Source organism: Lepidochelys kempii, chromosome 8 (genome assembly GCF_965140265.1).
Source record: "Lepidochelys kempii isolate rLepKem1 chromosome 8, rLepKem1.hap2, whole genome shotgun sequence".
NCBI classification, from domain to species: domain Eukaryota; kingdom Metazoa; phylum Chordata; order Testudines; family Cheloniidae; genus Lepidochelys; species Lepidochelys kempii.
This window is the reverse complement of record NC_133263.1, coordinates 43,537,787-43,609,875: the sequence shown is the minus strand read 5'-3', so window position 1 is coordinate 43,609,875 and position 72,089 is coordinate 43,537,787.

The window sequence follows — 72,089 nt, the reverse complement described above, 5'->3', positions numbered from 1 at the left end:
TTAGTTCAATGTGACACCATGGGGGGAATGCAAGCTGAGCCCTGGTTGTTGGCACATAAAAATGTACAGCATCAGCATATAACACTGGTTGCTCGGCATGCTTAATAGAGATGTCTTTCCTACAGCTCTGCCTGCCCGCCACCTCATTTATTGCTAATGAAACATTCAGGAACCTCTGATCTCAGCAATATTGTGCAGCTCTTCTTTCGTTGTATCCTAGGTCTTGATTCTCATTAATTGGCCATCTCTATTGCGAAATACCTTTATACTATATTGTGTTCCTTAAAAATTGCAATAAAATGAGTTTATAAAGAGAGAGATTTTTATATGTGATGTTAGAATGACTGGGTCTCTAAAAACATGCACAGAATAAAGTTCCAGCGTAGGGTATTGGCAAGGTATGTAGCCTCTATTCAGTTCTGTCTTATGGAGAGACAGTAACGATTTGAGGCTCTTTATGTTGATCTAGCTCTGAGTACATCCATGTCTCAGTTGCTCTCTCGCTATTATATCATGTCAGATCCTCTAGAACCTTTGTAATTTTTCCTTCCCTTCTTTCTTCCCATCTTTCTGCTAGTTTTCCATGACCTTGAAGGTAAATGCAGTATTCTCCTATCCACACCAGATATGTGCAGTTTATAAAGAGGATTTTTCTGGGAGCAATAGGCTACATGATACAGCACAAAGGATGTAACATCTGCCCAAGTGTGCTCTCTGCACTATTACCCAACAGTGAAGTGGCACCATCCCAACAAGAGATGGACCCAACTGCAAATCCAAATCAAAACATTCCTGATGTGTTTTGGGTTGGAGGAAGATTTGAAGTCTGGGCTTGAATGTGGATCCAAATATCATAATAAAGGTTTCTCTGTGTAATGGGCCAAACTGGAACCATATCGCACAACAACCCTGCACCTTGGGGGGAGTTTGGAATCTGGATTTTGACACAGTCTCCTACAGTATCTTGCCAGCAAGTTAAAGAAGTATGGGCTGGATGAATGGACTATAAGGTGGATAGGAAGTTGGCTAGATTGTCGGGCTTAACCGGTAGTGATCAATGGCTCCATGTCTCTAATTGGCAGCTGATATCAAGTGGAGTGCCCCAAGGGTCGGTCCTGGGGCCGGTTTTGTTCAATATCTTCATTAATGATCTGGAGGATGGTGTGGATTGCACCCTCAGCAAGTTTGCAGATGACACTAAACTGGGAGGAGAGGTAGATACGCTGGAGGGTAGGGATAGGATACAGAGGGCCCTAGACAAATTAGAGGATTGGGCCAAAAGAAATCTGATGAGGTTCAACAAGGACAAATGCAGAGTCCTGCACTTAGGACAGAAGAATCCCATGCACCACTACAGACTAGGGACCAAATGGCTCGGCAGCAGTTCTGCAGAAAAGGACCTAGGGGTTACAGTGGACAAGACACTGGATATGAGTCAACAGTGTGCCCTTGTTGCCAAGAAGGCCAATGGCATTTTGAGCTGTATATGCAGAGGCATTGCCAGCAGATCGAGGGACATGATAATTCCCCTCTATTTGACATTGGTGAGGCCTCATCTGGAGTACTGTGTCCAGTTTTGGGCCCCACATTACAAGAAGGATGTGGAAAAATTGGAAAAAGTCCAGCGGAGGGCAACAAAAATGATTAGGGGACTAGAACACATGACTTATGAGGAGAGGCTGAGGGAACTGGGATTGTTTAGTCTGCGGAAGAGAAGAATGAGCGGGGCTCTGATAGCTGCTTTCAACTATCTGAAAGGGGGTTCCAAAGAGGATGGATCTAGACTGTTCTCAGTGGTAGTGGATGACAGAACAAGGAGTAATGGTCTCAAGTTGCAGTGGGGGAGGTTTAGGTTGGATATTAGGAAAAAAATTTTCACTAGGAGGGTGGTGAAACCCTGGAATGCGTTACCTAGGGAGGTGGTGGAATCTCCTTCCTTAGAAGTTTTTAAGGTCAGGCTTGACAAAGCCCTGGCTGGGATGATTTAGTTGGGGATTGGTCCTGCTTTGAGCCGGGGGTTGGACTAGATGACCTCCTTAGGTCCCTTCCAACCCTGATATTCTATGATTCTTCACCACCCTCCTAGTGAAAAAGTTTTTCCTAATATCCAACCTAGACCTCCCCCACTGCAACTTGAGACCATTGCTCCTTATTCTGTCATCTGCCATCACTGAGAACAGCCGAGCTCCATCCTCTTTGGACTCCCCTTCAGGTAGTTGAAGGCTGCTATCAAATCCCCCCTCACTCTTCTCTTCTACAGACTAATAACCCCAGTTCCCTCAGCCTCTCCTCATAAATCAGGTGCCCCAGCCCCCTAATAATTTTCGTTGCCCTCTGCTGGACTCTCTCTAATTTGTCCACATCCCTTCTCTAGTGCGGGGACCAAAACTGGATGCAATACTCCAGACGTGGCCTCATCAGTGCCAAATAGAGGGGAATAATCACTTCCCTCGATCTGCTGGCAATGCTCCTACTAATACAGCCTAATATGCTGTTGGCCTTCTTGGCAACAAGGGCACACTGCTGATTCGTATCCAGCTTCTCATCCACTGTAATCCCCAGGTCCTTTTCTGCAGAACTGCTCTTAGCCAGTCGGTCCCCAGCCTGTAGCGATGCATGGGATTCTTCCTAAGTGCAGGACTCTGCACTTGTCCTTGCTGAACTTCATCAGACTTCTTTTGGCCCAATCCTCCAATTTGACTGGGTCACTCTGGACCCTATCCCTACCCTCCAGCATATCTACCTCTCCCCCCAGCTTTATGTCATCTGTGAACTTGCTGAGGATGCAGTTAATCCCATCATCATCCTGTTAGCTAGGAAAGCTATCTTCTGTAAATGGATGCTACCATTAAAAAAACCCCCACAGGGCAGATTCTCAGCCCTTGATATGTTGCTTTTACACCACACTGCATGGCAAAGGGGGCAATAAGCTGCTCTAAGAGTATCTGGGGAGTACCTTCATGTGGGGGACTCCCAGGCTGGCATAGGACTGGCTTAGCCAGTTATACACCATTTCCTTCTAGCCAGAGCTGGTATGCAGTGGGAGATGTAGCCCAGTGCACAGGGTGGAATGGGAACATGAGGTACCTGAACTACAACTCCCATGAAGCACTGCAGCTGCTCAGTGGGATGCAACTCAATGTTGAACCGAAAATACCTGTACCTGTATTACAGGTACCTGAGGTACCTGTAACTGGAGATTCTTTGTAGTGTGTGGTCCCTATCAGTATTCCACAAGTGGGGTACACAAATGGGGTGCATCATGCATCTGAGTCTGGATATTTTTAGTTAGCAGTGTCTGTTTGTTTGCACATGCGCAGTAGAACTCATGCTCTGAACTGAAGGCATAAAGGGCAGTGCGTCCCAACGCCTCTCCTGTTCCTTTTCTAACCATGAATCTAAACATGATCTGCAGCAGAGGGGAAGGAGAGTGGGGACTGAAATACAGACAGGGACCGCACATCTTGGAGAACCTCCAGTTACAGGTAAGTAACCTCCATTTCTTCTTCAAGTGATGCGCCCCATGTGTATTCCGCACATGTAAGATCAGTAAGTCAAACAGGAGATGTTATGGCTGTCTGTAAGACTGCTTTCTCCACAGCTATATCTGTAGTAGAGGACTAGCCCAAAGCGTGGTGTCATGTGAAAATGCATAAGGAGCTCCAGGTAGCTGATCTACAAATGTCTAGTAAAGGTATGTCTCACAAAGATGCTGTAGAGGTTGTATGTGCCCTGGTGGAAAGGGCTCTCTCAGGGCAATATGAACTAGTTGATAGCAAAGGCTGATGCTATCATAAAGCAGGCTCCATTAATTAACAGTTAATTTTGCTAGGGCCACCTTTTTCCATTTCTTTCCCCATTTTTCAGACACAGGGTAGCTACCTGAAGACTGCCGTTGACTGCCATTATTTATAACAGAGGATGGCACATTTCTTTTTTGTAGGTTTGTTACAGCTGTTTCCAAAGTTTTACTGTGTTCCTGTGCTTGCTGTCTCTGGACTGCTTGCTGCCCTGTTAGGAGAGCAGGAGCATTCCAGGGATCTGTAAGTTTTCCTGCTTTTTTTAACTCTTTCTTTGTTTCTGTTACTTGCTCTACCAATTTTGTGGCATGTTGTTTTAAGCATTTAACAGCCATGGTTGTAGTTTACAATATTCTACATTTAAAGGCTACATACCTTATGAAACCCTGTGGGGATTTTCAGAGAGGGGTTAAGGGGATTCCCTAACACATAGTTTTCTGCCATGTTAGATCACGATTTCTACAGAGGGCAGCTCACTTATTTAGCAGATCAGCAGTCAGGGTCACCAGTGCGGTCAGATGTTTGGCTGTGTGTGTGTGTTCTCTCTGCGTGCTGTACTGTCTCTGCTGAGATAGCCCGTACAGCAGGCTCTGATCTAACTGCCTAATACATCCAGACTCAGTTTTCGGTGAAGGATCTTGGTCAGGTTTATTGCTGACAAAGCATGGTTGTAATGTCCTGGCTTCATGGTTACAGGTACGCTAACATATGTTTGCTCGTGACAATGGACCGGCTCAGTGAATGGCGGGACTTTCCATTCTCTCCTTGGCCACACAAAGACATTGCCTCTGAGATGCATCTTTATACACAGATACAAACGAATTACGTATTACCCCTTGATGTAGTTAGGTGCCACTCTCTGACGTAGCTAATGGGAGGAGGTATTGTTTCATATTCTCTGTGTATATATAAAGTCTGCTGCAGTTTCCACGATATGCAACTGACGAAGTGAGCTGTAGCTCACGAAAGCTTATGCTCTAATAAATTGGTTAGTCTCTAAGGTGTCACAAGTACTCCTTTTCTTTTTACTCATTACTTTGTACTTGCTGGTTCAATCAAAACATTTCTATCCATCATTCTGTCATCCTGACCTTATCTTTATGATGAGTCAGCATGTTCCTGTTATCTTTGGGGATGTGCTGGTATCGAGGTGTTCTGGTACCACCTTTCTGGAATATGTTTGTGTATATATTCTTATGCCTAGCACTACTTAGAAGTGTGTGTTTCTGCAATATCAGCCCTGTTCTTGCCAGATTCTGTGAGCAGGGCCTGCCTCTTGCTTACAACTTAGCTTTGCTTTATATTAGCAAATTTTGACCACTACTTTAGTTCAGGCATTAGGCCTCATACCAGGCACCTGATACAATGGCTTATGTTTCAGGCCCTCTTCTACTGCAGGTGCTCTACATCTGATGTCAATCCAAATACCAGGCCGTGATTTGCAGTGGCCCTGGGTTGGGATGCTTGATTGTGTCACTGTGTTGCATCAGCAGATCCAGAAATGGGGGGATATTGATGAGAAGATAGGTTGAAATCCTCAGGTGGTCTGAGAATAGAACTGTCTTGGCCTGTTGGGTGCAATGAGGATGACCTGAGCTCTGCTGTGATGGATCTTTTGCCATATTTGTGATACCAGTGGGATGGGAGGAAAAGCATAACTGAGGTGGTCTGTCCAAGGTAACAGTTGGGCATTGCCCTTCGAGTCTCAGCCCAGAGCTGCTCTGGAGCAATACAGGAGAAGTTTCCTGTTCTCTTGTGAGGCAATGAGATCCCAGGATGGTGTTCCCCATTGATTGAAGTTGTCATTGAGAATGGACTTGAGAATCTCCCATTCGTGGTCTATTGAAAAATGCCTGCTGAGACTATCTGCTAAAGCATTCTGTGTGCCTAGTAAGTATACTGCTGAGAGTGTGATATCTGAGACACCAATTGCGGAGGTCGATGTCTCTACACACATGGGAAAAGACCTTGCTCCCCCCCTGCTTATTTATATGGAGACAGTCATCATATTGTCTGACATTACTTGGATAGGAAGGGATCAGATGAGTGGAAGGAATGCATTGCCGGCCTGACGGACCACCCTTAATTCTAGTAAGTTGATGTGCATCCTTGCTTCTCAAGGGGTCTAAGTACCTTGTATGGCACAACTGTTCATATGAGCTCCCCAGCCCAATAGGGAGGCATCTGTGACTGTAGTTGCCTTGGGCATAGGGGTGAGGAAAAGAATTCCCACCCTGGCTTTCTTCAGCTTTGTCCACCAGGTGAGTGAGACCAAAACTTTGGCTGGAATTGTTACTTTGGCATTGATGTTGTCTTTTTCTGGTGAATAGATGGACTGAAGCCAGGTCTGTAGGCAGCTAACATGGAGCCAGGCAAATGGTGTAACATGGGTGCATGAGGCCATATGGCCAAGGAGGGAAAGGCAAGCCCTGACTGCAGTCCAGGGTTTGAGGGTGACATGTTTTATTAGATCGCTCATGACATGGAATCTCTCAGAAGATAGGCTCTTGCTATAGTCGAGTCCAAGGTTTTTCCTGTGGAGTCTATGGACCTTGTGGGGGTCAAAATAGACTTTTTGTGATAAACGCATATTCCCAAGGAAGACAGAAGACAGCGTAGGAATGCTGTTATCAACTGGACTTGAGATATGGAAAGGCGATGACACCATTTTGTTCATCCAAGCTGCCACTACTGAAAGGACCTTTGTAAAGATCCTGGGTTCCATAGCCAGTCTGAATGGAAGAAATCTGATTTGGAAGTGGTCCTGCCCAATAAGGAGTCTGAGGAACATTTGTGGGATGGGTGAATATCTATATGAAAATAAGTGTCTTTTATATCAAGGCCCATGAGCCAAATGCCATCTTCCAGAGAGGGGATTATTGTTGACAATGTGACCACGTGGAATTTTAATTTTCAGATGAATACGTTCAGGTGGCACATGTCAAGAATTGATCTCCATCCACCAGATTTCTTGGGGACCAAGAAATATAGGGAGTAGAATCCCTACCCCTGTTGCTGAAGGGGCACCAGTTCTATGGCCCCTTTCTGGAGAACAGAATTTACCTTTTGACTCAGAATCTCTTCATGAGAGCGGTCCCTGAAAAGGGCCTGGGAAGGGGGTTTGTGAGATAATCTCGATTGTGTAGACTTAGAGGATGATATCTAGTGCCAATTGTCTGTAGTTATTGCTGCCCAGTTGAGAGCAAGGCAGGTAAAGCAGCCACCAAAAGTTCAGGGAGTAATGAGGCATGGCATCAATGTTGGTACCATTAAAAGAACCCCTTGTGAGGGGGATGGGGTTGGGTGGTGGTTGTAGAGCTGGAAGAAGCTGTATATTTAGGTCTTTGAGTCCTTTGCTGCTTATGTGGGAGTTTATATGAGCATTGATGATAAAACGCTTGAGGAAGTGGTCTGGGCCTATAGGGTTGCTTATGATGTTTCTTCTTTGGGGCCGGGATGTAAATATCCAGGGAGCATAAGGTTGTTTTAAAGTGTCAAAAGATGTATTGGTCTTTGCATTAAAAAGGTTCGATTCATCAAAGGGAAGGTCCTCAATGGTATTCTGGACTTCCCTGGAGAATCTCGAAGATTGCAACCATGCCTCATGCCTACAGTTGTGACAGTGGTTCTAGAAGCAGTTTCAGCTGTGTCAGCTGCCACTTAAAATGGTGTTTTGGCCACCAGCCTGCCTTTGTGAATGAGGTCTTGGAACTGGGCCTGTCTTCCTGAGGAGGTTTGTCTTTAAAATCTGTAAATTTGGCTTAATTAAGGAAATCATATTTTGCTAACAGTGCCTGGTAGTTAGCAACTCTGAATTGTAGACTAGTCAATAAGAGTGCTTCCTTACCCAAAAGGTCAAGGTGGTTAGAATCCTTGTCAGTTTGGGTAGTATTGGAGTACTGCAGTCAGGACCTTTCTGTAGCCACTTTCACCACTAAGGAGTTGGCTACTGGATAGGTGAATAAAAACTCTGCTTCTTCATCTGGTACAAAATACCATTTCTCAGCTGTCTTCATGGTAGAGGCACAAGAGGCAGGAGTGTGCCACACCAATGTGTCAGGTTCCAGGATGACTTGGTTAACTGGAAGAGCCACCCTGGAAGGGCTAGAGGGCTAAAGAATGTCCAATAGGACCTTCATCAAGAGGTATCTGCAACTTGGTGGCCACCCTCTGCAACAATTCCTGGTATTGTCTGTGGTCATCGGGTGGATGAAGCAACCACCTCATCTGGTGAAGAGGATGATATACCAGTTGGAATTGGTGGAACCGGCAATCTTTTCCTCCTCTGTAACTTCTAATGAAGCTGTTTGGTAGTGTCTGGGAGATGAGGATCAGTGTGATACCCATACGGATCCTTGTCTTCTGCTGTATGGCTCCCACGGACCCCAGTAAGGTATTGACCAGAGGGGGAGGATGAGGCTGTGTGGCCTAGTGGACAGAACAGGGGACTAGGTCTCCGAGACCTGGGTTCTATATTGGGGGAGGGGATAGCATAGTGGTTTGAGCATTGGCCTGCTAAACCCAGGGTTGTGAGTTCAATCCTTGAGGGGACCATTTAGGGATCTGGGGCAAAAATTGGGGATTGGTCCTGCTTTGAGCAGGGGGTTAGACTAGATGACTTCCTAAGGTCCCTTTCAACCCTGATATTCTATGAAAGGCATTGGGTACCAGCAATCCTCTGGATAGTCGTATTTGGAAGGATGTGGCAGGTTCATGACTTCTGACTGGGATTGTTTTCCTTGTCAGGGGAGTGTCAACTGGAGCATCAGATTCACTTGAGAAGATGTTAGGTTCCTATTCTACCAGGAGCACTGGCAGTACCAGTGGGAGGACATTAGTTGGAGATGTAGTCAGGGGTGATATTCTTCCCCTCAAGCTGCTTTCTGGGGGAGTGGGGAGTAGGGATGTCTCTAAGAAGAGATTGTGGGTAGGGCAAAACATCCTCCAGCAAGGTAAAGTTTTTGATCCTCACTGATGTATGTGGGGCCCATGAATGGGGAAGTAGTGGATCAGAATCATCTAGTGTTCAGAGGATCCCAAAACAAGAATATCAAAGCTGTTGGATTGGATCCCAGTATTGATGCCACAGATGGAATCATTGGGTACCACTCGTTAGATTTGTGGGGTGGAGCTGAAGCCAGTACAATTGGATCCTTCTTTCATGCCTTTCCTTCTTGGACAAAAGGTTTATGCAGACCTAATTGTTCACGACCCATGCAAAGGGGCTCACGTGACTTTGACCGAGATTGGGAGGGATCCTTTCTCTTAGAGGCAAATCTGGATGAAGATCTGTCCTTATATTCATGTCCCCTTCTCTTCTCTGAGTTCAGGAAGGGAAGGAGTGCAGCAGCTGATGTTGGTGGCAGTATAAGTCTCCCCAAGGCAATAAAGGCAGTGCTGGTGGGAGAAGGAATGGGGACAGGAGATACAGATCTTGAATCCCAGAACTGTTGGCATGGTCCCTCTTTGGTGGGAGAAACTGTCCAGGGCAGGGAGTAACTAAACTAACTATGCCAACACAAAGGACTAAAACACATAAGTATTAAAATGTTTACAAATTGTATTCATGGGCTCACAGAAGAGGAAAATAGAAGATATGATGAGATTACTGGTTCTGTGGATGAAGGGAAAGCAGTGGATGTATTGTTTCTTGACTTTAGCAAAGCTTTTGACACGGTCTCCCACAGTATTCTTGTCAGCAAGTTAAAGAAGTACGGGCTGGATGAATGCACTATAAGGTGGATAGAAAGTTGGCTAGATTGTCAGGCTCAACGGGTAGTGATCAATGGCTCCATGTCTAGTTGGCAGACAGTGTCAAGTGGAGTGCCCCAGGGGTCGGTCCTGGGGCCGGTTTTGTTCAATATCTTCATAAATGATCTGGAGGATGGTGTGGATTGCACTCTCAGCAAATTTGCGGATGATACTAAACTGGGAGGAGTGGTAGATACGCTGGAGGGCAGGGATAGGATACAGAGGGACCTAGACAAAGTGGAGGATTGGGCCAAAAGAAATCTGATGAGGTTCAATAAGGATAAGTGCATGGTCCTGTACTTAGGACGGAAGAACCCAATGCACAGCTACAGACTAGGGACCGAATGGCTAGGCAACAGTTCTGCGGAAAAGGACCTAGGGGTGACAGTGGACGAGAAGCTGGATATGAGTCAGCAGTGTGCCCTTGTTGCCAAGAAGGCCAATGGCATTTTGGGATGTATAAGTAGGGGCATAGCGAGCAGATCGAGGGACGTGATCGTCCCCCTCTATTTGACATTGGTGAGGCCTCATCTGGAGTACTGTGTCCAGTTTTGGGCCCCACACTACAAGAAGGATGTGGATAAATTGGAAAGAGTCCAGCGAAGGGCAACAAAAATGATTAGGGGTCTGGAACACATGACTTATGAGGAGAGGCTGAGGGAACTGGGATTGTTTAGTCTGCAGAAGAGAAGAATGAGGTGGGATTTGATAGTTGCTTTCAACTACCTGAGAGGTAGTTCCAGAGAGGATGGTTCTAGACTATTCTCAGTGGTATAAGAGGACAGGACAAGGAGTAATGGTCTCAAGTTGCAGTGGGGGAGGTTTAGGTTGGATATTAGGAAAAACTTTTTCACTAGGAGGGTGGTGAAACACTGGAATGCATTGCCTAGGGAGGTGGTGGAATCTCCTTCCTTAGAAGTTTTTAAGGTCAGGCTTGACAAAGCCCTGGCTGGGATGATTTAATTGGGGATTGGTCCTGCTTTTGAGCAGGGGATTGGACTAGATGACCTCCTGAGGTCCCTTCCAACCCTGATATTCTATGATTCTAAGTGCAGATGGGATTCCAATTCAGGCCATGTGGTGGTAAGAAAAAAGTGGTGAGGCGTTGGTCCATATTGCCCTTTATGCCCTCAGTTCAGACCATGAGGTGATCTACTGCATGTGTGGACCACAGACACTGCCTACAAAAGATTTCTGGACTTAGGTGCATGGTGTGTGCAAACCCTCGTGTGCAACACACATAGGGATCATCACTCGAAGAAGAATGAAACAAACTTTGGATTTGGACAGTCTGACCCCAAATGAAATATTCCAGTTAGATTTTTCTGACAGAAAAAAAAAATTGATTTTGCAGAAGCCTTGTTTTCCACCTATGAACTGTTTTGACGGATCCTGACCAGCTCTACTCGTATTTCCCTGGTGGAGTATACCGCATTCCGGTGATCCTGGCTGTGTCATGGCCCCTAGGGGCTGTCCCAGGGTGGCTGGCCCCTTGCGGGAGTTTGGCTTAGCCCTCGCTAATCAGCTGCCACCCAGCTGGTGAGGTAAGTGAGTTGTTTGTTGGCCTTTTAGGGGGAGAGCTGGAGGGAGGCTCCTGCAGCAGCTGGATGAAAGACCTGGCTGGGGATAATTAATGTGTAGGCTGCCGCTGTAGCCCTCTGAGACCTTAAGAGGGGGGAGGCGGCAGAACCTGGTTTACCTGTCATGATTGATGTGCACTTGTGTTTGTGTTTGAACAAAAAATGCATCCCTTGGAGAAGGGAATGAAATACTGTACACTGGTGCCAGTTTTGTTGAAAGCGCTGGCTGGTGAGCTGGCCTGGCAGTTTACATTAGAGTGGGGAAATGGAGGCAGGACCTGAGAGACCCCATTACAGGGCCCTTACCAGATGGTTAAGTTAGAGCAGCTCTGAGATTGCTCTGAGTTTTGACAGTGACCTAACTGAGCCCTGGGTTCAGGGGAGAGATTAGTGTCTTTCTGAAATATTTGCCTTCCTCTACCGTCTGTGCCAAGTGTAGCTTGGCTGAAACCCTTGTGACTGTTCCTTTTAATTTCCATTTAACTAAGTCCCTCATTTTTGTGTACTTCTCCTTTTTTAAGTTAAATGCTACTGTGGTGTGTTTCTTTGGTATTTTTCCTCCTACAAAGATCTTAAATTTAATTACATTACACTCAATATTACCGAACGATTCAGCTATATTCATCTCTTGGATCTGATCCTGTGCTCCACTTAGGACTATATCAAGAATTGCCTCTTCCCTGGTGGGTTCTAGGATTAGCTGCTCCAAGAAGCAGACATTAATGGTGTCTAAAAATGTTATCTTTGCATCCCATCCTGAGGTAACATGTTCCAAGTTGATATGAGGATAGTTGAAATCCCCCACTGTTATTGAGTTTTCTTTTTTTGTAGCCTCTCTAATCAACCTGAGCATTTCACAGTCACCATCACCATCCTGGTTAGGTGGTCGGTAGTATATTCCTACTGCTATACTCATATTAGTCAAGCATGGAATTTTTATCCATAGAGATTCTATGAGACAGTTTGATACATTTAACATTTTTACTTTATTTGATTCATGCTTTTTTTCACATTTAGTGCCACTCCCCCACCAGCATGCCCTACTCTGTCATTCTGATATATTTTGTACCCCGGTATTACCTCGTCCCATTGATTATCCTCATTCCACCAAGTTTCTGTGATGCCTATTATATCAATATCCTCATGTAATGCCAGACACTCTAGACCCATCTTAGTATTTAGATTTCCAGCATTTGTATATAAGCACTTGTACATTTTGTCAATATGCAGTTGCTTGCCTTAATGTGATATTTAAATGGATCTTTTTTATGTTTGACTGTTCCTCACTAGCTCCTACCTGTACTTTACCAACTTCTTTCCTCTCCTGTTTACTAGCATATAGAGTTCCTTCTTTAATAAATTCATTCCTAAGAGATGTCTCCTCCCAAAATGTGTGCTCTTCCGCACCTATTGACTTTCTCCCAACCCTGTTACCTCAATTTCCCTAGAAACCAACCCAGGGTTACACTTATATTGGTTTTATTAAATGCCTCTATTGGATCAAACAGAAAAGGGATGGAGCTTATTCATGCACACACACATTCATCGCATTCATACCCTCGTGCACCCACACACTCATGCAGGTGGAGAGTTACCGGAGACAGCAGAGGAAGCCGAGAAGCCGAAGCATAGTAGATCTGGTTTGTCTGCCTGCAGTTATGGATCCGGGCTGGCGAGCAGGTCAAGAAGCAGGGGGCTTGTGTGCATGTCTTCTTCCTTTAACTGGAACTGGGTTGCTCCTGTCACTGGGTTTTTCCTTCTGTGTCCGTCACCTTTTGTAGTGATAATCAAAGTGGGCCATTTCCAGCAGTTGACAAGAACATCAACTGCTGGAAATGGCCCACCTTGATTATCACTACAAAAGGTTCTCCCCCCACCCCCACTCTCCTGCTGGTAATAGCTCATCTTACCTGATCACTCTCGTGACTTTGTGACTTTGTCCTTACCCATAACTATTTTACATTTGGGGACAATGTATACCTTCAGATCAGCGGCACTGCTATGGGTACCCGCATGGCCCCACAGTATGCCAACATTTTTATGGCTGATTTAGAACAACGCTTCCTCAGCTCTCGTCCCCTAAAGCCCCTACTCTACTTGCGCTATATTGATGACATCTTCATCATCTGGACCCATGGAAAAGAAGCCCTTGAGGAATTCCACCATGATTTCAACAATTTCCATCCCACCATCAACCTCAGCCTGGTCCAGTCCACACAAGAGATCCACTTCCTGGACACCACAGTGCTAATAAACAATGGTCACATAGACACCACCCTATACCGGAAACCTACTGACCGCTATTCCTACCTACATGCCTCCAGCTTTCACCCTGACCACACCACATGATCCATCGTCTACAGCCAAGCTCTGCGATACAACCGCATTTGCTCCAATCCCTCAGACAGAGACAAACACCTACAAGATCTCTGTCAAGCTTTCTTACAACTACAATACCCACCTGCGGAAGTGAAGAAACAGATTGATAGAGCCAGAAGAGTTCCCAGAAGTCACCTACTACAGGACAGGCCTAACAAAGAAAATAACAGAACGTCACTAGCCGTCACCTTCAGCCCCCAACTAAAACCCCTCCAACGCATTATTAAGGATCTACAACCTATCCTGAAGGATGACCCAACTCTCTCACAAATCTTGGGAGACAGGCCAGTCCTTGCCTACAGACAGCCCCGCAACCTGAAGCAAATACTCACCAACAACCACATACCACACAACAGAACCACTAACCCAGGAACCTATCCTTGCAACAAAGCCCGTTGCCAACTGTGTCCACATATCTATTCAGGGGACACCATCAAAGGGCCTAATAACATCAGCCACACTATCAGAGGCTCGTTCACTTGCACATCCACCAATGTGATATATGCCATCATGTGCCAGCAATGCCCCTCTGCCATTTACATTGGTCAAACTGGACAGTCTCTACATAAAAGAATAAATGGACACAAATCAGATGTCAAGAATTATAACATTCATAAACCAGTCGGAGAACACTTCAATCTCTCTGGTCACGCAATCACAGACATGAAGGTCGCTATCTTACAACAAAAAAACTTCAAATCCAGACTCCAGCGAGAAACTGCTGAATTGGAATTCATTTGCAAATTGGATACTATTAATTTAGGCTTAAATAGAGACTGGGAGTGGCTAAGTCATTATGCAAGGTAGCCTATTTCCCCTTGTTTTTTCCTACCCCCCCCCAGACGTTCTGGTTAAACTTGGATTTAAATTTGGAGAGTGGTCAGTTTGGATGAGCTATTGCCAGCAGGAGAGTGAGTTTGTGTGTGTGTGTGTGTGTGTTTCCGGGGGGGTGGGGGGGTGAGAGCCTGGATTTGTGCTGGAAATGGCCCACCTTGATTACCATGCACATTGCAGGGAGAGTGGTCACTTTGGATAAGCTATTACAAGCAGGAGAGTGAGTTTGTGTGTGTATGGGGGTGAGGGAGTGAGAGAACCTGGATTTGTGCAGGAAATGGCCCACCTTGATTATCATACACATTGTGTAGAGAGTGGTCACTTTGGGTGGGCTATTACCAGCAGGAGAGTGAGTTTGTGTGTGTGTGGGGGGGGGGGGAGGGTGAGAGAACCTGGATTTGTGCTGGAAATGGCCCAACTTGATGATCACTTTAGTTAAGCTATTACCAGCAGGACAGTGGGGTGGGAGGAGGTATTGTTTCATGGTCTCTGTGTGTATATAATGTCTTCTGCAGTTTCCACGGTATGCATCCGATGAAGTGAGCTGTAGCTCACGAAAGCTCATGCTCAAATAAATTGGTTAGTCTCTAAGGTGCCACAAGTACTCCTTTTCTTTTTACTCTCGTCACAGTGTGTATGGTAACACCCATTGTTTCATGTTCTCTATGTATATAAATCTCCCCACTGTATTTTCCACTGAATGCATCCGATGAAGTGAGCTGTAGCTCACGAAAGCTTATGCTCAAATAAATGGGTTAGTCTCTAAGGTGCCACAAGTACTCCTTTTCTTTTTGCGAATACAGACTAACACAGCTGCTACTCTGAAACCTGTCATTAATTTACATAGGAGCCTTTGGTGAGGGACCTTGTCAAAGGCTTTCTGGAAATTTAAGTATACTGTGTCCACTGGATCCCCCTTGTCCACATGTTTGTTGACCCCTTCAAAGAACTCTAATAGATTAGTAAGACATGATCTTCCTTTACAGAAACCATGTTAACTTTTGCCCAACAATTTATGTACTTCTACGTATCTGACAATTTTATTCTTTACTATTGTTTCAACTAATTTGCCTGGTACTGAGGTTAGACTTACCAGTCTGTAATTGCCGGGCTCATCTCTAGAGCCCTTTTTAAATATTGGCGTTACATTAGCTATTTTCCAGTCACTGGGTACAGCAGCTGATTTAAAGGACAGGTTACAAACCATAGTTAATAGTTCCGCAATTTCACATTTGAGTTCTTTCAGAACTCTTGGGTGAATGCCATCTGGTCCCGGTGACTTGTTACTGTTAAGTTTATCAACTAATTCCAAAATCTCCTCTAATGACACTTCAGTCTGTGACAATTCCTCATATTTGTCACCTACAAATGATGGCTCAGGTTTGGGAATCTCCCTAACATCCTCAGCCATGAAGACTGAAGCAAAGAACGCTCTGCAATTACTTTATCGTCTTTAAGTTTGTTAGTCTCTAAGGTGCCACAAGTACTCCTCTCCTTTAACACGAGGCACTCTAGTTCACCCATCTTATTATTTAGACTTCTAGCATTTGTGTACAAGCACTTTAAAAACTTGTCACTGTTTATATGTCTGCCCTTTTCTGATGTGTCAGATTCTTTTTTATGTGAATGTTTCTCATCTGATCTGGCCCATACTTTATCCTCTTCCATCTCCTCCTCCTGACTAAAACCTAGAGAATCTCTATCAATAAACTCTCCTCTAAGAGAAGTCTCTGTCCAATCCACATGTGCCTCTGCAGCAGTCGGCTTTCCCCCATCTCTTAGTTTAAAAAATGCTCTGCAACCTTTTAAATGTTAAGTGCCAGCCGTCTGGATCCACGCTAGTTTAGGTGGAGCCCATCCTTCCTGTATAGGCTTCCTGATCCCAAAAGTTTCCCCAGTTCCTAATAAATTTAAACCCCTCCTCCCTACACCATCGTCTCATCCACGCATTGAGACTCTGAAGCTCTGCCTGCCTATCTGGCTCTGTGCGTGGAACTGGAAGCATTTCTGAGAATGCCACCACAGAGGTCTTGGATTTCAGTCTCTTTCCTAGCAGCCTAAATTTGGCCTCCAGGACATCACTCCTACCCTTCCCTATGTCATTGGTACCTACATGTACCACCACCACGGGCTCCTCCCTAGCACTACACATAAGTCTATCTAGATGCCTTGAGAGATCCGCAACCTTCGCACCAGGCAGGCAAGTCACCATACGGTTCTCCCAGTCATCACAAACCCAGCTATCTATGTTTCTAATGACCGAATCACCCATTACTAATACCTGTCTTTTCCTAATGACTGGAGTTCCCTCCCCTGGAGAAGTAACCTCAGTGTGAGAGGATACCACAACATCATCTGGAAGGAGGGTCACAACTATGGGAAGGTTTCCCTCTGCTCCCATTGGCTGATCTCTTTTCCTGAGCCTTTCATCCTCCTTAACAGCACAGAGGCTGTCTGACCGGAGTTGGGACAAACCTACAGTGTCCTGGGAAGCCTCATCAACATACATCTCTGCCTCCCTTAGCTCCTCCAGTTCCGTCACCCTGGCCTCCAAAGCCCGTACTCAGTCTCTGAAGGCCAGGAGCTCCTTGCACCGAATACACACATACGCCACCTGCCCACAGGGCAGGTAATCATACATGCTACACTGAGTGCAATAAACAGGATAGCCCCCACTCTAGTGCTGGGCTTCTGAGCTGCATTCTCTCTTACAGCTACCTAAGTTAATGATACGTTTTTTGTTTAAATCAAGAAGTTTTAATTATAGTTTAAAGGTTTTAAAGAATGGCAAGTATACCTCACCCCCTTCCCACTCCCCTTCCAAACTTGCTCTCAAAACTCCCTGTTAGCAGCCCCTGTATCCTCCCCAGAACTGTGCATAAGTCTGTCTTGATGTCTCATGAGATCCACAACCTTCACACCCAGCAGGCAATTCATCATGCGGTTCTCCCAGTCACCACAAACCCAGCTATCTATATTTCTAATAATTAAATCCCCCATTACTACTACCTGGCTCTTTCTAGTACCTGGGGTTCCCTCCCCAGGACTCTCCAGGTAGAGTCTCCCTTTTCTTAGGGGCTGACCCAGCTGGATAGGAGAGGTCCTACCAGCTGACAATTCTACCCTATGGTCACCTTCCTGACTCCTCCATCCCTGGCATGCCATCCCAACTCACATTTCCATTCTCTATCACAGATATCTCTGGTTTTCCCTTTGGAAAATCTGGTCCCATAGAAACAAAGGTGCCAAGATGAGCCTTATTTGTCTCGCATGTTCTGTTTATATTTTTATTTTTCATGAAAAAAGCTCAAACCACATCCCATAGTGCAACGTCCCCTAAAAACATACTGATATATCAACTTTAAAGCAATATCCATATATTCTGCAAGCACTGAGCTAAACAATATACAGGAATATATTTACCAATGAAATGAAATTTACCTATGTGCCCCATGTTGCTTTAATGTCTCTGGATGTCCTCTAAGTTCATAGGTAATACATTCAAACAGGATACCTGCATCCATGTATTTGATCCCATCTGACAATGGAGGCACTGATTCCTGTGTCCAATATCTCATTATGCATGTTCTTTCTACTGATAATGCTAGTCCCATATATTTTCTTTGGTGTCTAGTCATTGCAACTTCTACATTATATAAAATGCAAACATATGGATGAAATGAACCAATGCCTTTCAGCTAACCTTTTATTGACCTGATAACTTCTGGTCTTCCTGCATTTCTCAGCCACATGTACAAAATCTGCTGTATATCTAGTACAATGCTCCCAATATTCATTTGTTTTGAAGAGATATATAATCTGAGCTGCAAATTAAATAATGTTTAAAATTTATTGATACAAATTAACCTGCTCATAGATCAACCTCCAGTCTTACTCTGAATGATCTGGGTTTAATTCTCCATTGCACCTTCCTCCTGACCTTTTGAAATCGCTCTCATAACTCCCAATCACAAAAGGAAATAAATTAGAAACTCTCTGAGATCTTGCTGAAGTATTAATCATTTTACTTTCCAAAATATTCAGTTGAGGCTCTTCTAGTTAATTTTCCAGAAGTGTGGTCAAGTAAGGTCTTATCAAGGAATAGTGTGGCTTTTTTGAAGGGGTTTCTAACAGTGTTATACATTATACTGTGGAAGTATAACATTGTATAAGTATAACGTTGTATAAGGGGACATGCTGGATACATTGTATATGAGAGGGCATGCCAAAACATGTTACAAAGTATCTGAGGGAGCACACGTAGGGACAGTTAGCTTTTGAATGGAGAAGCAATTAAGATAGAGCCAGCACGTCTAAGAAGCAGGCATCAGAATGGAAGGTGTGAAGGGCAATTAGTTAAGTTAACTGGAAGCTGTTAAAGGAGATTGTTAAGGGTGGCAGGTAACTGAAGATACGTGACTGGTCTCAGGGATCTCGAAGGGTGGTGACTAAAATCTTTTTCTTCTTTTGTCTGTAACTTCTCTGTAACTTGTTCTCCAAAAAACTGTATAAATTAAAAGACACAAGCCCCACTCGGGGGGCTCACTTCTAAATGTATTAGCAGAGCAGCTTTGCTAATAAAACAGAATGGTCTGATAAATTGTGAGTCTGAGTCAAACTTTGAAATACTCTTCTTTCCATAACTCGCACTGCTGTGAGTTGTGGCAACAGCTGATGGAAACATCTATGTGAGACTTATCAGTCATTTTATCAGAGTTTTATACTGCCATCCATCACCACAGTATCTGAGTGATATCCACATTAAATCAGGGCCATTAGCAAAGTCCCTAGTGAACTTCAGTGGTGGCACTTGGCACTTTGTCATAGACTTCAGTACTTCTGTAGGTTCATCCAGAGTAACATAAATTGTTGGCCCAGGGAACAAGAAGTAGACCTGTAACATCAAACCTAAAATCTCATGCCTGCCTTGTGTTCCTCACATTGACAGTTGATTTCACTGAGATGGTCAAATTTCCAGGGGCATTCCTGTGTTCTGAAATGATCTACTTCAGGAGAACCCTCCACCTGTCTCATCTTGGTGGTTTGGCAGCTGCAGATTATCTGTTCCCCTGATTCGACACAAGTGCAGAGGGAAGGTGTTTTATGTGCTTGTGGGTGTTTTATGGTCCATATCCAAGATAGGTGGAAGTCCCTATTTCATCCTACACAAAAACAGGCAAACCAAATGAGAATGAAGCTACTATTGCACTTTAGAAGAACAAGTTTCTCTTCCAGGTAGCTTGTTATTTGTTACAAAAAGAGAACGACTCCAGATCTCAATCATGTTTGTGCTTCAGTAGTAACCATATTTATATTGTGCTTTTCATTTTCTCTGTAACAAACAAGAAGGTCAAATAATCATAGAACCAGAGGGTTAGAAGCGACCGCAAGGGTCAGCTAGCCTAACCCCCTGCAAAGATGGAGGATTTGTTGTGTCTAAACCATCCAAGACAGATGGCTATCCAGCCTCCTTTTGAAAACCTCCAGTGAAGGAGCTTCCAGACTTCCCTAGGCAGTCTGTTCCATTGTCCTGCTGCTCTTACAGTTAGGAAGTTTTTCCTGAGATTTCATCTAAAACTGCTGTTCCGTAGTTTCTTATGTCCTCTGTGCCAAGAGAGAATAATTTTTCTCCATCTTTTTTATGGATGCCAAACTGTGGGACACGCCTGGAGGAACGTTTGGGACAGGGTGTGGCAGAGCCCGGGCCAGCCCCCAATGTGGGAGTTAGGGAGGGAGTGCCACCTAGTCCTGTTCTGCCCCCAACTCCACTCCAGCTCCGCCCCCAGCCCCACCTCCAGCTCTGGCCCCGGCCTTGGTCCCCAGCTGCAGCCCTGCTCCCAGCCCTGGCTCCAGTTCCATTTCGGCCCCAGCCTCAGCTCCTGGCCCCAACCATGGCCCCGCTCCTGGCCATGACTCCCAACTGTGACTCCACTCCTGGCCACAGCTCCACTCCTGGCCCCAGCTCCCAACTGTGGCTCTGGCCCCGCTACCCATAGGTGCCGACTCTGTTGAGGACCACTGATTTATTTTTGTAAGCCGCCATTGTGATCCAGGGCACCAGCTGATCGGAAATTGTATATTGGGGCCATGGAGTGAGCTGAAGAATTAGCGTCTGTCACTGTTCCACACTGAGCTGTAGCTAGTGCAGGCTCAGAGTAGAGCTAAGCAAAATTTGTAATTTCCAGCCTGTTGACCATTCTGGTATTTCTCTTCATCCCAAATTGGGCCAAAAAGTTGGAGTTTTGAATTTTTTTTTGGTCAATGGACATTTCAGAAAATATCAATTCTGAAATATTCAATCAGTTCAACATGAGGCTGCCTTTTTCCATTGTGATGCATTGCCTCCTGGGAGTTGTGGTTTTGGAGCCGGATGCCCCCATGTTCCCCTATGAGCCAGGCTCCCTGGCTGGACTACGTCTCTCATGAAGCAGCCAGAGTCATGTGACACCCATGATGCCCCATGCAGCTTGGTCAGTGGAAAATAAATATTGTATTATGGCAGAGGTGGATTAAGATTTATTGGGGCCCTGGGCACAAAGAACATTTGGGACCCCCACACCCTGGAGGCCCTGGGGCACCCAGAACTTTTTAACATGGGTGTAGTAGCCTTGGGCAAGTGTGGTGCAGCAGTGGCAGGGGTTGTGCTTCGCAAAGTGGGAGATGATAATGTGATCAGCTCCCCCGCTGCGAAGTTCAGCCCCTGCTAGGGGCACCAGCCTCTTCCCAGTGAGGGGCTGAGGTGAGGCCTTAGCTCCCCCACACCACAGGGCCCTACCCCTGTTCCTCCTTGTCTCCCCCAGGCCCTGCCCCCTGGCCAGGCTGGAAGCTGTGGCTCACCCTAGGTGGCGGGGACATGAGCCGGGGGCTGCTCTTCGGCATCTCGTCCCCCCACCCGGGGCAGGTGGAGGTCCAGGGCTCCTCACAGCAGACTGGGCTCCCTGAGTGACTCTTGCCACAGCCCAGCTCCGGCTTCCGGCCTGGCTAAGGGGCAGGACCTCCTGGGGAAGAGGAGGAGCAGGGGGTGGGGCCACAGTCCTGGTGCCGGTGTCCTCCCCCACTTCTACCCAGTTTCCTGTGCTCTGATGGGGCCCCCAAATTGGACAGAGCCCCTGGAATTGGGCTCCGTGGGCCCGTGAATTAATCCGCCACTGCATTATATGTATGGCCTACCAAATTCACGTCCATTATGGTCAATTTCATGGCCACAGGATTTGAAAATTGGTAAATTTCACATTTGCAGATGTTTAAATCTGAAATATCATGGTATTGTAACAGTGGGGGTCCTGACCCAAAAGGGGATTGTGTGGGTTTTTTTGCAAACCTGTTAGGGGGTTGTCAAGGATAATTCCCCACTCTGGCACTTTGAGTGCAGAAGGTGGGGGCCCGCAAGGATTCTAAAAATTAATACTGGCCACTCCAGGCTTGTATTAAAACTCCCAAAGTCACAGCTTCTCTCTGACCTTGGATTGGTAGATGGTGCCATCACCCAAGTGCAGAACCCCTTTGAGAGCCCAGGAAGGCGCACTTGGGAATTCCTTTCTGTGGGGTACCCTCAAGCCCTCTCACCGTCCTCTCCAGGGAAGAACTGCGAAAGAGAAAACAAAACAAAACAAAGGAAATCAGCTGTTGCCACCAGCTAATTAAACAACACGTGCACAGACCTCTTAAGACACAAAAATCCAATTCTGTTCTTAAAAAAGGTGCGTCCGCCCCCAGAGCAGCTGTGAAGGGGCAGGACAAGTCCTGTCCTTTCCCAGCCTAGCCAGAGCTAGGAGCCCCCTTTGCTGGGGCACTTGTAGGAACAAGGGGACATCGGATTTCACGGGGAAAGGCTTATTTCATGGTCCGGCTGCATTTTTCACGACCGTGAAATTGGTTGGGCCCTAATTATGGGAGATGTAGTCTTCCAGGGAGCCTAGGTGATTGGAGAGACTGAAGCCTAAACTACAATTCCCATAGGACAATGTGCTCATGAGGAAAGGCAGTTTAACATTTGTTGAACTGACTTGAATAAAAACATTTCAGGTCAGTGCCACAAAATGAAATGTTCCAATTCAGGTTGAATTGACATGAAACAACATACTTCATTTTGATGCCTGGAGGAAAATTTTGATTTTATGGAAACTGCATTTTCTGTCTAAAAGGGATTCTGGTGGAAAATTCCCACCCAGCTGTAGCCCAGAATTTGATCTGGAGGACAAGCATCCCTGTGTTTGGATGCTTCTCTGTATCTTATTCGAACTACCTGAAGTTTTGAGCAAAGATAGCAAGAGCTGCTATTTCAAGCATCCCTTGGGCAGCCCTCCTTGCTCCTCTCTTTGTCCCTTTGCATGTGCACTAGTACTACTCACAATCTGCACATTAATGTGTAGGGGCATAAGCATAGATTCTGTACCACCAGATGTGGCAGGAACACTGCTTGTTTCCATCCCATGTCTGAGACTGCACCTGAAATGTGGCAGGTGCAATGTGCCATTGAATAGAGTACTGGCAAATGCACATGGAACAATGCAGGAACCCTTGCTTCACAGAGTGGTAGCCATGTTAGTCTGTATCAGCAAAAACAATGAGGAGTCCTTGTGGCACCTTAGAGACTAGCACCTGTTACTGTATTTTCCACTCAATGCATCTGATGAAGTGGGTTCTAGTCCACGAAAACTTTTATCCAAATAAATGTGTTGGTTTCTAAGGTGCCACAAGGACTCCTCGTTGTTTTTGCTTCACTGAGTTTGCAGACTAGTGCAGGATGCAGCATTCTACTGAACTCTGAAGAATATTCCGGCATAATGGAATTCTCTGTCTTTAAAAAAATCCTAGGCAATTCCGTACAGAATTAAAAGAAAAGTGAATCGCTCACACATCAGGAACTGCCATGATTAAGGTAGCACGGGACAGTCTGGTCTTTCTCAGCAGGATATAAGGAGCTGGGTGCAGTAGAGAACCTGTTGTCTTGAGTCAATGGCCATTCACCATGGTCACTTAGCAGAGTTTGCTTACACGAGTACATTAGTCCCAGTAATAACTTCTCATAAAGACATGGTTCTGATTTCATGAGGAGAAATGTAATGGTCTCAGTCTGGGCAGTCATACTTAGAAAAAAATCCACCTGTAGCCAGAGCTACATATCTTTAATACCCCTTAGCTTTAAGAATGAACAAGTAAAATATTAAACTGAAATGACAAGTCTAATGAAAAGGACCATTCCCCAGAACAAGGCTGTGTGCATTTCTCCCCATTGTATAGAGCATCTCTGAATCTCACTAAATGGGAAATGAAATGGAATAATGAAATGAATTAGGATCTTAATAGCACATTTGATTAGCAGAACTCCCACCTTCAGGCGCTTTCTGGTTTGTGTTAATGGGCCCTGCAGGGGACAGCAGGCTAAACGATCCTCTTAGGGGAGAAGAGCTGATGAAGGCGGTTTGTGACTGTCAAACACAATAGAAGCGTCAGCACAAAGAGCTGGTCTGTGTGCTCATGTTACCAGCTTAAGGGAAGGATTTTGGTAACTCCTGAGACAAGCTAACCAGTTGGCATAGCTACATCGGCACAGCCTAATATTGTCAATGCAGCTGATGCCAACAGAAGGGTTTTTTCTGTCAGTGTAGGAATATCACCTCCCCAAATGACATGCGAGTCTTGTGTCAGCATAGCTGCATCTACAGTGGGGTTTTTGTCAGCAGTGCTGTGTCAGTCAGAGGTGTGGTTTTTTTACATCCCTATCTGATGCAGCTATGCTAATATGACATTTAAGTGTAGAACAGGCCTCAGAACGTATTGAGGCAATGGTTATTGATTGAGGCACCGATTACAGTTCTATAGATAAGAGTGAATTGAGTTTTGCATTTAAAACAGGAATTCAAACTGTTTTTGTTACGGATTAAAAAATACAAAAACAATGAGGAGTCCTTGTGGCACCTTAGAGACTAAAAAATTTATTTGGGCATAAGCTTTCATAGGCTAAAACCCACATCATCAGATGCATGGAGTGAAAAATACAGTAAGCAGAATATATATTATAGCACTTGAAAAGATGGAAGTTGCCTTCCCAAGTGGGGTGGGGGTCAGTGCTAATGAGCCAATTCAGTTAAGGTGTAAGTGGCCTATTCTCAACAGTTGACAAGAAGGGGTGAATACTAAGAGAGGGAAAATACTTTTGTAGTGCTAACAAGGCCAGTGCAATCAAGGTAGCCAATTTCCAACAGTTAACAAGAAGGTGTGAGTATTGGCAGAGGGAAAATTACTTTTGTAGTGATCTATCCACTCCCAGTCTTTATTCAGCCTAATTTGATGGTGTCCACTTTGTAAATTAATTCCAGTTCTGCAGTTTCTCGTTGGAGTCTGTTTTTGAAGTTTTTTTGTTGATGAATTGCCACTTTTAAGTCTGTTATTGAGTGTCCAGGGAGATTGAAGTGTTCTCCTACTGGTTTTTGAATGTTACAATTCTTGATGTCTGATTTGCGTCCATTTATTCTTTTGTGTAGAGACTGTCCAGTTTGGCCAATGTACATGGCAGAGAGGCATTGTTGGCATATGATGGCATATATCACATTGGTAGATGTGCAGGTGAACGAGCCCCTGATGGTGTGGCTGATGTGGTTGGTCCTATGATGGTGTCCCTTGAATAGATATATGGACAGAGTTAGCAACGGGGTTTGTTGCAGGGATTGGTTCCTGGGTTAGTGTTTTTGTTGTGTGGTGTGTAGTTGCTGATGAGTATTTGCTTCAGGTTGCGGGGCTTTCTGTAAGCGAGGACTGGCTTGTCTCCCAAGTTCTGTGAGAGAGAGGGATCATCCTTCAGGATAGGTTGTAGATCCTTGATGATGCGCTGGAGAGGTTTTAGTTGGGGGCTGTAGGTGACGGCTAGTGGCGTTCTGTTACTTTCTTTGTTGGGCCTGTCCGGTAGTAGGTGACTTCTGGGTACCCTTCTGGCTCTGTCAATCTGTTTCTTCACTTCACCAGGTGGGTACTGTAGTTTTAAGAATGCTTGATAGAGATCCTGTAGGTGTTTGTCTTTGTCTGAGGGATTGGAGGAAATGCAGCTGTATCTTAGAACTTTTGCTCCGATCTGAATGGCTTGGCAAACTGGGCTTATTTCAATAAAATGTATTTACTGCAACCAAATGCTACATCATAGTTTTAGCAACAAGAATGTAGGTTACACTTACTGGATGTACGACTGTATCTTGGAAAACAGTGACACACTGAAAAGGCATGGTGGGTAACCAACTGAACACGAGCTCCCAGTGCAGTGCTGCAACTGAGAACGTGACTGCAATTGTAGGATGTATGTACAGGTGAATACTTAGTTGGAAAGTGATATTACCCATGTACAGAGCATTGATGAGACCCATGCTTGAATTCCGTGTCCAGTTCTGGTGTCAACACTTTAAAAAAGATGTTGCCGATTGGAAAAGGTTCTGAAAATGGCTACAAGAATGAACTGAGGCCTAGAAAACCTGCCTCTCAGCGCAGTGAGAAACTAATGAAGCTTGAGCTATTTATCTAAGTCAAGATTGGTTAAGAGATGGCTTGATCACAGTCTAGACATGAGAAGAAGTTTTCTGATAGTAGAGGACTCTTTAATGTTGCATACTAAGGTAGAACAAGAGCCAGTGGCTGGAAATTGAAGCTAGACAAATTCAATCTGGAAATAAGGTGCACAATTTTGACCATCAGGGGTAATTAACCATTGGAACAACTTACCTAAGGATGTGGTGGATTCTCCATCATTTGAAATCTTTAAATCAAAAGTCGGTGTCTCTTTCTAAGACACCTGCTCTAGCTCAACCAGAAGTTATGGATTTATTGTAGGAGTTACTAGGTGAAACTCTGTGGCCTATGTTACGGAGGAAGTCAGACCACATAACCACGCTGGTCTCTTCAGGCTTTAAAAGCTTTGAAATGCTGAATCTTTCCTGAGGTCAGTTTGGCTTAACTGACATAGGGGACAATGGGAAGCAGCAGCCATTTTGAAAGAGGGCATCTTAACTCTACAACCAGTACCATTAGTTCCAGTGAGAATAATGGGGCAATGGTGGCCATTTTGAAAAAGAGCAATGCTTCCTGAGTTTCTCAGAAGGAGATTTTTATTCTTAAGCCTCCGCTGACAGATAAGCTTTCAGTTATGAAAAATAACAATAAAAATGACCCTTCATCCTAAACACTAGGATTCAAAAACTACCCACTGTGTCAGATCCATTGAACAGGGAGGTCAAGGGAAATATGGGGTAGGTGTATACAGTGGGCTATGGGGGAGGTGAAAATGTACATGTGGGTGCAGTAGAACAGGGATCGGCAACCTTTGGCATGCAGCCTGTCAGGGAAATCCACTGGTGGGCCAGGGTGGTTTGTTTACCTGCAGCATTCACAGGTTCGGCCGATTGCAGGTCCCACTGGCCGCGGTTTGCCGTTACAGGCCAATGGGGGCTGCAGGAAGTGGCGTGGGCCAAAGGGTGTGCTGAAGGACGCAGGAAAGGGGGGAAGATGTGTGTTCAGGGGAAAGTGGAGGAGAGGAGGTAGCAGGAAACTGGGGAACAAGCTCTGGCTGTTTTGCCCTGCTCTAGCAATGTAAAGTGACTGTAAACCCAGTGTCTCTGGCTAGTACATTTGGGCTGCTTTGTTCTGTGCTGGAAGTAGTGCAAAGTACCTAGAGTGAACTAGTGATTCTGGCCCTAAAGGTTAAGAGTCCACCTCTGTGCTTGGTCCACAGGGGTTATGGGTCTGTTACAGCCCCCCTGTGAGAAGCCGCTCCTTTAATGTAAGCTGTCGGAGCTCATGCTTTTGGCTCTGTAGGTCACCAGCCCAATCCCCAGTGTGTCAGCCTTAAGATGGTGGCCAGCACGAGAGCACGTAGAAGGTCTGCTACCGGAGTAGTTTAGCAGAGAATTTCTGATGAAAGCCCTGAGCTACTGCAAACCCAAACCCTTGCCTGCACTCCTTCAACTAAAAAGGCTTCAGTGTTCAGAGCCATCCTCCCCACCCTAAAAATGTTTAGTCGTTTCAGCCATCTGCTTTGTTTTCATTCTCCCCATCAGGTAGAATGGAGTTAGAATGGAGTTAGGGGCATTTACTTCAGATCTGCTCCTCAGAATCTGTCAGCCTGCAGGTCTGCAAAAGAGCAATGGAGTTCAGTGCTGTGGGGTAACTGGCAGAAATGCTGTAGTGGTGGGTGTTCAGCAGGGTTTGCAGATTCAGAAAATCTGACAGGGCCTGCAACATGAACACTCCTGTTATGGTCCCCTATGGCTCCTGCTATGGCAATCAATATTAGGATAGTGGTCACAAGCAAAATGGAGCGAATATGACAGGTCAAAGATACCAGACATCTGCTACATGGCCACACTGCAGCAGTTAGCCTCCTGAAATAGCAGAAAAGCTTCTTAGCTGCACTGTAACCATTTAAAAAACCATTAATGTCTACATGACTGGAAATGTGGCACACACAGCTTGAAATACCCGACAAGGACGTCAAAATGCACATTTACACTGCCAGCTGCCTTCCTACAGGTGTGGAGGCGGCTTGCCTGACTTGGAGATGTTTAAATCACCTCCAACCAAGAGTGAGCAGGGCAAAAGTCAGTATGAGGAAGCAGGGCTATTCCAATGACCCAGACACATGTGACTGAGGTGAACCACAAACCGTGGACCATCTGTTGGTCTGCTGGCTCCTGGAGGAACTGTGCACCATAGAAACTCTTGCTGGGGCTACACACCGGTCCGTATCATGTGCCCAACACTGGAAAAACCTGAGTGGGGTGGAGGGACTTGAGAAGAAAAATAGGCTGAAATGTTTGCTAATGGGAATAGGAAACATTGTTTTGACAGCAGTCTGCAAATCTGTTCAACTTCCCAAGCCTAAAGAATTGCCAAGGCCCTTATGAGTATGTGAAAGTAATTGTACCAGAGTCTAGAGAAAGTCTAGCAAAAACAGCAGAGAATAGTGGGACACTTTTATACTGATTTCTAAAGAAAAACCAAATCTTTATTTTTGGCATTTGCTTTCCAGTCATGGAGATACATACATAAATATGCAGCTGACCAGGCCAGCTGAGATATACTGTACAGTAGACAGAAAGAGGCAGTAACTGATGATGATGGTAATCATCTTGGAATCAACTGGGTGTTTCATGGGTTATGAATCCAGTCTTACCTGGCAGACAAGTTGTCACTGCTGGTACTCAGGGACACGTTTGATATGCTGATGCTGGGATTACACATTTTCACCTTCATGCCATCATTTGCATTTCATTGCAGATTAGTATGCTAGGCAGCTATGTCTTCTCAGTGCGTTATGTCATTGTTGCGCTGCAGTACATTCTTTTGGGGTGAAATTCAACCCTTTGCAGAGGGCCAGGACAAGTTGTCTTAAGTTCTGTTTTATGGGTGAAGTGGCCCATGGCTCTTTGCATGTGGCCCTATACGGCCCTTTGCACAGAGTTGAATTTTGCCCTGAGAAAAGTTTTTATTGGGCCTGAGCAAAATTCAGCCCTTCCATCTTGCTGGAAATGCTGACATTTCAGCACTTTTTTTTGGTTCCAATTTAGGATAAAAGAGTGAAACATTGAAATTTTTCATGGAGTAGAAATTAAAAAAAATGGATTCAGAAATATCATAAAAATGGCCATACTGAGTCAGACCAATCGTCCATCTAGCCCTGTGTCCTGTCTTCTGAGAGTGGCCAATGCCAGATACTTTAAAAGGAGTGAACAGAACAGAACAGGAGTGAGCCATCCTCTGTTGTCCAGTCGCAGCTTCTGACAGTCAGAGGCTTAGGGAGAGCCAAAGCATAGGGTTGTGTGCCTGACCATCTTGGCTAATAGCCACTGATGGACCTCCATGAACTTCTTTAGTTCTTTTTTGAACCCAGTTATACTTCTGGTCTTCACAACATCCCCTGGCAACAAGTTGCACAGGTTGACTGGGCATAATGTGAAGAAGTACTTCCGTATGTTTCTTTTACATCTTCTGCTTATGAATTTCATTGGGTAACCCCTGGTTTGTGTTATGTAAATCAAAACATTGCATTTTGACATTTTTAATTGAAACAAAACATTTAGACATATCCGAAATCCAAATGTTTCATTGTGGTTTGTTGAACTGACCTGAAATGCTTTGTTTTGAGTCAGTTCAATATTCAACTGTATTTTCCCATTATGACACATTGTCTCGTGGGAGTTGTAGTTTGCAAGTCTGATGCCCCCATTCTTCTCTATGTGGCAGGCTCTCTGACTGGACTACATCTCCCCTGATGCATCCAGCGTCATCTTCAGTGGCCAGAGATGGGACACTAGATGGGGAGGACTCTGAGTAACTATAGAGAATTCTTTCCCAGATATCTGGCTGGTGGGTATTGCCCACATGCTCAGGGTCTAACTGATCACTATATTTGGGGTCGGGAAGGAATCTTCCCCCAAGCCAGATTGGCAGAGACCCTGGGTGTTTTTCACTTTCCCCTGCAGCATGGGGCATGGGTCACTTGCTGGTTTGAACTAGAGTAAATGGTGGATTCTCTGTAACTTTACATCAAGATTTGAGGACTTTAGTAACTCAGCCAGAGGTTGTTGGCCTGCCACAGGAGAGGGTGGATGAGGTTCTGTGGCCTGCGCTGTGCAGATGATCAGATGATTGTGGTGGTCCCATCTGGCCTTAAAGTCTAGGGGTCTCCCATGGTGCACCAAGCACCTTGGTCAGAGGGAATCTACATTACTTTATGGAAGATGTAGTTCACTGGGGCCCCGTCCATAGGAGAGAATGGGGACCTGAATTAGTTGTTCTATCACACATTAGTCACCCCATAGTCCAGCTGCACATACTTCACTTGTAATCTTTCTGCATCAGTCAGTTCTCCCTGTGTATTTGTTTATTGTCTGTGTGTATATTTGTAGACATAGGTGTGAATCTGCAGTTCACACTGATTCAATAGGTTCCGTGCTTATTTAGGTGCATAACTTTAGGCACCCAGGTTTGAAAATGTTTGCTGAATACACAGAGCGCCATCCCATATACAACCTACAGAAATGCTAATAGATCGAGGGAGGCAGAGACTTGTGTGTCTGAATGGGTGCCTCTATGACACTGCAGCACAATGGGTTCAAACTTGTTGACACTCCCCTAGATAAATATTAATGGGCCTGTTCTCACAACCTGTTTCCTGAACGTTAGTTAATTGCCTGGTTCTTTGTGTTTTAGTCTCTTCTGTCTGAATATAGAAACACCTTGGGCATTGGGTTCTGTTATGGCAATAATTTAATAATTCCTGGTACTTAACCTTTGTCATGCACAGGGCCTCATTTTGGCATCATTTTTATTTCTTTGCTCCACTCCCTGAAGTGTCAGAAGAAACAATAGGAGTTTTATGCCTTTTTTGCTGAAATCTTCCGATCTGCAGATTGACTACATTATGCTACCTCCTCATAGCCCGGATCCTGAGGCCGGCTTAATGGGGATTAACTCTGATAAATCGCAGCCTGGCAGAGGTGGAACTATAGGTGTGGACAGCACCTTGTCAGTGTGCAACAGTGCTAGGGACTGGGGTCAGAACTGCTGGCAGTGCAAAGCCTCTGTAGAGACATAGGACCTGCCTACCTGTAGATCCATCCCCCAGGATCTGTGCTGATCCCTAGGAGTTGTGGGATGTGCAGGAGAACCCCGCACCTCCACCAGTATGATTGGGGTAGGACTCTGCAAGGGGTTCCTATGGAGATCTCCTCTCACAAAGACCGCTCTGGCAGCTTTTACCCTGAGAGAGCAATCTAACCCTGTAGCAAGAAAGCCAAGAGATTCCCATTTCTCATGCCTTCAGATCATATAGTACCAGGGTAGGAGGACTAGAACTGGATTTCTTTGCCCACATTGAAAGCAGAAAACCTGCCCTGGCTTTCTGTGGAAGTCTTCTCTTCTCTGGGGCGATTCCCAGAATCAATTCCAGGGGCAACAAAGAAATCCAGTTCAGATTCTTGCCCTCCCAGGGAAAGCACAGAAACCTAGTCCTGAGGTGGCCACTACACTCTGCTTTTGGTTTGGCTACTAGGGGCTGTCTGCAAAGTGTATTGTAGGCCAGCATACAAACCTGATTCAGTTTCTTCTCCACCCAGGTGTATTGAAGAACCTAGCTCTTGCCACATGTCTTAGGCTAGCACTGTAACGACTGTGGACCACCCATCCTGTATGCTAAGATAGCATCGAAAGGTCCCAGTCACTACGTGGTGATTTCTCTGCAAATGGGGCTAAACTAGGTTTGGAAAACTTACCGTTTCTTAGTAGCTTTGTCCCTGTCCAAAGAGGTTGGACTGACCCATATTATAACCTGGTGGTATGTTCCATAGGAAGGCAACCCTACCTCAACAGTGCACCTGGCTGTCTACAGTACCAGTGCAGATGGCAATGCCTTTCCTGGGGCGACTACAGCCTCTGTTTGTGTGAGCGGGCACTCGGTCTAAGTGCCTTTTCCATCTTCAACTACTGCGAGCCTTTGCAACAGCAATTTTCAGTCCAGTTCGTGAATGAGTTGACTGGTTTGGGAGTGAAGGAAGGATAGGTCCCTGTTATGATAAAACCTCCAAACCGGAAAGATCTCACCTGACAACTATGGCAAGGGACTCTGTGTTTCCCCGCACCACTAGGACAACCTGTGATGCATTATGGGAGATGTAGGCCAGATGGGGATCCAGGCCCACAGGGGAGAAATGGGGACATAAGAGATAAGTACAACACCCGGTTTGGTCTGAACCATTTCATCAGAAAAGCAAAGTGTTCTGTGGGAAGCAGATGCTTTCTGTGAGAAATTTCATTTAGTCAAAAACCTGCTTTTCTGTTGAAAAACAGTTTTGATGGAAAAATTTCAACCAGCCCTACTTATGAGATTAGAACCAGTTTAAATGCATCTACATTAGGCTTTTCACTAGTGTAAAATCCATTTAGTTCCTCCAATGCAACTCATATAATCCAGACCTGCCCTGAAATATTAACAGGTGGGGAGTGCTTCTGGGCTGAAATCCGGGCCCTGTTGAAGCCAACACGACTGTGCCATTGCTGTGCGAATAATGAACATCTGTGACTGTGCCTGTCTAGATCTGAAGACAGCTGTGTGCATGATGAATGACCATTCCCCAAGCTTTTGTGCAACCATTTGTGTGACAGAATGGGGGTGGGTGCTGCCAAATCAAATGCCACTGATAACGTGTAGGAGTTCTTGGGAATAATTTCCTCACTGGTCCACGCATCTGGATCAGGAGACAATCCCAACCCTCATTCTCCAGTGTAAGAAAGAGAATTGCAGGTTTGCATTTCCTATCCCTGTGTTAGTTGATAATTGCTCTCTCCAAATTTAGGCCATCTCCTAAAATTACAGGTAAACTGAAACTCTCATTCACATGTAGAATGTAAAGTCCCAGCATAGCCCAACACTGCTTAGGGTAATGGATTCCCATCATTTTAGCATATGTCTACACTGCAATCAGAGCTCTGACTGAAGCATGTGGAGACATACCTGATAACAACAGCAATGCAGCTGCGGCAGCGCAAACTCTGATACGGGCTAGCCACTGGAGTACATTCCCAGGCTCCTGGCTAGGGATGTACGGCTCGTGCTGCTATTGTTTTTCCAGCTAGCTTGGTCAAATTGATGTCTACACATGCTGCAGTCACATATCTGGGTCATACCCTTAGACCTCTGTGCTACCCCTAAAGACATGTGGAAATTGCCCTCCCTGCTGCACGGACGAAAAGCAGCCTTGCATTACTTACCCCTGTTGAGTCTCTTTATAGAACACATTTTGGCTCTTTTCCACTTGCTTCAGATGAATCAGCTGCATTAGTTTCACTCCTTTCACTTAGGCAAGAGCTCTCAGCCAGCTGACAAAGTCCACCCTCAACATGAACTAAATCTAGATACTCAGGAAGTGCGAGTATGGAAGGCACAGCTCATAGTGGCTTGCTGTGATGTAAACATGGTGTAGCGAGGCTGCCAAGCGCGATGATGCATCGTGACAGTGTGTATGGATTTGAGCATTGTAGTCACTGCAGCATTCATGCTCCCTTTCAGATTGACTTCACAGGGATTTTAATGTATGGAAAAGAGGTTAAAAATAAATATCCTTTCCCCTCTCTCCTCTCCTTTCTGCTGTCCCTTACGACATTTGGTGCTGTCTCTGCTACAGGCCTGTCTCTGTACCTGTCCAAAAGTTTGGTTTCAAGAGTCAGTTTGGATTCTGGAAAGCTCCAGCACCCTGGGTACCATATAAACCAGCCATTCTGCGCTAAGCTGGCACTTTTGGTGAATAGCAGAATAAACAAGCTTATAAAATTGGTGTGCTGTAAATATTATACAAGCTGCTGCTGCCAAAGAGGCTATAACTTACACAACCTCGTGTTCCAGATTGTTTCTAATTAAATTTCTCCTCACTGTGCTGCATATCATGCCACTTTGCTCCCTTGCCCCGCTCTCAGTGCGGGGACGCTCTCACTCCAGGCTCTCTGAGCTCAGGGGAGCTCTTTGGGAGTGGTGCGACGGTGATTTGGGAGACTTAAGTTTAAGCCCCTGCTCTCCCCCAGGCTTCCTGGATGACGTTGGGCACGGACTGGCAAAAGGACGTAGGCACCTAACTGTCACAGAAGGTGCCCAAATCCCAGAACCATCCCCAATGGGATTGACAAAACCCCGTTGGTGACTAACTGCTCTCAGCACTTCCATGAGTGCAGCCAAACCACCCCAGCTGCCTCTGCAGCTCTCTCTTAGCTGCTTGGCCCTAAAGTGATGCATGGAGCTGGGAGAGCTATGTGTTCCTCTGTCTAGGTCACCTGTGGGGCCCAATTCTGTAAGAACCATGGGCAACAGATGGAGCCCCCCCTTTGGTGAGGCTAGCCCGCCAGCTCCACCCAAGTCCTCTCCTGCAGCCAGGCCCCAACCCTCCTGCCCCTGGACAGGGCCCCAGTCCCCCCGCCCAGAGGGAACCCCCCCCAGCTGGAGGAGCCCTGGATTGACTCGAGCCACCCCAGCCGTGCCACGCCTCCCCTCCTGAGACCTCAAGATGCCCAGCAGGAAAAATGCTGGTCTTTTAAGAACCTGAGCTTTTATGTGTCCCATGCAGGTTCCGGGGCAGCTGAGAAGGCAGTATGTGCTACTCAGCTTCCTGGCTTCATCAGTAATCCCCAGGGAAATAACAAGCAAAAACTTCTCCTGTGTAAACCACCAAAACCGGATGTCCAGCGGCTGTGGCTGTGCCTATTATACCTGCTACCTATAGTTGGCACCCTCAGACCCCACCACCCGGCTTTATGTAGACAAGCCTACATAAAACAGGCTCGAGGGGAGGAGGACATCGCTTAGAACTTGTAGCCTAGTCACTGGTTAGTGTACTCAAGTGGGAGACACCCAGGTCAAGTTCCCTTTCTGCCTGAGACTCATGAATGGGGCTCAGCCACCTCCTAGAGTGCTCCTACTGCTGGGCTGTGGGATATACTGACATGTGGTGCCCTCCATCTCTCCTGTTGATGCTGTTGCACTGGGGATAAATAATGAAAGAATCATTGGGCCGGAGAGCAAGTGCAAGCATGAAAATTAGAGCATTCACCTGGGAGGTGGGAGGCCTGGGTTCCAGTCCCCTGCTCTAATAACTGGTTTTAAGTATGTATCCATAGCAGAACAGCCTCCATAGGAGAGACTGAGGGAGCCCCCCCACCCAAATATCCCAGAGCCCAGTGGTTAGAGCACTTGCCCTAGGCAGGGGGGACTTGAACCAGCAACCCCCCCAACCTGGTGGGTGTACCCTAACTGGTGGGCTAAAAGTGACAAGGAAGCTTCCTCTTTCTACCGCCGTCCCCAAGGTTCCTGCTAAAACAGCATAGGCACCTAACTTAAAGGGTGGGTTCATGGCTGAGGGTCACAAACAGAGTGTGCCAATCTCTCCCCATCCTTTATATCGGAAGCCTCAGTGCCAGTGGTTTTCCTAGGTGCCTAAAAGTTAGGTGTGGTGACACTCTGTATTGCCACACCAGAGTTCCTTTATGAATCTGGCCCTTGGGGTCTCGGTGCCTCACTTTCCCATCTGTACAATGGGGATAATAGCTGTGTCCTGCCTCATGGGGGCACTGTGAGGATAAATACATGAGAGACTGTGAGGCACTCAGATACTATGTTGACAGGGCCATATAAACTCCAAATATTAGATAGAAATCCCTCGGTGCTATTCCAACAGTTCTGGTTTCCAGCCACCATAGGACAAGGAAGAACAGTGCTTTATATCTGGGCTCTGTGTTGTCTGAGACTCACAACAAATATTGTCAACCAAAAGCAAAATATCAACCAGACAAATGACTATTCTCTTCAGTATTCCTGGTCTGGTCTCAGCAGCACAGCAGCTGCTGAGTGTCCACCCCGCCCTTGTGCAGGGATGATTAAGAGCCATTGTGTCCCTGTAATGAAATCAGTGTCTTTGACATCTGGGAGAAAATTGGTTTTAGAAACCAAACAAATATAACACGCCATGAAAAGAGAAGCCACTCGCAGCACAGATTCCAGCCCATCAAAGTCCTATTTCCTGTTGCAGCCCAGCTGATCCTTCAGTAAATTGGAAGATAAAGTCTGAGATTAACAAGGAAATGACAAGGTGGTGGGCTTTGTGTTTGCTGGTGCCTTTTCGTCAAATAACTCTCCCTGGATTTCTTCTGGATGATGTTTGGTGGGGCTAGGGAAGTTAGTGTTGGGCAAGTGAAATCACTTAACATCTATTATGATGTCACAAGGGGTAACTGCAAATTGTACAGCCCTGGCTGGCCTGTGAGCATGCAGGGAAGTTGGGGGGTAGTAAGTGCCTGTATGCTTACCCCTCTAGCCAGGTACGGGAAAAGGCTCAGCACTTCCATTCTTCGAGTGCTTGTTCACATCAATTCCAATCAGGTGTGCACACGCCACGTGCACTTTCCCTTAGCAACTTCCATTGGCTTGGCTGGGTGCCCCCTGGAGCAGCACCTTCATGGTGCTCAATATACGACCCTGTGACCCGACCCCCCCTTCAGTTCCTTCTTACCATCCATGGCAGCCATTGGAACTGCCTCTTGCTTGCCTTGCAAGTGCTCCCTTAGCTTACTATCTAAGTCTCTTTGTTTCTTGTATAGTAGTTAGCGTAGTTTAGTATAGTTAGCATCGAGGTTGGGGAGCTGGATCGTCCCCATCCCCTCTCCTCGGGCTCTGGGGCATGCTGTGAGCCCAAGGCTGTAAGTCATGCAATGTATGCCACAAGCCCATGCCAAATAGTGACCACCACGACTCTTGCCTGAGGTGTCTGGGGGAGGCACATCAGCCTGAGCACTGAAAGTCCTGCAGGACTTTCAAACCCCCCCCCCCATGACTTTTTCATTCCAGTACCAGCTTACATGACACCCCAGCCTGGGTGAGGATGGCTGGGGCCAGGGTCAGGCAATAGCTGTCCCCTTGGTACTGGCCACTAGGGGGTGCTGGTGAGTCACACTGTCTTGCGGAAGGATGCAGCAGATGTCCCGGCACCTGTTGGGAGCTTACTGGAAGTCACGGCTTTCTGTAAAAGGAGGTAAGATGAACCTTCATATGACAAATGGCAGGATCATGTCCCTGAACCTAAAATCACAAGAAGCATTTTTAGTCTTGGGCCTTTCTGTGCTTTATTTTCCCATACCAACATTTTAGTTAATTTGAGGAGGAATTAGCTGGTAGACAACACCCAAAACATGCATAAAGCAGCCTTAACTTTGTCACCGCCCTTTTAACTGTCATGAGCATCTGTGCATGGTCATCACCCAGCTACAGGCCGGGCCATTGGATTCTGAAGATGATTAGCATGATGCTTTGGGATACAGCCCAAACTTAGTTTGTTATATGTGCACCAGGTCCTACATGGCCTCCTGGTCCAGAACTGGGAACCAGCTGTATATTCTCTTTAAGCCAGCAATCAGTTTACATGTTGATTCAGTGAGGGGTCAGAGACAAGCCCAGAGACTGATTAAAGGAGAGGAAAACATGCTTCATAGGGACAGGCTCAATCCCCTGAGTCTTTAAATCAAGATTGGGTGTGTCTTTCCAAAAGCTAAGCTACAGCTCAACCAGAAGTTGTGCTTGATACAGGAATGAAAGGGTGAGGTTCTCTGGCTTGTGCTATACAACTCAGACTAGATCAGCAGTTCTCATCCAGGGTCCGGAGCCCCCTTGGGGGGGGGCGCGCTGCAGGCAGGTTTCAAGGGGTTCACCAAGCAGGGCCAATGTTAGACTCTGTGGGGCCCAGGGCAGAAAACCAAAGCCCTGCAATGCGGGGCTGAAGCCTTGGGCCCCAAGCCCCACCACCTGGGGCGGAAGCCAAAGCCTGAGCAATGTAGCTTTGCAGGGTGCCTGTGGCTTGGGACCCCAGGCAGTTGCCCTGCTTGCTACTCCTTAACGCTGGCCCTGCCTTTTATATGCAGAAAAACAGTTGTTGTAGCACAGGTGGGCCATGGACTTTTTATAACATATTGTGGGGGTTTGGGGAGGAGAAAGAAAGAGGTTGAGAACCCCTGGACTAGATGATCTGAACAGTCTGTTCTGGCCTTAGAATGTAGGACTTCCAAGGCTCTCAGCAGACAAAAGGGCTTACAACTTTGTATTTTTTAACATGAAAGCTGACCTGTTCCTGCTGAGGACCCGCAGTCTGCGCCCGTTACCAGCGGGCTGCTCAAGGGATCAGCATTTCTAGCTTTTAGGTTTTGGTTCATCAAAAGCAACTTGGCGGTGCTCTCCAGGGAATGTGAGTAATGGCAGTTGTGCTGCCTTCCTTCCCTGCCTCCCCCGCACTCAGAGCTCTTCCCAAGTTGAATCAGCTGAGGGAAGAAAGGAGGGGCAGAGAGAGAAAACCTAACTGGCCCATATTCCTCCCAGTTTGTCTCTTGGAAATTTAAGAGCTCTGACCTTTGGTGTTTGAATAAAGGCCCCAAATTCCCCCCCCCCCACCCCATCAACACATTCCCCTGCTCACTGGTGCAGTGCAGTCCCAACTGTGTGCTCATGAAAATCATTTGTTGCCATGGAAATGGCTGTGACATCATGAATTTTGCTTTGACATCATGCTTTGAGCAAGGGGTTGGACTAGATGACCTCTTGAGGTCTCTTCCAACTCTAATCTTCTATGATTCTATGAATTGGTGGTATTACTTAAATGAGTAATTGCTTTACACTATAAAGAGCCATCAAATTTACAGATTCCAAGCCAAATATGAGCCCACAGAGATTTGTGCCTAACAAACCAAGCAGCTACATGATCTCATTTTAAGCCTTGTCCATCCACCCCTCACCCCCCTGTTCGCTATTACTACTTGTCCTGTTTTGTGTCAGTTTATGGCCTGACCCCACAGCCACTGATGTTAAGGGGAGAATTACCACAGAGTTCAGTGGATCCAGGATTGGGTCCTGTGGCAGGTCTGGCACCGCACCACCAGCTTTATGGCAGGGGTGGGATAGGGTGTCAAAACCTCACCACTCCCAAGTTTATGTGCTCACCTCTCTGTGGGTGGCCCAATGGCCTCTCTCCACACAATCACCCCTTGGGCAGGGTAGTGTGTCCTAATGGCCAGAGAACATATAAATCGCTCCCAGCATTGGATTAGGGCAGCCCACTGGCCAGAGTCCATATAACTCTTCACTTGCAGGCAGAGTAATGCAGCCTAGTGGCCCAAGTCCAGGTAACTTGCCCCAAGTGTCAGGGCTGTGTGGCCCAATGGCCAGAGTCCATGTAACTCCCACCTTGCAGGCAGGGTAGTGCAGCCTAAGTCTATGTAATGCACCCCCAGTGTCAGGGCAGTGTTCATATGATTCCCATGGTATGGGGAGAAGGGTGGATGGGGGAACCCAAGCCTGCCCTCTCCACCAGTCCCAACCCAGGGCCTTAGTAGTGGCAAGTTCCCCTTGCCACCAGTTCAACAGGGATCCACCCAAAACACACCAAGCATTTGTGCAGCTCTAACACCATTTTCCCCTAAAGTTCCCCTGGGTCACTTCCTACCATAAATTGCAGGTTCTCCACTTCAGGGATCCTCCAGTCTGTTCCCCGCCTGTGACATACTCTGTCTGGGCACCAGGGCACTTCCCACCTTGGCTGGCCTCTAGAGCACCGGCTGTCCTGCCTCAGGAGCTAGCAGAGTACCTCCTTCCCACCCCCCCAGCAGTCAGCCCAGACTGAGCAGCTCTGCAGGTTTTTATACCTGTTCTCCAGTTGGAGCATGCCCAGCAGAGCCTCAGGGGTGTGGCTTCCTCTGCTAGGAAGGAGGGGTTAACCCCTGTGGTACCAGTGTGGGGCCACTCTGTCCCATCACAGGTCCCCATTCTGCTTTCCTGGTATAACTACATTGGCTGGTACCGGCTCAACATCCTGGTCCCGGCCCCGGGTTTCCTGACCAACCTCCGGACATCAATTCTAGAGTTCTTTTGGTCAGGAATGCACTGGACCCCTGTTGGGGTTCTTCATCTACCCCTGAAGGAAGGAGGGCAGGGCCTGAAGTGTCTGCACATTCAGGTCCGCGTCTTCCGCCTCCAGGCCCTGCAGAGACTCCTTTATAGTGCAGGTAGTTCGACGTGGAGCGTACTGGCGCACGCCTTCCTGCGCCGCCTCCAAGGGCTCCGATACGACCGGCAGCTCTTTTATCTCTGTCCGAGAGGTTTTCCACGAGACCTCTCCGGGCTGCCGGTCTTCTACCAGGACCTCCTCCGGACCTGGAAACTGTTTTCAAGAAGCAGGTCCGTGGTCTCACGGAGCCCCTGCTACACAACCCCCAGCTCCGTGTGCAGGTGGCGGAGTCCCGCTCGGTGCGCCAGAGTTTGGTCCTGGCGGAAGTCACGAGAGTCGGAGACCTCCTGGACTACGACCAGGGAGACTGGCTGGATCCCCTGACGCTCGCTCGGCGCATGGGGCTCTCCAGACCTCGTACCCCCCAGTGCGTACTTCAGGAGGTGAAGGCCGCCTTGATGCCCGCTGCTCGGGCTTATCTCAACCGGGTCCTGCTCGAGGGTGCGCTTCGCCCACCCTCTACCCCAGGCCCACCGGACCTTTCAATTGGGCCCCTACCCCGTAGATCCCAACAAACCCCTCACCCTTTTACTGCGAGCCAGCTGCATGAACTGCAGCCGGTCAGCTTCCAAATTGCGCCACAGAAATATTTATACACACTCACGCTTCACACCCTTCACGCCCACACTTTGGTGTCCCGCCCCAATACAAAGTGGCGGGACCTCCTGCCAACTTTGGAGGGTGAGCAACCCCGGTGGGCCAGTCTGTATTCCACCTTGGTCCCGAGGCCCGTCGGGGACATTAGTTGGTGGCTCCTTCACGGAGCGGTGAGCATGGGAGTGTTTTTGACACGGTTCACCCCCATCCCGGATACTTGCCCTTTTTGCAACGTGAGGGAAACCCTGGCGCACGTATATTTAGAGTGTGCCAGGCTGCAGCCCCTTTTTCGGCTCCTCACGAATATTTTATTACGCTTTTGGCTCCACTTTTCCCCTCACCTTTTTATTTACACACTCCCCATCCGTGGCCCCACAAAATCGCGAGATCTCCTGGTTAACCTCCTCCTAGCCCTAGCTAAAACAGCCATTTATAAAACCAGAGAGGGGAGGTTGGCTAATAAAGCGTCCTGCGATTGTAGGGCCGTTTTCCGATCCTCAGTACATTCACGTATCCGGGCGGAGTTCCTCTGGGCGGCGTCCACCGACTCCCTTGACGCCTTCGAGGAGCGGTGGGCGCTGTCCGAGGTTCTCTGCTCGGTGACCCTGTCCGGTTCCCTCCGTCTGACCCTTTGATTGAGGGGAAGAGTGAGAGACCCCAGCCCCAGCCGTTGCCGCTGTAGATACCATCATCACTGTCACCTAGGAGGGGTCCTATAACACGTGGGTGTACGTCCCCCCCACCCTCAAACCGCCCACCCCGCGGCCGTGCTCATCTTGTCGGGCACTCTCAGGAGAGGAATAATCGGTGACACTGGGTGTGGCACTAGGTAACTCGAGGGGGTGGAAGACCACGAGTGTCGAGGAAGCCCCCCCGCTCTGCGCCCAGGCTAACCTGAACACTTCTCCCTCCTGAAGGCTGCTGTGTCATACCTTGTGTTTGCTTTTGTTTTGTTGCATAGTTTTGCTCTTTGGTGATTCTTTGTAAGTGTTACACAAATAAAATTCTTTTCTGCTTCAAAAAAAAAAAAAAACTACATTGGGCCAGAACCTCAACTGGCATAAAAGGCAGCCAGTGGAATGCTGCTGATTTTCCCCAGCTGAGGAATGCCCCTGTGGTAGCAGCTACAGCAAGTAGCATCCCACACGTGATTGGTGAGCTTCTGCAGAGTAGAGGAAGCTAGATCAGGATGACTGGAGTAAATGAGAATGACAATAGACAGAGACAATGTCAGTGACACAAGCTGGAGAACGTCCATTGAGGGTATGATAACTGAGGACAATTTTGGGGCTCTATTCTGAGTTAAATGAGTAGGCAACAGAGCTGCTGTTTTCTATTTTTAATCTGTATTTTCTAACTCCCCTCAAGAGCTGTTTTGTATCTGGTCACAGCTGGCTGCATGTCATTATGATGAGAAGAAATATTTTCTCAATAATTTGGCTTTCTGCACCCTGTAATTTGCAGGGATGTGTCTGCGTTTTATAGTTGATTGGGGTGGTGATGTTAAAACTGTATCTAGCCCTTCACGGTATGGATCTGAGCTTTTGGAAAACCTCTCAGCTCTTGCAACCATGAGCTCTTGCAACTGCTGGATAAGGCCTCCTCATTCCATCTTTGCCTTCCTGGATGTTGTTTTAAATAGTTATTTGCAAGGAAGTGACTTTCCTTTCGGGATCTAATCTCATGATTTTTGAGGGTCCAACTCAAGATTTTGGATTTCTTGAGGTTAGCAATACTGGTATTTTAAATTCAAAAGGTCTTACCCTTGGCTTTACTGGGAGGATAAACTCTCTCTGGATGAAGAAAAGGAGGACTTGTGGCACCTTAGAGACTAACAAATTTATTTGAGCATAAGCTTTCGTGAGCTACAGTTCACTTCATCAGGTGCATTCAGTGTAGCTCACGAAAGCTTATGCTCAAATAAATTTGTTAGTCTCTAAGGTGCCACAAGTACTCCTTTTCTTTTTGCGAATACAGACTAACACGGCTGCTACTCTGAAACCTCTCTGGATGATATTCAGTCTGCACACACAGGAGGATGAGGCCTGAAACCAAAGCAAACTCAGAGCTCAGCCACATGCTGTTTTTCACCAGTTTAACTAAATCAGCGCAGCTCTCACTGTGGATGCACTTGCATCAATTTGTAAGTGTTGATAGCAGTTTAGCTTGTGCCACTTAGTTAAATCAGAGCAAAAATGGAGTGTAGACTAGAGCTGGTCAAAACTTAGACTTTCCATTTCATTGGCTATATTGGCATTTAGAACTTTATTTTCATTCCAAATTGGAACAAACTTAACTATTTCCCATGAAACAGACATTTTAAAAATTTCGTTTGGAAAATGTTGAAAATTTATTTCACAATGAAAGTCTTTTTTTCAAAATGTATTTGTATACATATTATTATTTCATATTATTTCATAATGTCAGTAGTAGTACCGGTGCATAAATATGACATGATGTCATATAATGACATAACAGTCAAAATACAAAATAATAAATAGCATATTTTAACTACTATGTGTCATACATATGATATGGCGTAGCATGCTCTGACATGCCATGACCTAGTGGAAAATAATACAAAATAAAATACAGTTTGAAACAAAATTTATTTTGATTCAAAATATCAAAATGTTTCAAAAATGAAATTTTCCAAAAAATGAACATTTTTCATTTTGGAACAAAATGCTTTTGCAGGAAATTCCATTGCAGAGATGTGATTTTGTGAAACATTTTGGTTTTGTTGAAATGACATTTTCAGACAGAAAAAACCCCATTTCAACTAAAATTTTCCAGCCAGCTCTACTGTAAACCAGTAGACTCTCCCAGGTAATCCTCTCCGTTATAGAGAGCGGTACCTTGTCTCATTCCCTCACCTGGTTTCATGCTATTTCCAAAAGATGTGCCCTTCCTGAAGGTACTAGATTGTGTATTTGTGGGAGGAAAGAGGGAACTTTTCTCAAGTCCAACAACAATGCTGATCAGCCTGTTGTTGGTGTCTCAGTTGGTGCCTTCACTGAGATGCATGTCAGGACAGGGGTGAGCAGATGGTAAGACCCTTCCCCTCTGGCCAATGTCATTCACATGTCCCTTCTGGTGGATAGAAACACCGCTGGTTTAGTGCAGACTCCTGCAATGTGCAATAAGCGGACAAAGTCCAAATCCAGAGCTGATTGAAATATTTTTAAACTAATTCCTCAGAGGGAGATCAGAGAAACTGGGGAGTAGGTAAAATATTTCCACAAGGGGTATTTGAGAGCCTGATAGGAAAAGGGCTATCAAAATGCAAAGAGCTGTGCGACCATGAAGGGTCACAGGTATGCAAGGTGTGCAGAGAGTGTCCCAGCATCGAGGCTAGGGACAAGGCATCTGAACAAGAAAGCTGTGCAGGGCTACATACATTGGACCCTCAAAAGTAGGTGAGAGAGAGGTGGGGCAATGGCTCTGTGGTCCATCTCCTCGCACTGGCCCATGGAGAAGAGAGTGTGTATGCTGCACCCTATATTGCCTACCAGGGACCTGTGGAAGGCATGTGCCTAACTGCAGTACACACTTGCCTAGCGTGTGTCTCCTTTTGGCACTGTCCCTATTGGTGACACAGTGTGTCAGTTATTGGGTATAGTGTAACTCGTGGGGAGGTGGGTGAGATGTGATCGTAAGGGAATGGACAGTACGCACACGCTGTGTGAGCAGCATGCGCAACTGGTCAGCATACAGCCCCCCTTCCTGGTGCATGTGTCTGGTCCTGTAGCCTTGGCTCATTTCTATTCACTGTGACATCCCCGCTTAGGAGAGGTTTTTTCTTGCTGAAAGGAAGATTACTCCTGCAGGTAAGAGAGACAGATTCATAAATCTGCAGGCTAATGAAGGAGGGTGCTAATTGGAGCCAGTTTCAGAGGAGAAGGTACAGTTGCTGTCTCCCGCACAGACTGGACGACTTTAGAAAGTCTCCTAGGCAATTATGTCAGGGAAGAAAGTCTCTCGCCTCTGACTTTTGCCCTTGACATATTGGCCTCTTTTCTCTAAGGCACTTGCCAGCCACGTAGAAGTGCCGTCATGACAGTGTTTTCTGTCAACCATAGAAAACACAGAAAGAGCTTGAGTAGAATGGATTTCTAACCTGAAGTATTGCCAGCTCTTGTGATTTTATCTTGTGGCTTGTGCGATCTGATGGCTGTTCTTAAAGCCCCAGCTTCTGGAGTCATGTGAATACAGGAGAACTTCAGCTTTCACTTAAAGACAAAATGAAATTTCTAGACTTTGTGGGTACAGTAAAAACCTGAAAAGGTAACCCCTAATGGCTCAAAAACCAGAAGGTGAATGAAAAGAGCCCAGTGATTATTTATGCATTAAATCTCATGATTTTATGACATTTTCATAAAATTTTGGGGGGGGGGCAGACTTATATTTTTTAAGTGCTAGGCATTGGTGATTCTGAAATAGAGATCCTCCTGCCTGTGCTTTTTAGTTGACTCCATAGTTTTCTTACATTTCCAATACACAAGGAACAAAGCATGTACTTTCCATCCGGGACTTCTATTTCAGATGAAGGAAAACAAGAGAACAAAGAAAGTACAAATCTAAGTCTGCCTGCATTTTGTAGCATATCACAGCTAGGAGCAGGTTTTGGCTCTCTGTGCAGCTGTCCCACCTTTGCAATCCATGTCCCCCCTGCAGGGAGCCCCTGCATACTGCCTGGCCCCATGCATGTGTGTGGTGTTGTCAATATGCTTAGGGCTAGGGGAGAGAAAGAGGGAGTTGTGAGCCTCCTGCCACCACCTGCAGCATGTACAGCAGTCCTGACAGAGAACCACAGAACCACAGGGTTAGACTGGACCACAAGGGTCAGCTAGTCTGACCCCCTGCCAAGATGCAGGATTGGTTGTGTCTCAACCATCCAAGACAGATGGCTATCCAGCCTCCCTTTGAAAACCTCCATTGAAGGAACTTTCCCGACTTCACTAGGCTGTGACGAACCTTTACAGCAGAGCCTTCTCCATCTCCCTCCCTTGCAGGCCAGCCAGCGAGCTGGCCAAGCCCCAGAGGAGGGAAGGGACCACTGCTGGCCCCCAGACTCCCCCACTCCCACTCCTGCAGCCCACAGCTAGATAAGGAGCTGTCATCAGCACAGCTCACAGCTCCTGAACTGACAAAGGCACTGCTTTATCACTGGCTGTTTTGGAAGCAAATGAGGAGACCATGAAGGGGGAAGCAAGCAAAAGTGCAGGGGAAAGGAGGGTGCACATGCTAGGGGAGCAGCTATTGAATGCATTTTAGTGAACGGATGGCTTTTCATTTGTATTTAATGTCATTTTAATGAATAATGATTAACAACAGATTTTAGTTTTGTATTTAATCATGTTTTTGCACTGACGCCATGGCTGTACTTTTGGCAGGGTGTCGCAGACAAGCACTACATATGCACTATGCTGCAGGGAAAGGGCAGGCTGTGTCCACGCTTGTCACTGCGGTGTCTAGTGCTGGAGCCTTTCCCTGCTGCATCTGTGCTGCTGGTGCCTTTCTCTGCAGTGAGGAAAAGCTGTGGTGGGGGGAGGCAGCAGGGAAAGACTCTGAGAGCAGGGGCACTACATGGATAAAATAGCAGGGTAGGTACGGGAGGTGTTGCTTGGGCATGCACCGCTAAAGGCTGGGGATCGACTGGCTAAGCAGCAGTTCTGCAGAAGAGGGATTACAGTGGTGAGAAGCTGGATATGAGTCAGCAGTGTGCCCTTGTTGCCAAGAAGGCTAACGGCATATTGGGCTGCATTAGTAGGAGCATTGCCAGCAGATCGAGGGAAGTGATTATTCTCCTCTATTCGGCACTGGTGAGGCCACATCTGGAGTATTGCGTCCAGTTTTGCCCCCCTCCCCCCCCACTACAGAAAGGTTGTGGACAAATTGGAGAGAGTCCAGCGGAGGGCAATGAAAATGATCAGGGAGCTGGGACACATGACTTACGAGGACAGGCTGAGGGAACGGGGGTTATTTAGTCTGCAGAAGAGAAGAGTGAGGGGGGATTTGATAGCAGCCTTCAACTGCCTGAAGGGGGGTTCCAAAGAGGATGAAGCTAGGCTGTTCTCAATGGTGGCAGATGACAGAACGAGGAGTAATGGTCTCAAGTTGCAGTGGGGGAGGTCTAGGTTGGATATTATGAAAAACTATTTCACTAGGAGGGTGGTGAAGCACTGGAATGGGTTACCTAGGGAGGTGGTAGAATCTCCATCCTTAGAGGTTTTTAAGGCCCAGCTTGACAAAGCCCTGGCTGGGATGATTTAGTTGGTGTTGTTCCTGCTTTGAGCAGGGGGTTGGACTAGATGACCTCCTGAGGTCTCTTCCAACCCTAATCTTCTATGAGCCTATGATTCTATGTAGAGAGCCCATATAGGGTCTACACCCTGCAGGTTCAGGTGCATAGGACACTCTACCCGCCTAAGCTGTGCTGCACCATCTACCCTGCTATTAATGCCTGTGCTAGCTGGTCGTGCAGTGTCTGTACTCTACACACCACGGTAAGTGAAGACCGACCCTAAAAGTTTGCAGCTTTTCCTCTTGAGGAGACACATTTAAATGAATGTTTCAGGGCAAAACACACTTTTATAAACATAAATCCTAACATGCAGGCAATACTATCTGCTAAAAGCTTCCTTCCCTGAACCTCCCCGCCCCATTCTCCCATCTATTCTCTGCATTTTAATAAAGGATCTGTATTATTAAATTGTTTTTCTCCCTGGAAGGGCTCCTTCAACCATCTCTTCTCCAGAGGTAAATGAAAATGTTAGAATCAGTAACTTCTTAACTAAAAAACCAGAATATTTGTTAATTTCGGCATACAAAGCAGGTATTCCACATCTCTCATTTCTCATCTGTTTTGATGGTTTGTGCAGGGTTGAGAGTCTTCCAAGGTGACCCCAAAGGTACCTCAAATTGACTCTCAGCTCTGCACCCCAGTAGACAATCGGGAACACCTTCCATTGAAAGATGTAGTCCGCGGAAAAACTATCTCAACAGCTTCCCTTAGGCTCACCTCCCTCCTTACACTGAAAATTTCAGTCCAAATATATCCCCTGCATGCCACAGCAAGTAACATCACAGCACCGCTCTGTGCCAGCAGGTCCAACATGAATCTGTATTTTCAAGGAATTTCAGGCCCATTTTAGTTTCTAACGCGCTTTTGAAACAATAGTTTTGGCCACTTTCATAGTCCACTACTAGAGCAGAGGTGAACCCCACTCCTTTCATGCCATACCATGGCAGCAATGCTAACTAGTGGAAGGGGATGATGAGCTGCCAAGCCTCCTCTCATGTCTGTGCTATCACAGGGATACTCACTGCCCATCTCTAGCACTGTAAGAGAACCTGCCTCATCCTTTTAACAACCCACTCACTGACATCCATCACACTGTCCAAAGGGGGATTGGCCTTAGGGGATGCTTTTATCATCTGAATATGTAATTCTGGAGATTTAATCAGGCTTAAGAAAACAATAAAACCTCTCCTAGAAGAATGCATTTTATTGCAACAACTGATGTAGAATACAGTGTGTGGGGGATTATATATTTTTTCTTGCCTTTTAAATGGCAAATGCCATAAAAGAAGGGAAATGAGGATAGAGAACCTTGCTAGAGTGAAATATAAAATTGATTACTTTCAAAAAAGCAGCAGTAATTTACAGTGCTGACCACGGCATGACTCCTCAGCCTCAGCCACTGTAGTTAACAACAGCACAAGCTAGTTTGCAAGAATCAGCAGCTAGCAATCTCATCTTTATAATAATCTTGACTTTGTGGCAAGAAAAGCAGCCTGAGAACTGCATTTTTAAAAACTCCTTCATTAGATAAAATATTTTATTGCATCGCTGATTTATAATTCATGGATTCCTGTGACAGGCTTATAAAAGTTGGAGTGTTTATAACTCTTATTGTTTACTACTTGAAATTGTGATAAGAAACGATAGAAAAATAAGTAAAGGGCCGTTTTTGGAACATGTCAGGCTAGGTAATAAAAAGAAGGCAAGAAATGGGTACAGAGTTGTATAAAAGTATATAATAGAACAGTATTGTCAATTCTTGTGATAATTGTTGTTTTTCTTCAAGCCCCAGCTTCTGGATGCATGTGATTAGGCGAGAATCTCAGGTTTCATATAAAAAATTCTAGACCTCATGGCTGTGGAGAAAAGTTTGAAAATGTGATCCCTGAAGACTCAAAAAACAAGGCAAAATGGAAGACCCCCAAACGTATTATTTAATCTACGATCTCATGATTTTTTCAGCCCCTCTTCTGGGTTTTTTGTGGGGCCGAACTCATGACTTTTGAACGTGTTATATTAGCAATACTGATACCATAAGAGGAAGACTTTTAAAAAAAAGTTAACAAAGAGACACACAAACCTGACCCTGCCTTCCTGGTTATTTTTGCAGCAGAATTCTCATCTTTGCATTCCAGCCTGCAGAACCCTTGCTAGTCTCAGCATCAAGAGGTGTGCAAAAAATGTAAGTAGAAATTCAGAACTCCCCTGAGATTTTCAAAGCAGTGGAGGGGATTTAGAAGATGTGCAGCTAAATCCCTGGTCCTGCTTTCAAAATTTCTCCCTTAAATACACATTCTTGAGTTTGCAGTACTTCTATTCAGAAAGCACAAAGGTGTCATATGATATTTGTCTGGAGTGTTGTCAGAGTTGTGTCCAAAACTTTTGTGCATCCTCTGCATGTCTGTGAAATGCAGATGCAGCATTGGATAGGCTGTGTTAAGATTTCAGGCTGGCTTCGGTTTGATTTGGCATATGAGTGAAGTCACATATCATAGTTCTCTGACTGCTTTAACCCCCAGTCTCTGTTATTTTTCCAATATTTGAAATTTTAAAATAAGCTTCCCATTCACTATGGACATACAACCACATGAATTCTCTTTTGTTCTGTGGAGGGCTCACCTGCAATCTTCACACAGTGCAGAAGGTCTGGAGGAGCATTAGCAAGAGATGCAGCAGCAGTTGCTGCCAACCTACAATCCAAAATAGCTGTTTCTTCAGAAGAGGCACCATCATCAAGATGCGGCAGCTAAATGCAGACACCAGATGCAGGGGCCCCGGCTTCCCAGACAGATAGGCCCAAAGCTCTCACAACTGATGCCCTTTTAACTTAGCTGTAACGTTTTCAATGCACCCAGAGGTCTTGGCTATCAGGGAAGCACCTGAGGGAGCAGTTGGGAGCTGCCCAAAGAGAGGAACAGGCTGCTTGCTGCTGTATTTAGAGAGGATATGTCTTTTGATGCCCCAGTGAATCTGGAAACATGCACACCTGGACCCTGTGAGTGAGAATGATAGGAAAAGGGACAGAAGCAGCAGCAATCCAATATTAGTGACCAGAAGGAGTTAATGGGTGGACATCCACCTACTTCACCCCAATTTACCACCATTGTCTCTTGCCTTAAGATGTTCTTATTCCCAGGGGCCTCACCTTGCACAGCTCTTCTGTGAACACTTGGCCTAAGTGCGACCTTCAGCCCAAATGGCTCTTCATGTGCTAACAATAAACTGGTCCCACAGTGCTCACCCTACACACCTCCTCCTAGGGTTGCCAGGTTTGGTATTTCTGGAGGTTTCATCACATGATATAATCTTTAATTCAAGATTACTCATCAATTCCTGGAGACTCCAGGACAATCCTGCAGGGTTGGCAACCCTAGCTCCTTCCTGAGCACTGACCACAAAAAGTTTGTCCCCGTGTGAGACAACTAGGTTATACAAAAAGAAAAGGAGTACTTGTGGCACCTTAGAGACTAACAAATTTATTTGAGCATAAGTCTTTAAGGTGCCACAAGTACTCCTTTTCTTTTTGCGACTACAGACTAACACGGCTGCTACTCTGAAACCTAGGTTATACAGTGACAGAGATACATCCGATGAAGTGAGCTGTAGCTCATGAAGCTTATGCTCAAATAAATTTGTTAGTCTCTAAGGTGACAGTGATCAATGGCTCCATGTCTAGTTGGCAGCCGGTGTCAAGTGGAGTGCCCCAGGGGTCGGTCCCGGGGCCGGTTTTGTTCAATATCTTCATAAATGATCTGGAGGATGGTGTGGATTGCACTCTCAGCAAATTTGTGGATGATACTAAACTGGGAGGAGTGGCAGATATGCTGGAGGGCAGGGATAGGATACAGAGGGACCTAGACAAATTGGAGGACTGGGCCAAAAGAAATCTGATGAGGTTCAATAAGGATAAGTGCAGGGTCCTGCACTTAGGACGGAAGAACCCAATGCACAGCTACAGACTAGGGACCGAATGGCTAGGCAGCAGTTCTGCGGAAAAGGACCTACGGGTGACAGTGGACGAGAAGCTGGATATGAGTCAGCAGTGTGCCCTTGTTGCCAAGAAGGCCAATGGCATTTTGGGATGTATAAGTAGGGGCATAACGAGCAGATCGAGGGATGTGATCGTCCCCCTCTATTCAACATTGGTGAGGCCTCATCTAGAGTACTGTGTCCAGTTTTGGGCCCCACACTACAAGAAGGATGTGGATAAATTGGAGATAGTCCAGCGAAGGGCAACAAAAATGATTAGGGGTCTGGAACACATGAGTTATGAGGAGAGGCTGAGGGAACTGGGATTGTTTAGTCTGCAGAAGAGAAGAATGAGGGGGAATTTGGTAGCTGCTTTCAAATACCTGAGAGGTGGTTCCAGACAGGATGGTTCTAGACTATTCTCAGTGGTAGAAGAGGACAGAACAAGGACTAATGGTCTCAAGTTGCAGTGGGGAAGGTTTAGGTTGGATATTAGGAAAAACTTTTTCACTAGGAGGGTGGTGAAACACTGGAATGCGTTACCTAGGGAGGTGGTAGAATCTCCTTCCTTAGAAGTTTTTAAGGTCAGGCTTGACAAAGCCCTGGCTGGGATAATTTAATTGGGGATTGGTCCTGCTTTGAGCAGGGGGTTGGACTAGATGACCTCCTGAGGTCCCTTCCAACCCTGATATTCTATGATTCTATGATTCTATTACACAAGTCCTCCTTTTCTTTTTACGGGTGTGATAGAAGGTTTAAACATTTTCAAATGGGTTTCATTGTGATAGATTTTAAAATAACTTTTCTCTCTCAAGAGGAAGATTCCAGAGGTAACTGTTGGATTTATAGCCCAGTTCTAAAATAGGAAGAGTAGTGTAAATTGTCATAGTTGTGAGAAGACTAATGGCATTGAGCATAAGATGTCCAAATTTATTTTTAATGTTGCTAATGGAGGAATGTTGAGTGTCTAGTTGTTCCTAGGGTCTATTTTTCAATCAGCTCTTTTACAGGATTTTTTTATGTTGAACTTTCCATTAATTGATGATGCCATCTGAAGGCCTGTTCACCAAGGTGAGTCTATGTCAACTTCCTCAGCAGTGGTCTGAAGTTCTGTGTGTTATTTTTGTGCTGTCTGTGGCATGCAAAACACTGAATATTTTAAAAATGGTTGGCTTTTCCCAAAATTGAGATTCATGAAGAATGACCTCATAGAATCAGAGAATCATAGAATATCACGGTTGGAAGGGACCTCAGGAGGTCATCTAGTCCAACCCCCTGCTCAAAGCAAGACCAGTCCCCAACTAAGTCATCCCAGCCAGGGCTTTGTCAAGCCTGACCTTAAAAACCTCTAAGGAAGGAGATTCCACCATCTCCCTAGGTAACGCATTCCAGTGCTTCACCACCCTCCTAGTGAAAAAGCTTTTCCTAATATCCACCTAAACCTCCCCCACTGCAACTTGAGACCATTCTGTCATCTTCTACCACTGAGAACAGCCTAGATCCATCCTCTATGGAACTCCCTTTCAGGTAGTTGAAAGCAGCTATCAAATCCCCCCTCATTCTTCTCTTCTGCAGACTAAATAATCCCAGTTCCCTCAGCCTCTCCTCATAAGTCATGTGGTCCAGCCCCCTAATCATTTTCATTGCCCTCTGCTGGACTCTTTTCAATTTTTCCACATTCTTCTTGTAGTGTGGGGCCCACAACTGGACACAGTAGTCCAAATGAGGCCTCACCAATGCCGAATAGAGCAGGATGATCCCATCCCTCGATCTGCTGGCAGTGCTCCTACTTATACAGCCCCAAATGCCATTAGCCTTCTTGGCAACAAGGGCACACTGTTGACTTATATCCAGCTTCTTGTCCACTGTAACCCTTAGGTACTTTTCTGCCGAAATGCTGCCTTCTGTCCTAAGTGCAGGACTCTGCACTTGTCCTTGTTGAACCCCATCAGATTTCTCTTGGCCCAATCCTCTAATTTGTCTAGGTAACTCTGTATCCTATCCCTACCCTCCAGTGTATCTACCACTCCTTCCAGTTTAGTGTCATCTGCAAACTTGCTGAGGGTGCAGTCCACGCCATCCTCCAGAACATAAATGAAGATATTGAACAAAACCGGCCCCAGGACAGACCTTGCAGCACTCTGCTTGATACCAGCTGACAACTAGACATGGAGCCATTGATCACTACCTGTTAGGCCTGATGATCTAGCCAGCTTTCTATCCACCTTATAGTCCATTCATCCAGCCCATACTTCTTTAACTTGCTGGCAAGAATACTGTGGGAAACTGTATCAAAAGCTTTGCTAAAGTCAAGGAATAACATGTCCACTGCTTTCCCCTCATCCACAGAGCCAGTTATCTCATCATAGAAGGCAATTAGGTTAATCAGGCATGACTTGCCCTTGGTGAATCCATGCTGACTGTTCCTGATCACTTTCATCTCCTCTAAGTGCTTCATAATTGATTCCTTGAGGACCTGCTCCATGATTTTTCCAGGGACTGAGGTGAGGCTGACTGGCCTGTAGTTCCCCAGATCCGCCTTTTCCCCTTTTTTTAAAGATGGGCACTACATTAGCCTGTTTCCAGTCTTCCAGGACTTCCCCCGATTGCCATGAGTTTTTAAAGATAATGGCCAATGGCTCTGCAATCACATCCGCCAATTCCTTTAGCACCCTTGGATGCAGTGCATCCAGCCCCATGGACTTGTGCTTGTCCAGCTTTTCTAAATAGTCCTTAACCTGTTCTTTCACCACTGAGGGCTACTCACCTTCTCCCCATACTGTGTTGCCCAGTGCAGCAGTCTGGGAGCTGACCTTGTCTGTGAAGACCGAGGCAAAAAAAGCACAGAGTACTTTAGCTTTTTCCACATCCTCTGTCACTAGGTTGCCTCCCTCATTCAGTAAGGGGCCCACACTTTCCCTGACCACCTTCTTGTTACTAACATACCTAGAGAAACCCTTCTTGTTACTTTTAACATCCCTTGCTAGTTGCAACTCCAGTTGTGATTTGGCCTTCCTGAGTTTACTCCTGCATGCGTGAGCAATATTTTTATACTCCTCCCTGGTCATTTGTCCAATCTTCCACTTCCTGTAAGCTTCATTTTTGTGTTTAAGATCAGCAAGGATTTCACCGTTAAGTCAAGCTGGTTGCCTGCCATATTTACTATTCTTTCTCAACATTGGGATGGTTTGTTCCTGCAACCTCAATAAGGATTCTTTAAAATACAGCCAGTTCTCCTGGACTTCTTTCCCCGTCATGTTATTCTCCAAGGGGATCCTGCCCATCAGTTAGTTCCCTGAGGGATCAAAGTCTGCTTTTCTGAAGTCCAGGGTCCAATCCAGGGTCCAATCCTCATTTGAACCTGATTGGCTCCAGCTGCACAGCTCAAAGATAGGCCTTGCACTGATTTGTCTGAAGGTCTTGGAAGGAGGTGCTGCTGGGTGGTGTAAGAGAAGTTCATAAACCACCAGGCCCAAAGCCCAGACTGAGAAGCTTCACTTTTCAGCTCAACAAGCCACCTGAGGGAAGCCTGATGTTTCAGAACCTCCAACTCTGATCACCTTGGAGAGAAGAAATCATGCTATCAACACAAAGGAGACACCAGGCTTTGACCAGTCTCGTCCTCAGAAACATTGTGTCAGCAAAATCACTATCTGGATCCTTGATGGCAGTCCCAGCTCCCACTCCATGGGAATCCAGAAGACTGTGAGAACTGAAGAGTTTGTGAACCCCCTGTTATCTTAGGCATCATCTTTTCCCTCTTTTCTATTTCTGTTTTTATGAGGTGGGACATCTGCCAGCCTTTTTATGTTCTCTAATTTCAGGATATGGAAGTGTGGCTGTGTGCACGTATATGTGCATGAGCACCCGTAGGGTACATCTGCACTTACAGCAGCATGTAGGGTACAGACATTGCCACCCAGCTCGTAGGGGTATAGAGAGCATGGCTGAGATGAGTAGAGTGGAGTGCCCTACACTCCTGACCCCAAAGTATATACTCTACATCGCTCTCTACATGCCCAAGGCATGCCTCCCATAGCTACACTGTATTTTTAGCAGTGTAAAGTCCCGCTGCCTTCCTGCTGCTAGACCCTTGCTCCACTGCAGTGAAAGGCTCTGGTAGTGAGGAAAGGCTCCGGCAGTGTATAGCTACTTGTATAGTTCTTGTACTTTACATGCTGCTTTAAGTGTAGCCACAGAGTCCAAATGGGAAAAGCGTAAGAAAGAAAATTCCCCAGGTTGCAACACCTCTAAATTCCATCTCATAAAACTATTAATTAAAGTGTGTTCTGTGCCCTGCGTTTAAACTGTGGAAGAAAATAAATCCTCACTCTCAGTTGGGAGGCAACAAAATCAGAGACAGCTTTATTTCAGGCAATTGCCAGGGAAGAAATACAGCGGACAGAGAGCATCTCTGCCTCAGTTTCTCCAAAGTACAAACAATAAAGTACACCAACATTTATACTCTTTTATGGAATGCATTAATTAAAAACATCTGCAATTTATTTATGTTATGTCCTGCCCATTCCATTATTTTCTCACTTCTGTCTCACAACATCATTATCTTCAAGGGTAGGTCACACTGACTCTGTGTTGTTTCCCACCCACTTCAGACACAGAGTCTGCTTTCCCAAGTCTCGCATTATGAGACTTCAGAGTTAACTTGACTGTGCTCTGTTTTGACATAACTGAGGGGCCTACAGTCAAATCCTTTAACCCTTGTTTCCACAAAACTAGTGGTCACAAAATCATGATTGACTGGTCAATCCTGGAGACTCTCCCAGTTGATCGCGATTTCTGGCCACTAAAAGTCTAGTGGTGTAGTGGGGCTGCTGCTAAGGCAGGTTCCCTGCCTACCCCAGTCCCATGCCACTCCCAGAAGTGGCCAGTGTGGCCCTGGTGGGGGGTGTGGGTGGGGGCAGGGGTCTCTGTGCCCTGCTCCTGCCTGCAAGCACTGCCCCTGCAGTTCCCATTGGCCAGGAATGGGGAACTGCAGTCAATGTGCCTGCAGAGAGGGGCAGCGCGCAAAGCCACTTGTCCCCTGCCCCCTCCCGGGGCCACAGGGGTGCGTTGGCCCCTTCTGGAAGCGGCCTGGGGCTGGGGCAAGCAGGAAGCCTGCCTTAGCCCTGCTGCACCGCCAACCGGAAGCTGCCCAAGATAAGTGCCGCCCAGTGGGATCCTGAACCCCAACCTGAGCCCCGAGCCCTCTCCTGGAGCCAACCCCTATAACCCCTTCTTCACCCTGAACCCGCTCCTGGACCCCAAGCCCAGCTCTCCCAGAGCCAGCACTCCATACCCCCTCCTGCATCCCAACAGTCTACCCCAGCCCGGAGCCCCCTCCTGCACCCAAACTCCCTCCCAGAGCTTGTACCCCTCACCCCCTCCTGCACCCCAAACCCTGCTCCAGGCTTATTCTGGAGCCTGCTCCCACATTCTGAACCCCTCGGTCCCAGCCCAGAGCCCGCACCCCTTCCCGAACCCCAAGCCTCTGTCTCAGCCTGGTGAAAGTGAGTGAGGGTGAGGGAGAGCAAGTGACGGAGGGAGGGGAATGGAATGAGTGGGGCAGGACTTTGGGGAAGGGACGTGGTAGATTCTGGGTTTTCCTTAAATTCAGAAAGCGATCTTGTGCATAAAAAGGTTGGAAACCACTGGTCTAAACTGTCACGTGGACATTTTGTTTTCAGTGAAGCTGTAGCCATGTCAGCCCCAGGATGTTAGAGAGCCAAGGTGGGTGAGATAATCTCTTTTATTGGCCCATCTTCTGATGGTGAGGGAGACAAGCCTTTTAGCTACACAGAGCTCTTCTTTTAAATGTTGGTATGTAAGAGTTGTCAAATTTCTGCTGATCAAAAAAGTTACCTTTAAAAGGTATAGTCTAGTATCTCTGTGCTGGGAGGAAAGGGCCACCACACATGAAGTGAAAAGTAAGGTGGAAGATTTACAATTGGGTCTAAGGCTGTGGTTCAGAAATTGGATGATCATTTGGTTTCAGTATGAGAATATTTAACCAGCTCCTAGTTATAGATCTGATTGACTTTGTTAAACTTATTTAGTTTGAATTTATAACCAATTGGCCAGCTGTGTGCTTAGATCCCTTCTTAAGATTTATGAAGATTGATTACTTGTTAAAGCATCAGATTAATGGAACTAATTTGATTTAATTCCAACCCAATACTGAGACTAAGGGTGGGTCTACACCTGGAATTTACATTGGCATAGCTGCTTTGCAAAGGGGTGTGAAAAATCCACCCCCCTGAGTGACATAATAAAACTGACCTAACCCCTGGTATAGCCAGTGTTAGGTCAATGAAAGAATTCTTCCCCTGAGCTAGCTATCACCTCTCATAGAGGTGGATTAACTAGGGTGGTGGGAGAACCCATCCTGTTGGCGTAGATAGTGTCTCCACTGAAGCGCTTCAGCAGTGCAGCAGCCGTGGTACAGCTGTGCCAGGACTGGCATGGCACGTGCAGACAAAGCCTAACTGGTTAATTTATAGAATTGACCTTCAGTTGATTACGGTATTCCTTTAGTCTTAGTTTGGTAGTATTAATAATAGCTTAGGTTTGGTGGTATGTTTTCTCAATTTTATTTTTGTTTATTTTATTTATTTCGATATGCGAAAACTGAGATACAGTGAACAGGCAGACGCTGTACAAATCATTACTGGATCAAGCTCTGTGAAGAGGTACAGAGAGCCTCAGACACAGGAAACCTCAAAGTCATGTATAATGGCCTGAAGAAAGCTCTAGGTCCCACTGTCAACAGGGTTGCCCCTCTCAAATTGCACAGAGGTGAAATCATTACAGATAAAAGCAAGCAGTTGTCTCGTTGGGTTGAACCCTATTCAGAGCTATGCGCACAAGAAAGAAACATCACCAGCAAATCACTGGACCAAATACCAACTCTACAGGTCATCCCAGAGCTAGATGCGGAGCCCACGGTAGAAGAGCTAAGCAAGGCGATTGATTTGCTATCAAGTGGCCAGGCTCCTGGAAAAGATGACATCCCAGTGAAAATCCTCGAGTGTGGAAAAGACAGCCTATTACCGTATCTTCATCAGCTGCTACTTAAATGCTGGAAAGAGGGTGAGGTACCACAAGAGATGCACAATGCAAATATCATCACTTTGTTTAAAAATAAAGGCAAAAAAGGCAACTGCAACAACTACAGGGGTATCTCGTTACTAAGCATAGCAGGAAAAGCTTTTGCAAAAGTTGTCTTAGTGTGCCTACAACAGCTGGTGAATCGTGTCTACCCTGAATCACAGTATGGCTTCAGGGCTGGAAGATCAACTATAGACATGATATTTTCTCTGTGTCAACTCAATGAAAAGTGCAGAGAGCAAAACCGACCATTGTACATTGCCTTTGTGGACCTAAACAAAGCATTCAGCACAGTTGTCAGAGCAGGTCTATTTGCAATACTAGAAAAGATAGGATGTCTACCAACCCTGTTAAGTCTTATATGTTCATTCCACAACAACATGAGAGCAACTGTCCAGTTTGACAGGTCCATTTTGGACAGCTTTGAGTTGAAAAGTGAAGTGAAGCAAGGATGTGTTCTTGCTCTTGTTCTTTGGAATCTTCTTCTCAGTACTCTTGAACTGTGTGTTTAAGGACATGAAAGATGGAGTGTATCTCCACACAAGATCAGACGGGAAACTCTTCAATATGTCCCGACTTAAGTCAAAGACCAAAGTCAAAAAGGTGCTAATCAGGGAACTTCTATTTGCTGCTGCTGCTGCTTTCATAGCCCACATTGCAGATCTAGTCCAAGAACACATGGACTGCCTTTCAAGTACCATCAGGCATTTGCTCTCACAATCAGCATCAAGAAAATGGTTGTTTTAGGATAGGGGGTTCCACAAGATCCTTCAATTCCTTAAATGCAAACTAGCCAGAAGTAGTTCAAAAGTTCAGCTGTTTAGGTTCTACAGTGAGCACCAACCTCTCACTGGATGAAGAACTAAATGTTCACATTGGAAAAGCGGTCATTACCTTTAGCAGACTAACTAAAAGAGCATGGAACAACTCAAAGCTTACCATCAAGAGTAAAATGATAATGTACCAAGCTTGCGTCCTCAGCAGTCTCATGTATGGTGGGGAAACATGGACAACTTATGCTCATCAGAAGAAAAGTTTGAACAGTTTCTACCTACATTGTTTATGCCACATACTCAACACCAAATGGCAAGATAAAGTCACCAACATGGAGGTTCTTCAAAGGTCAAATTTACCAACTGTGACAGCCTGCTCAAGCAAAGATGACTGCACTGGCTGGGCCATCTGAGTACGCTGGAAGATGGATGCATAGCCAAGGACATGCTACATGGGGAGCTATCAGAGGGAACAAGAACAACAGAAGGTCCTAAGCTTTGCTATAAAGACACATGCAAACGAGATATGAAGGAATTTGGAATTGATCCTGACCAATGGGAAATCTTGGCAAGTGATCATAACAGGTGGTGCCATCGTCTCCATCAGGGTATCAAAGTCCATGACAGGAGCTGGCTCCTACAGCTTGAAGAAGAAAAGAGCCCATAGGAAGCAAGCAGCTCCCAATCAAGATACATACATTTGCAGTAACTGCCAAAGATCACACAAATCTCGGATTGGCCTATTCAGTAACGTGAGACATTGCAAACCATCTACATCATAGGCTGCAATTCCCACCGTCTCTTCCAGACAAAAGGATGCCAACAAAATGTTAGTTTAATCGTTTTGTTATAGTTTATGAGAGATACCGAGTCACATTTCTTTCAATAAGCAATGTGGGTCCAGATTCCCTGAGGGCTGGATGGATGCCAACATGGCAACCAAAGCCTGGCCAGCTCCCTGGAATTAACCTTTGAGTCTCAGGCCTGGGTGCTCACTCTAAAAGGCTCCTCCCTTAGTATGGAATCTAGGAAGCTCTCACCTAGGAAGCTCCTGCAAAACTGTTCCCCAGTGATCATGCTAAACACTTATCTTGGTGTTTTCCTTAAACTGCTGATACACAGGTGCTCACAAAAACCCTTCCCCGAGTGCTGCCCAAAAACTGTTCCCCCGAGGCGCTCCCTGCAAAGTGCTCCTTTCTCTTCCCCTGCTGGCCCCTGGAGGGGTCTCTGAAAAGTTCAGCTGCATCAGTTCTCCCCCCAGAACTCTTTCCTTATTCTGCCTAACGTCTCTTTACTCTTTTCTTGTGTCCCTAAATGGAGCACAATTAATTGTTGTCTTTCCTGTTTCACCTCTTAGCTTCCTGGCAGCAGGGGAGCAGAATACAGTCCTGTTCCCTTTAACAAGGTCATAAATGTCTCAGATCACTGTCCTTGCTGTTGAATTGACCACTTGACTCTTTCTTACTGGTGACTTGTATGAAATGCACTATCCAAGATAAAGAGGTATTATATTGCAAAGCTTGTTCAGAAGGACCGAGTCTTGCATTCCGCTCTTTCTCTCCAATCCGGCTGCCAGTTCACAATGCACACAAGAGCTATTTTGTAATGGGCTTTTGTGTTAGCAAAGCGTAGATCAAATACCAGGCTAATTAGCTCTCCAGGCACAAATCACACACTCACACTCTTCTCCACTACAAATGCAAAAGGAAAACTCCTGAAGGCATCTCAATGGTGTGAAGGATTAATGTAATGTCACACATAGATCATTAACTAAAGAAGAGTCAAGCCTCTTTCCTTAGGCAATTAACCACTTCCTTAGTTGGGCTGTTGTTGCTCCTATCTCAGGCTCCAAGCACATGGCATTGAAAGGCAGCCTTTAACGTATGCAATAAAAACAGCCCTCACCATTGGTCTCCAGTAAAGGCATCACCATTGCCTCCACCCAGCCCTCACCCAGCCCTTCCTGCTCCCCACAAGCCCTCCTGGAAAGGTGTGTTCTGCTGTGTGTCACCAAACCTGGTGACAAGGATTATGAGCCCATTTTTTTTTTTTAGATGGGGGAAGTGAGGCACAGTGAGGTTAGAGTCCAGATTTACAAGGTATTTAAGTACCTAATGCAGGGGTGGGCAAACTTTTTGGCCTGAGGGCCACATCTGGGAATAGAAATTGTATGGCAGGCCATGAATGCTCAGAAAATTGGGGTTGGGGTGTGGGAGGGGGCTCCGGGCTGAGGGGTGGGGTGTGGGGGTGTGTGAGTGCTCCGGCTGGGGGTGCAGGCTCTGGGGTGGGGCTAGGAATGAGGGGTTTGGGATGCAGGAGGGTGCTCCAGGCTTGGATCGAAGGGTTTGGAGGGCAGGAGGGGGATCAGGGCTGGGGTAGGGGGTTGGGGCGTGGCGGGAGGCTCAGGAGTGCAGGTTCCAGGCAGCTCTTACCTCAAGTGGCTCCCGGAAGCAGCGTCATGTCCCTTCTCCGGCTCGTACATGGAGGCATGGCCAGGCGGCTCTGTGTGCTGCCCTGTCTGCAGGCACTGCCCATGCAGCTCCCATTGGCAGCGGCCAATGGGAGCTGCGGGGTCAGCGCTTGGGTGGGGGCAGTGTGGAGAGAAGAGCCTCCTGGCTGTCCATACGCTGGAGGGGGGCCATGCTGCTGCTTCCAGGAGCCATGTGGAGTGGCCCCTGACCCTGCTCCCCAGCTGGACTGCAGGAGCAGGACAAGCACCAGACCCCGCTCCCCAGGGGGAGCTTGAGGGATGGATTAAAATGGCTGGTGGGCCAGATCTGGCCAGTGGTCCATAGTTTGCCCACCCCTGACCTAGTGAGATTTACAGGCATGCCTGGGCGAGTGAGGTATTCTTGCCAGGAAGTTAAAGAAGTATGGGCTGGATGAATGGACTATAAGGTGGATAGAAAGCTGGCTAGATTGTCGGGCTCAATGGGTAGTGATCAATGGCTCCATATCTAGTTGGCAGCCGGTATCAAATGGAGTGCCCCAAGGGTCAGTCCTCGGGCCGGTTTTGTTCAATATCTTCATAAATGATCTGGTGTGGAGGATGGTGTGGATTACACCCTCAGCAAGTTTGCAGATGACACTAAACTGGGAGGAGAGGTAGATTCGCTGGAGGGTAGGGACAGGATACAGAGGGCCCTAGACAAATTAGAAGATTGAGCCAAAAGAAATCTGATGAGGTTCAAGAAGGACAAGTGCAGAGTCCTGCACTTAGGACAGAAGAATCCCATGCACCACTACAGACTAGGGACCAAATGGCTCGGCAGCAGTTCTGCAGAAAAGGACCTAGGGATTACAGTGGACGAGCAGCTGGATATGAGTCAAACTATGCTAGCAGTGTAAGTGACAGACTCTCCCCTCCCTGTCCGGTGCTCCCCACCCTCCATGCCTGGCTGGGCCACCGGGATGGACCCGCCTCTCCTGATACCTGGTGCTGCGTCTTCCCGAGGCAACACATGGGGCAGCACACAGGGTCACATACTCCCATCCCCAGATTTCTGCCAGGGTTCACACCAGACTGTGGTCACTTTTGGCACTGTGTGGGAGGGAAGGGACAGGAGCTGCTTCTAGCTGCAGGGGAGAAGGGCGGGAAGGGATGACCTGGCCCATGTCTTTGCAGAGCTGACCCCCCCACCCTCCCTCCACTGTGCTAGAAGCAGCTTCTCCCTTCCTTCCTGCACAGTGTTGAAAGGCAGCTAACATCTCCAGGCTGCTGCTGGCCACCGACATAACCCAGCTGCCTCCTGTCCCCCAGTTACAGCGTGGGCAGGAAGGGGTTAAGCCCTAAGGATGCATTGTGCACCGGGGTCCAGGGAACCTGTCTGCAGGGGCTCCAGCAAACCCATCCAGAGAGGTGGCTCAGCACAGGAGGGTGCCTAGGGGACAGGACAGAGCAGCCCTGTGCTCCCTGGGGGAAGGACTCAGGGCTGGAGGGGGGTGAAGAGGGTGTTAAGCTCCTGCCTGGGGGGCTGCTGTGGATCCTGCAGGGTTGGCACACGAACAGGCTGGAAATTGCTTCTCCCCCAACTCCAGAGCTTAGCTGAGGGGTGGAGAGGCTTCCCATGCCAGCGCTGTGTTGGACTTTGGCACATGTAGGGCTTGGCTCCTCCTGGCCAGCGCCCTGGGCTGGATGGTCTTGGGCTTTCCCAGGGCGCCAACCCAGCCAGAGGCACTGGGGAAGACAGGAGCCTGCCGGCCAAGCTGTTGGTGAGCTGAGCACTCCCACCAGGGGCTGGTTCTCCGCACAGTGCTGGGAGCGGGACGCGCCCCCCCACTCCCGCAAGAGGGATATGGAGGAGCAGCAGGGCTGGTGTGTTGGGGGTGAAGGGGCAAAGCAGGGAGAGGACAGCGAGAGGGGGAGCATGTAAAGGGTGGATGGGTGGGCAGCAGAGGCGACAAGTAACCAGCCGCCGCCTGGTGCCTGTCCGCACGCACCAACCACCGCAGCTCGCAGTGCGCAGCCAGTGCCGGCCACAAATGGGACAGGGGACGGGACCCTGCTGGACAAGAGCCGGGGCTGCACTGATGGACCAGCAGGGGAAGCGGCAGGCCCTGTGCTTTACCGCGTCACAAGCCTTGCACACCCACCCCCATTGTTGGCCACTGAACCTCCCTACTCACAGCTGGTGGGCAGGTGGCTGGCAAGCAGGGATCAGGTCATCAGCAGGACCCACCAGTACTGATGTGGGGAGGCAGAAAATACAGGACAATTTGCCTGTTCTTTAAAAAAATGCAGGACACCTGCAGGAGGGCTTAAATACGGGACTGTCCCATTGAAAACAGGATGTCTGGTCACCCTACTCAGGCACAACTCTCCTAGGTCTATGCCTGCCTGTTACTAGCAGTGAATTTGGCTCATAAAGTTTAGTCTCAATATTTAACAAGAGTCGTTTATCTGTGAGCAAAACCCAGTTGGTCCAAATGTACTTTTCCTTCCAGCAGCTCTGGAACCTTGTCCCTATGATTTTGGCTAGTGTCTTTAAATCAACATTCAGTGTGGGTCTTTCAATATTTAATCCTTTTAATCTTTCCCAGTTTAGGTAGTCAGATCATCGTAAATATTAGATTGGCATAAGACTTGCCCAAATTAACTGAAGTTTACATGGTGCAGAAAGCTGACCATCCATTCCTGCTGTTTGCCCTCTATTTAAGTTTGTCTACAGCCAAAATGGTGCCTGCTAAACACATAACTGTACCTTTGGTCTTGAGATAATTTAGCTAAATGTGATCTGACCAAGCAATCATTAATTTTTCTGCTCTGCAGTTCCTGGGAGGATTTTTTAAAAGTGTAATAAAAAAAATTTTAAGCAATGCCTGGGGCAGAGAAGTAATCATCCTGCTTTAGACTATGCCAGTGAGACTGGAAAAAACATATTTACATATGGCACAGCATTGCCAGAAGCTGCAGACAAACTGGAGGGAGCTTAGCAAAGAGCAATAATAAAGGGCCATAAAAACAGTGGGAGAGGAGAGATTAAAAGAACTAAATAGGTATGGCTTGGTCAAGAGATGGCTAAGCGGAACAGTGAGAATCACTCATGGGAATCTCAAGGATGTAAACCATATGAGCCAAAGTTAGCCTTTCGGTATGTGTGTAACTCTCCTCAAGGGAGAGTAAATTGAAGTCAACAGAGAACAGGGACATCTTACTCCTCTCACTTCATGTGCATGAGCCAAAGCTCACTGACGTTTATGGGAGAAGATTCTGGCCTCAGATGAACAGGGACATTGAGGAAGTGGTGAGCAGGAGTGGAATGTCTCAGATGTACAGAGATTCTCAGCAAAAAGAACCAATGGTATTGCACGAACAGCTCACAGTTCCATGGGACAAAGGCAGAATTGATATGTAAAATTTGGGAGGACAGGATCACCTGGGTACAATGGCATGACAACCACCTCTCACGAGTGCCCCATCTGGTCAGGTGTGTCTGCAGTCTTTAACCAGTCCTGGCTCTGGTATCAGGCTGCACCCCCACGGCTTCCTCCCTGGAGGCAATGGTTTCACCCTCTTTGTCTGTCCTGGCCCCAGCTCTCCAGCCAGGCTTCTTAAAAGTTCAGATCCCCTTTTGGGGGTTTATTCGTGGCCTATGGCGGGGGGACCCAGACCCACCCACTACTCCAGGTCCCAGCCCAGGGATCCTAAGAATAGCAGCTACATGCTGCCGTGTCCTATTAATGAAACTGCTTTCAGTTCCTTGGGGCACTTCCCTGTGGCCCCAACCTTCAATGATGCTTCACCCTTAGTTCAGGGGTTTTCTGTATTCAGGCCCAGCAGCCAGCCAAGAGCTCTTCCTCACTCCCCTGATTTCTGCCAGCATTGAGCTGTCCATGGTGCTACAGTTCCTTTGGCTAGCCAGGAGCGCCTCTGCACACCTCTGACTCCAGCAAGGAACTGATTGTCTCTGGTACTGCAGCTTCTTTTACTCTAGCCTACAACCTTCTGACTGGCTAACCCTTTGCAGCTTCCTCTCTGATTGGCTGCTTCTCTCTGCAGTCTCTAAGTTTGGAGGACTTAGTTCCACGGCTCCTTTTCTGGGACTGGTGTGGCAGGACCCTGATGGCTCCAGCAGGGGGTGTCTCTGCCTAGTCCATCCTGTCACAGACTACTTTACCAATTTCCCAGAGTAGTCTCACTTGAAGATATCACAGCAGCAACAGTTGTCAGGCACATTAGATCTATATTTGCATGTGATGGAATTCCAAGAACGGTAATAGCTGACAACAGATCATAGGTCAACAATAAGGGATTCCTGGACTTTACTAAAATGAATGACATTCATCATGAGACATCTAGTGTCAGATGTCCTCAAGCCAATGGATTGGCTGACTTTGGAGCATGCATAGTGAAGAACTTGCTCAAAAAAGCAATGGGGGATGCAAGAAAAGAACCATATTTAGCATTTTGCAATTATAGAGTTACACCCCTGCAATTCAGAAAGTCACCTGATGAACTCTTCTACAACTGGCATATAAGTACTCAATTATCAGCCTTGGGACAAAACCAAAGGAAGACTCAGGAGCCTGTGACAATGAGGAAAAGACTGGCAAAGTACAATCAGACAAAATATTACAGTAAAGGAGCAAGACCTCTTCCAGAGTTAAAAGACCAAGACTCTGTGAGAATTTGGCAAGATGAGCACAGGTAGTCAAAGCCACAGTGAGCAAAGTGGAGCCATCTTGCTTGTACTCAGTGATCACAAATGAAGGCAGACTCTTACATAGGAATCATAAGCATCTGCTCAAGATACCTGAGAACTTGGCTGAAAACAGTTAGATGACAATCATGCAAGTTGAAAATAATTTGTAAACTGATCCTGTTATTGACCATGAGACTGAATAGTCTGTTATAGAGAAGGACTTGCCCGTATAGGGTTTTGCAATACCATAGATTGTAACGATAGCTGAAACACCCTAAGAAACTGATCAAGACTTGTAAAGGTTGTGTTAAGCAACCTGAGAGGTTGTTCAGTCATTTGTCGTGTTTGTCATAGTTTGTTAGTTTAATTTAACAGTGTTTTAGTTCAGTCAGGAAATGTAAGAAAAGGATCTAAGAAAGAGAAGATGAGCTATAAAGGAATTCCTCCAGGAAGTGTAGCAATGCCATACTTCCTGGGCACTCTTCATGTAGTCTTGGGTTTCCATGACACACTTCCTGCTGGGCAGAAACAAAGAAACCCAGGACAGTGCAAAACTTGTAAAAGACCTATGCTCGTGAGTGATCCGTGCGCAGACTGTTTACGCTGTCTGAGGGAAACCCATCTCAGCGACCACTGCAAAATTTGCAGATCCTTTAAGCCTCGGATCTAGAAGAAGCAGGACATATGGCTCCAAGCCATTTTGATGAAGTTGGCCCTGACCCCAACACTGCTGCACAGCTCCAAGTTGGCACCGAGCACTACCACGTTGGTGCACGGCGACCCAATGGTGCCTTTCACTCTAAAAAGGCGGAGAAGAGGGCAAGGCTGCCGGAGAGACTAGACCTGCGTTGGGCAGCTCTCGATCCCCATCGACCTCGTGACCTACTCAAATCGAGCGGAGTAGACTGGCCCCCTCTGAGCTGACCTCCCCGGGCACCAGTGGCCACATTTGGGTGTCCTCCATGCTGGAGGCCCTGCAGGGGGCTCAAGACGTTATGTCTCTAACAGTACTGGTTGCACTGATGCCAGTGACTCCCCGGTCCAGAGGCAAGCCGGCGCTCGACCTCCACAGTTGCCGCCCAGATGGTACCGCTCACGGTTGAGGGAAGGTTCCCGACGCCGTTCTCCATACAGTGACCGTTCTGTGTGCAGCCTGCACCAGTCCCTATCGACCCCCACCAGGTTGCCTGGCTGGGTGCTGAGCAGCAGGGGTTCCAGGCACCGCTCTGCCTCGAGGGAGCGCAGACCCCGCGATCAGAGCATGCCCCACTGGGACTGGGACAGATGGCACCAGAGATCGCTGACTCCGAGAAGCTATTGTAGTCCCTCGTGATATGGACATCGATGCTGCTCCTGCTTTTCGTTCCACTCGAGGTCCCCGCCGTGACACCGCTCCCGCAGGCCCAGGCGTAGATCGCCGGCATCTGGCTGCCACTGATCCACCCTTCGGAGTCGTTCACGGAGCCGTTTGTGGAGCAGCCACTACAGACAGTACTCCCACTCCTCCACGCCGGGATCATGGTCTCCAGCCTGGCACTGCTCATGACACCGTCGCTCGTCCCCATCCTGGGATAGCGGTAGATCGTATGCCAGCCTGGTCTCCCTTCGAAGTCGACTGTCGGTGAGCCAGGCGAGTCAGGCAGGACAGTCCGCTCCGTCGGTGCTAGAGCAGGTGCAGTGGCACTGGGCTCCCTGGCCACCGCCATGGTACCAATGGGCCCTGTGGGCCCCGATGCAGCCCCCGGTGGTGGCTTGCTCGGTGGCCGGAGCCTTGGAAAGGTCATTGGCATCCATCTCTCAGCCCCTCAGAAAGGGGTCAGTGGAGCGCTCCTCCCCAGTTCCACGCTCAGAAGGGGACCAAGTGGTGGGACCTGCAGCACTGGTGGGGACGCAGAGCACCGCACCCAAATCCTCATCCTCCCCTGATGAGGCAATCATGGCCCCTCCTCCTCCTGTCCCGCAGGAGGACACAAAAGCCCACCAGGAACTTTTGAAAAGGGTGGTATCAAGCCTCAACTTACAACCTGAGGAGGTGGAGGAGCCCTCGGACTCCCTCTTCGATGTCGTCTCAGCTACAGCGCTGGCCAGGGTGGCTCTCCCACTCCATGAAGGGGTTGCAAAGATCTCAAATGCCCTGTGGCAAACCTCGGCTTCCTTGCCCCCCATCTCTAAGAGGGCAGAGTGAAAGTATTTTGTGCCCACCAAAGGGCACGAGTACCTGTATACCCACCCCGCCCCCAACTCTCTAGTGGTTGAGGTGGTCAACCATAAGGAGCGCCAGGGCCAACCCGCTCTTATCCCTAAGAATAAGGACTGGAGGAGATTAGATTTATTCGGTAGAAAGATTTATTCGTTCTCAAGTTTCCAGCGGAGGGTGGCAAACCACCAAGCCCTGCTGGACAGATAGGACTTCAACTTGTGGGGCTCAATGCCCAAGTTTGTGGACTCCCTCCAGGAGCATGCTAAGAAGGAGTTTAAGGCTCTAGTCAAGGAGGGCACAGCTGCCGCCAGGGCGGCCCTTCAGGCAGCCTCGGACGCTGCAGTTACGGCTGCGAGATCTATGGCCTCCGCGGTGTCCATGAGGAGAGTGTCATGGCTCCTGTTATCGGGGTTGTCCAGCGAGACACAGAACTCCTTGCAGGACCTCCCTTTCGACGGCAAGGCCCTGTTTGTGGAACAAAAAGACATGAAGTTGCACAGTCTTAAGGACTCCCGCATGACACTAGAGACTCTTGGGCTCTGTGTCCCAGCCCCGGCCAGGACCAAATTCAAACTGCAGCAGGCCCCCAGTCAGGCCACCCACTCCAGATATAAGCCCCCCTACAAAAAATCAAGGGACTACAAAAAGCGCCCACAACCGCAATCTCGGCCTGCACCCCAGCCTGGGCCCTCCAAGGGCAAGTAGGTGGGTAAGCGCCAGTTTTGATAGAAAACCCGGGAATGACTTAGCAGTTTGTACCAGGGATCCACCCGATCTTCTCTTCTCCAACTGCCTATGTACTTTCCTCCCAGAGTGGTCATGACTGACCTCAGACCGATGGGTCCTCAACACCATCTCCCGGGGCTATACCCTCCGGTTTCTTTCTACTCTCTCCACCCACGCTCCCTCCCCATCCCTCTTCAGGGACCCCTTTCATGAGAGCTTACTCAAGCAAGAGGTGAGGCAGCTTCTTCATTTGGGAGCGGTGGAAGTGGTGCCGGCAGAGTTCAGATACAGACTTCAGATACAGATACTCCCACTATTTCCTTATCCTGAAGGTGAAAGGGGGGCTCAGGCTTATCCTGGACCTGCGAAGCCTGAACCAGTACATGGTAAAGCTCAAGTTTTGCATGGTCTCTCTGGCCTCCATTATCCCCTCCCTGGATCACGGAGACTGATATGCTGCCCTCAATCCACAGGATGTGTACTTCCACATTCACATATTCGAGGGCCACAGGCGTTTCCTCCATTTCACGGTAGGGCAGGAACACTACTGGTTCACTGTCCTCCTGTTTGGCCTATCGACGTCTCCCAGTCTTCACAAAGTGTATCTGTGGTAGCAGCTTACCTCAGGCGTCGGGGGGTCCAGATTTTTCCCTACCTTGACGACTGGCTGGTCAAAGGCAGTTCCAGATAACAAGTACAGGATCACGTAACACTCCTCCTGTCCATGTGTACCACACTGGGGCTTCTGGTAAACAGCACCAAATCCACATTGGTACCGGTGCAATGGATAGAGTTCATTGGCACGATTCTGGTTGCGACATCGGCCAGAGCCTCCCTCCCACCAGACAGATTAGAAACCCTGAGGGAGCTCATCAGGGTGGTCACAAGGTTTCCCATGACGACTGCCAGAGCGTGTCTCCAGCTCCTGGGTCGTATGTCGGCATGCACATACGTGGTTCATCACACCAGACTCAGGATGCAGCCCCTTCAGCTCTGGCTGGCCTCGGCATTCTCCCAGTCCAGAGACAGGACAGAAAACATCCTCACTGTGCCCGAACCTGTGCTAGCCTCCCTCTGCTGGTGATCCACCCTGGGAAACATGCTCCAAGGGGTCCCATTCAGGGGCCAGCCCCCAATTGTGGAGTTGGCGTCCAATGCGTTGGACTTGGGGTGGGGAGCCCATGTGGGAAACCTCCAGACCCAAGGTCTGTGGTCTGCGCAGGAACTAGCCCTGCACATAAATGTCAAGGAGCTCAGGGTGGTCCGTCTAGCCTGTGTGCCTTTCGTTTGTGCCTAGCAGGCAGGGTGTTCAGGGTTCTCACGGACAACACGGCCTCGATGTTCTACATCAACAGGCAAGGTGGTGCCCACTCTTCAGTCCTCTGCCGGGAAGCCCTCAGGCTGTGGGACTTCTGTATAGACCATGATATCGACTTGGCAGCCCACCACTTACCGGGCATCTGAAACTCTCGGGTGGATCAGCTGAGCCGGGACTTCTCCTCTCAGCACGAATGGTCACTGCACCTGGAGATGGTGCACAGGATTTTCTGAATGTGGGGCACTCCCCAAGTGGACCTCTGTGTGATGAGACAGAACCACCAGTGTCCCCGTTTCTGCTCGGGGGGGAAGGAGGAGGGGTGGGCATGGGTGCAATCTCCGAAGCCTTCCTTCTGTCCTGGTCAGGTCAGCTTTTGTATGCCTTCCCCCCGATTCCACTGGTCGGCAAGGTCTTGGAAAAGATCAAGATAGACAGGGCTCGCATCCTTCTGATCGCCCTGGCATGGCCCAGACAGCACTGGTATGGGACTCTCACGAGCTTGGCAGTTGCCCTGCCGTGGCCATTGCCAACCTGCCTGGACCTTCTCTCCCAGGACCAAGGTCGCCTCCTCCACCCCAACCTAGCAGCCCTCCACCTCATGCTGTGGTTGCTCAATGGTTAGGCCAGGAGGAGAGGACTTGCTCGGAGGGAGTCCAGCGCGTCCTCTTGGAGAGCAGGAGGCCCTCCATGCGTCAGACTTACCTGGCAAAATGGTCTTGGTTTTCCCAGTGGACTCACCAGGGGCTGCCCCAATCCAGTTCTTACTGGATTACCTCCTTCATCTCAGGGCCAAGGGCCTAAAACCCTCATCCGTCAAGGTGCATCTGGAAGCCATATTGGCTTTTCACCCACCAGTAAAGGGCCACCTGATATTCTCTTATGCCATGACCAGTCGATTCCTTAAGGGCGTGGATTGTCTCTTTCCTTATGCTAAAGCCCTGGTCCCTCAGTGGGACCTGAACTTGGTGCTGGCCAGGCTAACAGGACCTCCATTTGAGCCGCTTGCTACATGCTCCTGGTCCCACCTGTCATGGAAAGTAGCCTTTCTTGTGGCGATCATGTCTGCTAGGCAGGTCTCCGAGCTCTAGGCCCTGACCTCCAAACCCCACGCATCCAGTGCGGAGCGCCACCTTCACATAGACTCATGCTCGGTCGCTAGTCTGTCCACATGCTGGATGTGGGATGGACTCTGGCTTTTTACCTAGAGCATACAAAACCGTTCAGGAAGTCTTTGCAGCTGTTCATCGCCACGGCCAAGTGCATGAAAGGTCAGCCAGTCTCCACTCAGCAGCTCTTCAATTGGATCACTTCACGTATCTGTACTTGTTACGACCTGGCGGGAGTTCCCCCACCGCTGATTGTGAGGGTGCACTTGACTAGGGCGCAAGCCTCTTCGGCTGCCTTTCTGGCTCACGACCCTATTCAGGAAATTTGTAGGGCTGCCACATGGTCATCAGTCCACACGTTCACCTCGCATTATGCGATTGTCTCCCAGACTAGGGAGGACTCTGGCTTTGGCAGGGCAGTGCTCTGTCCCGAGTGTCTGTGAACTCCTACCCACCTCCAACAGATATAGCTTGGAATCACCTATTGTGGAATGCACATGAGCAGTCACTCGAAGAAGAAAAGACAGTTACCTTTTCCATAACTGGTGTTCTACGGGTACTGCTAAGGGAAAAAGTTCCAGCACTGATGTACGTGGCGAGCACGCACACCTATTGTGGAATGGACATGAGCAACACATCTCGAAGAACACCAGTTATGGAAAAGGTAACTGTCTTTTTCTAATCCTTTAATCATTCTTGAGGCTTTTCTCTAAACCCTCTCCAACTTATGAACAACCTTCTTGAATTGTGGGCACCAGAATTATTCCACATGTTCCTTCACACATTATTCCAGCAGCAGTTCCACCAGTCCCAAGTATACAGGTAAAATAACCTCTCTACTCCTCCTGCAATTCCCCCATTTATACATTAGCCCTTTTAGCCACAGTGTGACACTGGGAACACATGTTCAGCTGAATATCCATCCACACCCCCCAGTC